This window comes from Mytilus trossulus, chromosome 2 (assembly GCF_036588685.1).
Source record: "Mytilus trossulus isolate FHL-02 chromosome 2, PNRI_Mtr1.1.1.hap1, whole genome shotgun sequence".
NCBI classification, from domain to species: Eukaryota; Metazoa; Mollusca; class Bivalvia; order Mytilida; family Mytilidae; genus Mytilus; species Mytilus trossulus.
In genome coordinates, this window is record NC_086374.1 from 97,228,432 (window position 1) to 97,300,520 (window position 72,089).

At 32.3% G+C, this 72,089-nt stretch overlaps 5 protein-coding genes and 1 long non-coding RNA gene across 8 annotated transcripts; 3 read left to right on the plus strand and 3 right to left on the minus strand.

Moving 5' to 3' along the window:
* Positions 1–2,929: 2,929 nt before the first annotated feature.
* Positions 2,930–8,118, minus strand: LOC134708475 (von Hippel-Lindau disease tumor suppressor-like). 3 transcript variants are annotated; one of them, XM_063569038.1, is made up of 3 exons: positions 7,953–8,118; positions 4,990–5,361; positions 2,930–4,369 (listed from the first exon to the last, which is right to left on the minus strand). In XM_063569038.1, the coding sequence occupies exons 2-3, from the start codon at positions 5,324–5,326 to the stop codon at positions 4,224–4,226; spliced, it is 483 nt and encodes a 160-aa protein (XP_063425108.1). In that variant the 5' UTR covers positions 5,327–5,361; positions 7,953–8,118; the 3' UTR covers positions 2,930–4,223. The 3 variants fall into 3 exon arrangements, with proteins under 3 accessions (XP_063425108.1, XP_063425107.1, XP_063425106.1); XM_063569037.1 differs by lacking the exon at positions 7,953–8,118 and adding an exon at positions 7,093–7,220 and having other exon boundaries at positions 2,932–4,369; XM_063569036.1 differs by lacking the exon at positions 7,953–8,118 and adding an exon at positions 6,861–7,208 and having other exon boundaries at positions 2,935–4,369.
* A 3,708-nt stretch (positions 8,119–11,826) lies between these two features.
* Positions 11,827–13,784, plus strand: LOC134708476 (sulfiredoxin-1-like). The gene is made up of 2 exons (XM_063569039.1): positions 11,827–12,208; positions 12,700–13,784. The coding sequence occupies exons 1-2, from the start codon at positions 11,885–11,887 to the stop codon at positions 12,901–12,903; spliced, it is 528 nt and encodes a 175-aa protein (XP_063425109.1). The 5' UTR covers positions 11,827–11,884; the 3' UTR covers positions 12,904–13,784.
* Positions 13,785–16,631: 2,847 nt separating this feature from the next.
* LOC134705567 (uncharacterized) lies at positions 16,632–26,061 on the plus strand. Its single transcript, XR_010105594.1, has 3 exons — positions 16,632–16,735; positions 18,096–18,151; positions 25,945–26,061. It is a non-coding gene; the product is annotated as an uncharacterized LOC134705567 (long non-coding RNA).
* Positions 16,798–28,178, minus strand: LOC134705566 (fibrinolytic enzyme, isozyme C-like). Its single transcript, XM_063564283.1, has 7 exons — positions 27,985–28,178; positions 27,048–27,103; positions 26,045–26,232; positions 23,868–23,952; positions 23,376–23,544; positions 22,570–22,715; positions 16,798–16,995 (listed from the first exon to the last, which is right to left on the minus strand). Exons 1-7 carry the CDS (start codon positions 28,022–28,024, stop codon positions 16,837–16,839), a joined length of 843 nt encoding a protein of 280 aa, XP_063420353.1. The 5' UTR covers positions 28,025–28,178; the 3' UTR covers positions 16,798–16,836.
* Positions 28,179–31,320: 3,142 nt separating this feature from the next.
* On the minus strand, positions 31,321–43,277 carry LOC134706137 (polypeptide N-acetylgalactosaminyltransferase 13-like). The gene is made up of 8 exons (XM_063564845.1): positions 43,240–43,277; positions 42,579–42,745; positions 40,168–40,393; positions 38,632–38,749; positions 37,931–38,104; positions 36,276–36,410; positions 34,590–34,688; positions 31,321–31,443 (listed from the first exon to the last, which is right to left on the minus strand). The coding sequence occupies exons 1-8, from the start codon at positions 43,275–43,277 to the stop codon at positions 31,321–31,323; spliced, it is 1,080 nt and encodes a 359-aa protein (XP_063420915.1).
* Positions 43,278–62,996: 19,719 nt separating this feature from the next.
* Positions 62,997–71,285, plus strand: LOC134706138 (fibrinogen C domain-containing protein 1-B-like). Its single transcript, XM_063564846.1, has 5 exons — positions 62,997–63,227; positions 66,140–66,273; positions 67,225–67,313; positions 68,852–69,016; positions 70,913–71,285. Exons 1-5 carry the CDS (start codon positions 62,997–62,999, stop codon positions 71,167–71,169), a joined length of 876 nt encoding a protein of 291 aa, XP_063420916.1. The 3' UTR covers positions 71,170–71,285.
* The last annotated feature ends 804 nt before the right edge of the window (positions 71,286–72,089 follow it).

The following is a 72,089-nucleotide window of genomic DNA, read 5'->3' on the forward strand; positions in this document are numbered from 1 at the left end:
TATTAAATCTTGTCCGGATGTGTCTTCGGACGACGACATCATACCATTATACGAACGCAAATTTGTTTTGCGGTCGTATACAAAGATCTACAAACGATGTAGGTGGCCAAGTGATTATTTTATATATCATTTAAACGAAAATCAACAACATGTCTTTTTTAAAGAAAAAATCTATAGATTTGAAATTATATTTGATTATTTAAAAACAAAAGGAACGATTCTCACAGATTTAATGTGCTTTATTTATAGGTTAAACAAATTCTCACCTTTTTGAAATCAAATCAATTATACTTTTTTTTTTTTTAGATAGGTGCATAATTTTTCCCGATTTTTTGTTTTGATAAATAGTTTAAACGATTCCAAGTACTGTAGTATGCATAAGATGTTTTGTAAATTATATATTGAATGATTACTGGCATATACCCCCAAGTGAACATTATTAACAATGAAAAGTGTATTCAATGAACTTGTATGGTTATATCGATGTCTTACGCCATCTTGTATTGTAAAAAGCAGAACATAATAGGTATCGAATTTTAATTGAGTCAGCAAATTTCGACGCATCAGGAGTGGAATTTATTCATTAAGAAATATCATTAAAGGAAAAATATCAATATAATCTTATGTTATAATCGTTCACATGTGTACACGAGTAGAATTAGTTTGCTTGGTTTCAAATTTTTCAAATTTTGCTTATGAATGGGAAGTAACTTTCGAAAGGAAATAAAATGCTCCGCTAAGCACAGCTTGATACCATCACATAAGTCAAACCATGAAGTTGGTGCAAGTATGGACACTGCATTCAATTTTGATAAAGCTCTCAATTTTGATTTTATATTTAACATTTAACACAACATGGGTTCGGACACAGAGCTAATGTGGTTTAAGAACTTTTTTACCTATTATGTTCTTATAATTAAATATCCAAAATTTAAATACACTGTTACAAATTGTAAGCTTGATTTTACTTCTTTAAGTTGCTCTTACTCAACTGAGTATCAGAAATGTCCTACCAAAGAGTAGATAACCTGTTGAAAAAGTATAATTTTTGTAGTCAAAAGTCGGAAAATATGAAAATTTTCTATTGCATAGAGATCCATAGACTTCTTCTCAAGTGTTAGTTTATAAACCAGAAAATCTAAGTTTATGGCATCTAATTTCTGAACGATATGGACCATTACCCAAAAATCTATCCCAACCTTACTTTTTGGTATAGAACGTTTTTTTTAACCATTTCATACAAATCCATACAATTATGCACACTTTTTGTCCTGAAAGAAGAAAAATGCTTGTTTGTGACCCCTTTTTGACAAGTAATTTCGAAAAAGTTACCAAAATAATTCCCCAAATCAAAACCTTTCATTTACGATATGGAACCATGTGGTAAAGGTTAATAGAGATCCATACACTTCAGTCAAACCTCTGAATGTGACAAGTCAAAAAAATAAATGGGGAATGTGTCCATCAGCATGGGACATAGATGATGCACCCACTTGCACATCAAATACGGTTATAAAGGGACATAACTGAAGAGCTGTACAAGTGTTGCTAACCAAATTTGTACTTTCTCTGAGATTTTTGTGGTAAAATTTTGTTTAAGTTTCATAACATTTTTTTAGGCAAACTCAAGTCAGAGCATGGAAATCAACTTTGGGATGTATGATGTACGGACAAGGGACAACACATAATGCCACCTCTGCTACTACTGCAGGACGTAAAAATAATGGATTTCAGAAAGTGAGTGTTGTCTATCATTTCCATTTCCAATCTTAATAACAATTATAGTAATAAGTTGTTACTTTTCTTTGTTTATGGGCTAAATATACTAATATACTTACTTGGGTAGGGAACTCTAAACATGAAAAATCTTTTTGACAAAACAAACTACATATTGTAGTATATTTTATAACCCATGTGCATACATGTATTACATATGTTTATTCTTTTATTCATATAAAATATTGTTACAGGGATTGTTTTTATTTTTTTATAGTCCCATTTTACTTCCCTTTTATTCTTTTATTATCTAAATTAACATATAAATATGAGATTTTAAGATTTAACAAAACATGGAGAAATAAACCCATAAGCCATGTTCAAGGAGAAATAAACCCATAAGCCATGTTCAAGGGAGACATCTTTAAAATAAAATGAATATAAAACTTAAATCTGTAGCTAACATGACGGTACCCAAATTGCACCCATTTTGGCAGTTTTTTCACCTATATTTTTTTATGAGGAAGACAAAAAAAATCCATTTTGTGATTATTTTGTAGCCGTATCCCTCTTTATTATATAGGTACTCCAATTTGATTTTTAATCCGTATTGAGTCATAGAAAAATGGGTTTGAATCGACCTCCAAACTATCCATGGGCCACGATTCTGTAATGTCATTATGAGGAGTACCCAAATTGCATCAATGCTTAAATTCATATCATTAAAAATAAAATAACAGATGTTTTGTTTATTTTTCAAATATTTGGATCACTTTGACTTACAAGTACAATCATGCTCAATATATATTATTTTTTCTAATGGATGCTTGTAACATATTTTTGTTGTTTATGTTTAAAGAATCATGACTTTTTTCTTTTCCAGTGAAAGCTTCATATGTTGTTACAAACTGTGAATATTTAAGTGTATTATTTAATATTCTATAATGTCAAATAATCAATATACAAATTGTTTTGTCTCAAAGTAACTTTTTTAAGAATTGCTCAGCTGTTTCTGTTGAATAGGTGCAATTTGGGTACTTGGTACAATTTGGGTACAGTGACATTACAGGTAATGCTGGAAACAGGAGAAATTATTTGGAATTTGTCAGTAGAAATACCATATTTAAGTAAAAATAAGTCAATTGAAATGAAGTTCATGTATTCTGTAACTATTATTACAACAAAATAACAGCTTTATTTTTACAGGAATCGTCATTAAAAAAGGCATTTAACTTTTATAAGGTAACTGCTTGTTAACACAATTTATATATATATATAAACAAGATCTGTTGGTGACCTTCTGCTCTAGTATGGTCGGGTTGTTGTCTCTTTGACACATTCCCCATTTCCATTCTCAATTTTATCTCTGACAACATCTTCAAGTAGCTAGAAAAAGAGATTTTTGGATATTCCAGATGAACTATACTGAAAAGTCTCAATACCCTTATCAATTATGTCTCAAACATCCAAACCAAATAATATCTTAATATCAATAATGAAACAAGAATGTGTCCACAGTACACAGATGCCCCACTTGCACTATCCTTTTCTATGTTCAGTGGACCGTGAAATTGTGATAAAAAATCTACTGTGGCATTAAAATTAGAAAGATCATATCATAGGGAACATGTGTACTAAGTTTTAAGTTGAATATACAGTAATTTATTCATATTCAATTAAAATTTTCACAATAAATTATAATTTATAATCTCATATTTGCAAGACAATATAAAACAAAAGAAAAACTTTCTATGGCAATCCATCAATATCAAAATGTCTGCCTTCATTGTCAAAGTCAAACTAGTAAAGCTCTGTTCTTGCTTATACAAATACATTTTCTTTTATTAAAATTTCTTTACAAAAATGTATAATACAGATGTCCTGCCATATAAGATCCATCATGTGTATGTGATCATGTGTACTTCATAAATAATTCCAAAATAAAGCAGTCAATCATAAAATGTAGGTCACAATAATAAAAATATTAAATAACAGAAAATTATAACATGAAAAAAAGAATAATATATACTTTACAAACATGACAAATGTTTATTACACTGGTGGACATAACCAAAGTTCCTCTTGGGTCATTTTTACTAAATGGTGTTTATTTGTTTACACTACATGAAGAATATTCTACTATGCTGATGTGTTTATTTGTCTTCTTCAAAATTGAACAAAGGGAGACAACTGCTGTATAATTTCAATGTTAAATTGATGACCATATTTTTAAAAACAATTTCAAAAATGTTTTTCTTGGTTTCTCTACAGCATGAAATTAATATCACATTTTGCCACACCATATGTATTTATTAAATGCAAGAAATGGATACCCATTACGTGTACATGTACAACAGTTAAAAGTATGTTATTTTCCCTTATACCTCCCCAAGTTATTACATGTATGCAGAACATTTAAGATCTCTGTTATTCACACAAAAACATATAGAAATATATTAATCTGTGCTGCTATTGTTTTCATCCAACTATCCCCTTTTTTAGCACCATCAGCTAATTCTTTTTCTCCTGCTAAATGTCTCAAACTTATCTTCCAAGTCTGTTATTATATTTCTTGGTAGGTCTAATTCTTCTATGTTCTCTTGTTTGACTATCTGTGACAAATACTGTAGACATCTTTCCTTTAAAGGATACACTAAAAATAGAAAACAGTTATACAAGTGTTATAATAAAGTAAAGAGATGTACATGTAGGAGTTAATTGTTCAAAGTCCTGAATCATTATAATGTCTAAAAGGACATCTGATGGTCTACTGGATTGACATGCAGACTCGAACATTAATATGAAGTGTCCATACAACAGTTTAAGCACTAAACTTATCTATATAAGTGTAAATGAATGCAACACAGACGATGAACTGCTACCAAAAGGGTAATCCTATTTCTTAAAAAGACATGATAAAAATATTAGACATTACATTTGCAGATGTTTTTGTTTTTTTGAATTTCTCTTTCATTTTAACAGGTTTTCATTTTTTTCAGGAGTTTTCAATGTCAACATGATATTTATTTAATTATTATATTATATATTGCTATTAATTTTCTGTATGTTGTTCCTGAAGTATTTTTTTTTTTTATTACCTGTTACATTTTTAATTTTTTTTTGTACATGTACATAAAAAAATGTATCTACAAAATGTAATGTTAGTGTATACATATTCATGCATATGTTATTGTTTATAATAATATTGTTTATATGCTATATTTATCCTGGGGTCCTAATTTGGTGAATAAAAATATTCTATTCTGTACTTACAAGGAATAGTTATGTTGTAAATTTTTCTTTGAGGTTGAACGTTGTCTTCAGGTTTCCAACCTTCAGTTGGTTCAAATACTTCTTTCATCTGAACGACCATACGATTTCCTGTGTCAGAGTCTATAAATATCCATGGATGTCCAACATAAGTGTTAACATCAACAAATTCATTAGATCTTAATGTTTTGTATCGTGCCCTATGGCCTTCATAGTTTATCCAAACAATATCAACATTATATGATGTTTTGTTTACAAATCTTAAAAATGAGCACACCATTGAAGATTTAGATTTGAGCCGTTTAGGTTGTTGGTCAGATTCTGATTCTTCCTCGGTCATATCACATACTCAGAACTGCTGTAACAAAATGTGTTCTGAAAAAGAAAAGACAGTTGTTAATTTAGTTTTTATATGTGACTTTTCTGCAATCTTCTAGATCTTAATTTTGTAAACTCCTGTACATTGTACATTTACAAATGTACATGTCTTTGCTGTCAGAATGACACATACTTTTAACTTTTAAGAAAGACTGCATGATCATGTCTGCAAAATAAGTGCAAAATGAATCATACATGTACATTGTACATACATTTGTACATGTACACAAACATCAGACTGATGCTTTGGTTTTTCTCACTCAACATGTTCAATAGTCAATTTGCCAATTATTGATCATTTGATTCTGTTATTACACACTTTTTAAACAAATTACTTCCCTTTGTCAATCGTAGACTGGTTCCATACCGGACAAAATTGGCTTTTGTTAATGCAAAGCATGATGAATTGAAAGTGATGTATCGGCGGTTTAACCAATTTTTCATAAAAAATAATTTCTGATGTCAAAAGTATTTAGATTAACAACAAATTAATGTAATTAAAAGTTTTAAAAACCTTAAAGATTACTCACATTAGCTATAGGCACAGGTAAATTTGATCGTTCTGCTAGCTCTCCATTATAAATGAAAATAAATGTCCCCTTTAAGGGAGACAACTGAAAGAGGGATCTCTAATTACAGGGTCAAATATGGATATTGGCAAATAGCCTATTGGTTTCACATTTTTTTTAAAACTACATTAAATGTATGTTTTATTATTTTACATTATTTAAATTGGCTAACAGCAATCTAACATCATTATGAAATTAACCTTAACTTCAAATGAAATGTATGAATATGTAACTTTCATGATGACACAAGCTTTCACAATAAGTGCATTGTAGTTATTTTATATAGTTGTGTAACCAGAGAGCATGTACAAGTACTTGTACATGTATCTGCTCTGCAAATTCATATCGTCACCACCGGGATTCCAACACCGGTCATCTGCGTGACAGTCAGTGTGTTAACCCACTGAGCCGAAGAATCGATTCCCTAGCTCAGTTGATTAAGAATGGCTTTATATGTTCTACCTGTACCAAGGGGAAGCAACCCCGCTATTCTATTCCCCCACCACAAGAGTCATCACATCTTTATATATGACTCTTAACAACACAAACCCTGGCTATACTACAGATAACCATCTTGTATTTTTTATTTGGATGCAAAATGTAACCGGAGAGCACATACATGTATCTACTCTGCAAATTCATATCGTCACCACCGGGATTCCAACACCGGTCCTCTGCGTGACAGCCAGTGTGTTAACCCACTGAGCCAAAGAATTGATTCCCTAGATCAGTTGATTAAGACTGGCTTTATATGTTCTACCTGTACTGAAGGGAAGCAATCCCTTTCAAAGTACAAGTGAATTGTTTACCGGAGTTAAATATGTACATGTGAGACTTCACTAACAGCGACAGCTACAGAATACAGCAACCCCGCTACAGTTGTAAAAGCAAAAAGAAGTTTTCAATAACTAATTTATAAATTAATACCTTGGGAATGAGATGCCTGTATAGAATGATCTGTTGATATGAATATTTGTTCTAGGCAAGTGATCTACAGTTGGTAATATCCTTATATTTTTTGGTATGGACCAAACATTCTATCAGCGACTCCCCTTTTTGTAGTGAAATTTGTAAGAAAAGTCAAAACACTGTCAATTAGCTGATTAAAGGAAATGGTTCTTATAATCTATCATATATCATATGAATCAAATGTGCGTACTGATTAGCTGGTTGTTCCGTTACATAGATGTCATGAGCATGAAAGTATATTTAAACAAAACATAAACAATCGATCGCTTTCATTTCTGTTTACCAAATTCGCACGTAAACCAATCAAAATCAATGTAACAAATTTCATAAAAAATTTACTTGTTTGACAAAAACCGCCGTACTTTGTATGATTACAGACCAGTTATATCCCTCCTACGTTCGGTGAACCACTAACTTATTATCATCCAATAAGAAATTTTTGATTTAATGTAATTATAACAATTTAACCTTGTGCTTTTTTTTATTTTCAAAATTAAGAGAGAGAAAAAAAAGTGACACAAACTGGCGATAAAAGATGCATATATGACCTCACAGTAACCGTTGTTACATCCAAAGTTTACATTTTGACAGTGGCTATTTTCCCGGCCCCCATTACATATATTGACTGTCCCTTTGGTATCTTTGGTCCCTCTTTAATCAAGCTGGCAAAGTAGCAACTTTCTATAGAAATTGTTATGTTACGAGCACTGGCTAAATAGCTACTGTATGCTGACACTCTGACTGTTATGTATATATACCGTGGCTTACATTTGAATTCTCTAATCCTCATTGTAGCTTCTAATTGCATATACTTTATCAGTATCCTGTTTGCAAGTTAAATATCTTGTCTTTCAAAATCAAAAAAACTTTATGATAAAACGTTAATTACGAACCCAAACATTGAATAACATAAATGTACATTCAACCGGGGACTACTATCAAATTGTGTTATTAATATATACGTTGTCTCAATGGAATATCATGGAATTATATAATTCCTTGGTAATCATGATAAAACAAAATTTAGAAACAATGCTATTTTACACTTACTTTTACAACTTGACGAATTTTTCTAATAATATGTTTAAAATCACCAGAAATCCGTTACTATGGCAAGTGTGTAAGCTTTATACATATATATCTGGGCGATCACAATTGGCCCTGTTGTTCCCAAATTCCGTTTTCAATTATTGAATCATGGATAGAAATATTATAGTCAAACACTTAGCTGTTAATCAGTCATTTGAGATTTTAGTAAATCTCCATGAGCTACTAATTAGTTTCCAAGAGCTATTAATTAGTCTCGTTGAGCTTTTTTAATTATCAATTCGTTAAAAAGAAGAAAGACAACTTATATTACAATGTCAGAATTCCTTATTGCCAATTATTACAATCTCAATTGTCAACATTTTGAAAATGACATCTAATTGATAAAAGTATAATACATAAGTAGACTGGTCAATGGCACAAGACAACTATAAAATTGTATCAAATATGTAGACTAAAAATGTACGGTCTTTTTTATTGATCACATATATATACTTCATTATTTAAAGTACAGCTTGGAAAATAATATTAGTTACCCAAGTCGTAAATCCACAACTAACCGTGTATTGAAATAAGCCCCGCCTCCTTACTAACTTTATATTGAATATACACGGTCTCCACGAGGTCGCTTTTAACCAATCATATTCCTAGAAATGTATATGAGGTAAGATAAGATCACATACATTGTCATCTAAATATTACTGTATAATCTGTGACTACTGGTCTCTTCTGTCTCTTGTGTCATATATTGTAAATTGTATGTTCGTTTTTCATAAGTATGCAAGTTCTTGCAAATAAACAAAATTTAAAATGAAAATTGGGAATATGTCAATGAGACAACAACCCGACCAAAGAGCTGACAACAACCGAAGGCTACCAATGATTCTCCAACGTAGCAAAAACATCCCTCAACATGATTAAGGGAGCTACATAAAGATTCTTCCGGTACAAATGTCTTCATAACAATTTCGTATTTCTTAATTAACCGGAGATAGCCGGGATGACCATTATTCTTTACCCAACTCAACCGTCGGGCGATTGATTAAGAACTTGAATAAAAATTATATAAAAATCCTATAGATATAAGTTGTTCAACTAAGACTGTTTTTCATATTTGCAAAATGAAATATAATACAGAAGTTTTCAGTTTACCGACCTATAACTGATCTAAATCGTGTGCTTCTGTTGATGGGTGTGTGCAAGGGTTTAGTCATATATGGGTGACGACTAGGGAGGGTGGTTCAGTTTAACGACTTTGACTACCCACGAGGGTCTTGCACGGTCGGAATTTATATCGGGTGGTAGCATTTGTATACAAATTATAGAATATTCAATTCAAAATATTTTATTGTTCAAATATCAAATGTACATTTAAACAAAGGGATTGGACAAAAGGCAATGCCTATACAAATCCTTTCCCATACAAGATGGATTGAATAACATGCATGATAGTATATACTTTTCTGATAAGTTAATAGATCATACGTTGTTGCAGTGAGTCAGGGGAGGCAGTTCCTCCACTTCTTGAAGTATTTTTTTGTGTGTATACATATATAAAATTAACTATGTTAACAAAGTCAAAGCAAGACCTACTGAAGGTGATGTCGAATTTTATACCACATTAATAAGTGTTGGTTAGGAATCAAGTAGATCATAAATTGATTTTACTCAAATTCACAAGCTCACTGCAACAAAGTTGTTCTATTTATATGAATAAAAAGAATTGATTGGCCCTTTTTTGCAATACATAAATAATTTAGTGTACCATCTTATTACATGACTATTAATTTCTTGATTTTTGTATTGTAATACAAAAAATAAAATAAAATATATATAAATTTATTCACAAAAAGGTGCTAAACACAATTGGTTGTTTTTTTTGTGTTAAAAGCTAGGTTTGTCTTTAATTAAGACTAAAGAGTGGTACACTGTGGTTATAGACTGGTTTCTAAACAGTATAGTATCACACGAATTATTATAAAAATCTTCCAGTTTCATGAATATATTGTTGTACATATGTAAAAATCTCTGTGTTTTCATCAATATTTAAGTCTGAGCAACCTTGTAGTAGGACATCAAGATTGACATTATCAAAGTTACTTATTTTTCGAAAGAGGTCATATCTCTGATAAATGTAAAATGGACAAACATAAAAGAAATGAAATTATCTTCTACTGGATCTCTACATAGATATAGGAAGATGTGGTGTGAGTGCCAATGAGACAACTCTCCATCCAAATAACAATTTAAAAATTAAACCATTATAGGTTAAAGTATAGCACATATAGAGCTGTCCGACAAATGATCACAGAAGAGATGATCTTTTAGATCACTAGCCTCATTTCTTAATTGGCAGTGGATTATATTAACTTTACGTGAACCAGTCAATCTAATTAAAATATTGATCTCTGATTACGTTATACTGCATATATGCAAAGCCCATACCACAAAGTCCGCTATAAAAGGCCCCAAAATGACAATGAAAAACAATTAAACGAGAAAATAAACGACAATCACTGAATTACAGGCTCCTGACCTCATATGCAGTATAAGGTAATCAGAGATCAATATTTTAATTAGATTGGTGAACCAGTGGAAAAGAAAACAGGACAAGGACTTATGTCCTCATTCAGTTTTCTTTTAAATCCTGTGAAGCTTAAAATATTTTTAACTTCTCCATCAAGTGAATTCCACTTTTCAAGAGTATGTGGAATAAAACTGTTTTTATAGGCTGTGGTTCGACACTGAGGAGTTTTAAATTCCCTTTTTTTTCTCAGACCATACTGGTCACTAGTGTTTGTATATGACAAGATATCAGCAGCAATATAATTAGGAATATCTCCAGAAATAGTTTTATGAAGAAACAATAATTTGTTTTTCTGACGTCTATTCTGGAGGGAATCCCAACCTAATTCCTTATACAATTTCCATCTAGGAGTTCCCTTTCGAAGCACAGTTACAATTCTGGCAGCAGCTTGTTGTACAGACTCAATTAGATCTGATTCTTCTTGTGTGCAGTTTTCCCAAATTATGTTCCCATATTCTAAAATAGGCCTTATAAATGCAATATAAAGTCTTTCAAGAGACTGTCTATCAATCTTATGTTTTAAATATCTCATAATATTTAAAAGACGTTTACAAGCTTTTGAATAAATATCCTGTATGTGACTAGACCATTTGGCATTAGAAAATAAGGTTATACCAAGATGTTTATGTTCTGAGACATTTTCTAGAGGTGCATCATTCATGCATAGTGATGTGACATCAATATTACTTTTTCTCGTAAAATACATAGATTTGGTTTTGTCTGCATTGAAGGTTACACCCCATGCCCCTGTCCATTGATCTAATGATTCTAGATCTTGACCCAGGGATTTAGCTGCTGATCTCTCATCATGTACAACACATTATAGACAAGTATCATCCGCAAACAGTTTTATTTTGTTTGTAACCGCATCTACTATGTCATTCACAAACAATAAAAACAGAAAAGGGCGCAAGATGGATCCTTGAGGGACTCCTGCCTTGACAGTATTCCAGTATAGAATATAAATCTATGTGTCATTGCAATCACCAAAAATACAGCGGGGATAAATTTTCTACGTGTAGACAACAAAAATAACATTTTCGATAGACTTTTCAATTCAAACATGTAACTTGACACTTAAATGCGAAGGTGACATGAGAATGTCAAGATAAATCAGAAAAATGAAGAATACTACTGTAAACTCTAGATCTAACCATAACCGATTATTTTTGAATTTTGTATTACTGTGACAAATGACATACCACTCTTGTAGGGTAAAGAATAGTGAACATTATACTGTACACATGGTTATAACATTTTCCAGAATATTTATTTACAGCCAATCAAGAAGCCCATTTAAACTGTTTACATCAGCCGTGCACGTGTTGAAATGTCAGAATATATTTAAATGATTACCAAGTTTCCACTAACAGTGTATAAGCCTATCGTTTTATCTTATCTGGTATTTTTCTGGTTGAATTATTTACCGACCATAACAGCTGAAGTATTATATACACCATTTAATTTGGCCGCAACAGTTTATCCGGTATCACTGAAACTTTTAGATACTTGTTCTGTCAGTGACATGTCAACACCAAGCACATACAATGACGTAACAGTGCATGCAGCTCATATTGAGGAAGTTCACAATGTACCATTAAATGTTATCATCCGGCCAATACCCTCCATCTTAGAAGAGGAGAAGGTTGACTCTCTTATGTTAACAATACAGGTACATATCTAAATGGGTGGTGGCTCACAGACACTAAAATTCATGGAAAAATAATATATTTCTTAATTTAACACACTTAAAAGAATATGCGACAAGTGCCTGTGTGGTGGCTCGCGTTTGGGGTAGAATTTTTGTAATTTTCTTTTTTCGTATTTATTTGAACTTTCGCCGAACGGGCCCCTTTTGAATAATTACAAGCATGAGCATCATCATTTCTACTAAGTTAACTCTCAACGAACGTTACGACATACCTAAGTACTACTACACTTTGATAAAAAAATGAAGAGGATAACGCCTTATCGCTATTTAGTCCATTCCGGAAAAATATTCACAATTAGAAATTTCCTGTTTAGGTGAAGTGTCCAAAAACAAATGATCACAAATTAAGGTCGATGAGTAAGGAGCAGAGTGTGGGAAAATTTTAGTAAGTAAACATAAAGTTGTTTTATAAATTTTCATAGCATTTCAAACATTTTCAAAATATATTTTAGGAGAATGAAGAGAAAGTTCCACCAATCGACGTTCTTTGGATAGAGGGAAGAAACGGAGAAAATTATTTTTATTCTTTTGGAGGGTGCCATAGATTTGAGGCATACAAGAGACTTCAGAAACAAACAATTCATTGTAAGTTGTTCAGGTCAACTATAACTGACCTTCGAACATATCTCGGAGGATCTACTCCCGATCTGTTATAGTAATTGGGACGTATTTTGGATGATCTTCTCCACTGAAATCTCTCATATTATGAGTAACTTATTATTTATTTCAGTTGGATGTATTTTGATCTGTGATATTCAATGTATTAAATAATATTTATGTATGTTTTTATAACATTTGTTTGTTATCTATGTTTGTTAGGGAACCATACGTTCAAGGGGCATTATTGTTATAATAACAATTTATATACACGAAACTTGAATGGAATTGAAATTGACATTACATTTGTAAATGCTACTATTACAAAGACCGGCGCGAGTTAAGACAAACCGTCAATGAATCAATTTAATGGACAATAAAATTACCAGCCATCAACATCATTTAGCCTTTTCAATAGTCATCTGGCGCGAAAAGGACGATAACTCAATTTTATAATTTAATATTTTTGGAGACGGTCAATTTCCGGAATTCCATGCTTGATCATCATGATTTTTTCGTTGGTCGTTGACGACATAACTATTGCTGTATTCTTTGTCAATAAGGTATATTTAACAAGGCAGAATTATCAATGTATTACCGTGGTATCAATATATGTTAGAAATGTTAGATACCTGAATTATTTGTAATTTTGTAAAATATCACTTATCGGCATCTCCGGGCGGCAAACCAGATTAATTTCCTGATGATCTTTACTACAGAATTCTGATTGTTATTAGTTGCTACATATTACCGTTTTTTGTAAATCGATGTTTGTTTACATTATCAACAAATGTGAGTAACTCTCTAGTGATATAAATTGTTCCAAACCATTATTTGTTTCTGGTACATGACACTATTCAGTACATATTTGTTAAATTGAATAGATATTACTGTTTTGAATTCATTTTTTAAAGAGATTTATTTATGTTCTAAAATTAAATTTTTGCATCGTTGCTTATTATTTATAACCCTTGTTGAAAGATTTAATCATTTTATATAAGTTGTTTGGAAATATGCAGTCAATGGTCCTATTCTGCCTAAGCTAAACTGTATATGGTCGATGACAACATCCAATGATTGAGATGTTTGTGGCCTAATATTCAGTCCGACCATGCGCTCTGCCAGCTGCGTTCTGATTGGAGTCATTCAATGCTATATATCTCTACTTTAGGTGTACATGATAAAAATTGTACTTGTTGAAAAAATATATAATTGTTTTCATTTATTTTATTTAGATAGCTCTATTACATTTAGGCATCCATCGTATTTTTATTTATCAGTTGTCAAATTAGACCAATCTGTAATCTGTATACCCTGCATAATGGATTCTTTTCTACCTCAGGCATATATTACCTTAGCTGGATTTGGCAAAACTGTTTGGAATTTTGGTCGTCAATGCTTTTCAACTTTGTACTTTATTTGGCCTTTTTAACTTTTTTGGATTCGAGCGTCACTGGTGAGTCTTTATGTAGACGAAACGCGTCTGGCGTATATACAAAATTTAGTCCTGGTATTAATGATGAATTTATTTACATACATGGCAGAGCACACTCCTATATTTCTTTAATGGCTTTCAGTTTGGTGGACACAGGGAATGATTCCCAATTACCTCCCCAAACTCCTACTTCCCTCCATATTCTGTTCCCCTGCACTCCTATTTTTCATCAACAAGAATTATCTCTGTTTTAACAACACTTTTCTCGCGATTAAAATCACCCTACCTCAAGCTGTTATCCATCATATTCTCTTTTCTAGTCCTCTCATTTCATAGTTCCCATAATTCTATCCAACCCCTTATCAGTGTCACAATGGCTCGCACCCATTAACAACCCACCATTCTTAGAGGCATGATTTTTTTTATTAGTTGTTAATGGCTTTGAACTAGCTGTCAGATAACTGCGAGAACTCTCAGATCTGTTCATTGTGTCTTTTTGTGTCGGGATGTATAAGTACCCGGCCACGTCCACTTGTATTTTTTGTCTATCTGATGAGTTAAGCCTTTTTCAACTGATGTTTATAGTTCGTTCTTATGTTGTACTGGTAAAACACTGTCCCAGGTTAGGGGGAGGGTTGGGATCCCGCTAACATGTTTAACCCCGCCACATTATTTATGTATGTGCCTGTCCCAAGTCAGAATCCTGTAATTCAGTGGTTGTCGTTTTTTTATGTGTTACACATTTGTTTTTCGTTCATTTTTTTACATTTATAAGGCCGTTAGTTTTCTCGTTTGAATTGTTTTACATTGTCTTATCGGGGCCTTTTATAGCTGAATATATGCGGTATGGGCTTTGCTCATTGTTGAAGGCCGTACGATCACCTATAATTGTTAATGTTTGTGTCATTTTGGTCTTTTGTGGATAGTTGTCTCATTGGAAATCATACCACATGTTCTTTTTTTATATTCGACAAATTATATTATACTACCTGATTTGTCTCCTATATGCAAAAATTAGGAGTCAGGTTTTTTTGCTTTAATGTGAATGGCCATTTTTTTCACACATCTTGTTTTTTAACTCCTATGCGTATTTGTTATAATCAACTATATGGCATCAACGCACATAATACAAACTATCTTTTCACAAAACCACAAAGATTGCATAACACATACATACACAGGGTTTCTATTAAAGTTTACTTTGCGAGCACAAAGTAATGAATTAATTATAAAACAATTTGGTTAAGCAAAATAAATATCCAAAAGATATTTTAGAAATAGACTATAGTCGATGAGCTATCCCCTCGTGTAACAAGATTTATCTCTCCTGAGATTTAAACACATTGAGATTGAATTGTTTCCCTTTGATAACAGCCAGTTCCAAATCAAGATTATTTGTTTGATGATTTTTAATTGATTAACAATACTTTGATAAAGGAAAAGGATAATACTTTCAATTTCGGGGTCTCACAAAGACTTTTTCACCTTCTTTTCTAATTTTACATTAAAACCCAAATTTAGATGATCATTTACATTAATAAATATAAAACATAGGTATATTTAAATAAAGCCACAGCAATAGGCAGATTGTTTTTTTACGTGGAGCAACCATGATGTGAACAGTCATCTGAAGATTAATTTTGAAATGCCTGACATTGTAAAATTCGACTACAGTCAAAGATGTAAAATGCATTTTTTTGTACAAAAACACTTCATTTTGTTATTAAAATTGTGGTTATATAAATACTTTTTTGTGGTTATATAAATATTTTTTTGTGGTTATATAAATATTTTTTTTAAAACATTTTTTGTTCGTTTCAATGCCAATGTTATCATAAACTATGTTTCAACAATATTATACAAATATCTTATTATATATCATCCAAAAAAGAGGCTGATTTTGAAAAATCAAGGTGTTGCAATACTTTTTTACATGTGTACAGATGATAGCCATTCATTAAATAAAACCAAGTGAGAAAGGAATCACACTGACAGATCATTCTTCTGTGAATTTATTATGTGTTAGATTCTCTCTATATTATTGTTTCCATGATAACAGTCAGTAAGCGGAAACAAATGAAAACAAAAATTGCCATTTAGGTGCAACAAGTCCTTATCAAAGTCGTCTGACAGTTTTGTAGTATACAGATAACTCAGTGGTAGGGTTGATCATTCAAAAAAAAATATTCTCAATAAGATTTTCTCTATTTATAATTGTAATCAAAATATTAGACATGACTTACATTTCACACACGCTCTATTGCTATGCCATTTCAGCTATCTTAATTGGCAGACAGGGTCACTTGACACATTTAAATACCCCAATGATGATAATGGTCAAGTTTGATTAATTTTAGACTAGAAGTTCAAAGGAGAAGATTTTTGTAAAAGTTGGTGAACGACGACGACAACGAACGCCAATTGATAAGAACAGCTCACTTGGCCCATCGTAGCAGGTGAGCTAAAATAAAGTGGTTCGTTCGGATAGAAGTCCGTTATCAATATTTGATTATTTTATTCCAACTAAAAACTAAGTGAAATATGTACATAAAAGTTATCAAATGCTAACATAACTACTGATCCATGATCTGAATGACGTCAGTCTGGCATAAACACTTGGGAAATCCCCGGTGCACGTGCTTATACCCCAAGACGTAGCCCCAGCGAGGTAAGGGGTATTCCCTGAGTAGCATGTCATCGGTCCACCACTGTCACCCTAAAATAGAAACAAAAACATATTCTCGAAATAAAATAGCACCTAAATATGTAATTATTGTAGTTGTAATCAGTTATAACGTCAAAAACCTGTATATTATTGTGATGATTTTAAGGTGATCTAAGGTTAAATTGTTTACATTGGTTACAGTTCGTCAGAAGCCTTATTTTATATACTGTAAACCAACTTATTTTCGCGGATACTTTATTTCGCGTTTAGTCCTTTCTAATCTACTTCGCGGCGATTTAATTTCGCGATTATCTAATTTGCGTTAGAAGATGTAGTTAGATAAGAAAAGATCCAAGTTATACATATTCGCGACTATTTAAATTCGCGTTATTTTTCTCCTCGCGAAAGTCGCGAAATTAAATCTCTCGCGAAAAAAGCAGGAGAGATTCCTAGCTCAGGGTCGATTGTCATACGTTTTAAGACGAAGACCTGAAGTACGGTACGTAGATATTCGAGATTGCTGGCTCGTATAATAAGATAATATTACTAAGTGTAATAAAGAACAGGTCGGTGCCTGTTAGAAATACGGACTTGTACGTTTACAAGATGAACCGTATAATATTATGTAAAACCGTATAATATTATATCACGATATGTTGACTGTCGCCTACCCTGTAGAAATCAAAACAATTATAATGGAAATAAGGGGGATGGGTCTATCTAAAAATTAATGAAAACTAGGAAACAAAATATCCGTAAGACAAATGAATGTGCGGTCACAACAACATTGGAAGATGCTGGTATGTATGTCAAACTAAATGTAGGAGACATTGAAGCTAAGTTTGTAGTTTAAACAGGAGTAACTTTGACATTGGTATCTTCTAAGTTATACGATATGTTGACGCAATTAGCGAAATCATATTTAAGCGAAGTTAAGACAACTATTAGGTCAGTGTGTGGCAATAAGCTAGAGCTTCGTGGAAAAGGCAGGTTCAATCTGCATATCGGTCCAAATATGTTGCAATCTGAAGCTGTTTTGACTGATCTGCAAGTTGATGTTTTACTTGGTTTGGACTTCATGAACCGACATAATTGTTTAATTGATGCTAACAATGGTCTCTTTTGTATTTAAGGTAGATTTGTGTTTTCAGGGATCAATAGGCTGTTACCGAGTGGTTGCTTCAGAAGCGGTTGTCATACTGCCAAGGTAAGAAATTTTCATTAATGGGACGGTTGCTTAGCAGAAGGTCAACAATTACCCGAGGACAATGCTTTGTTAGAAGCAAATGGTCATGCAGGAAAGTACTACATTTTGACTGCTAGAACGTTTGTAAGGTCAGGCGAAAAATGAACACCGAACTAGATCCTAAGACAATCTATCCTGGTACAACTATAGCCCAAATGTCTGGTGTTGACCAAGTGCTAGATGGTAATATTAGTTCAAATGAACAGAAACATGTCAGACTTGGACCAGATTTACAAGATCTGTTAGACAGGAAATGAGATGAATTGACTTCGAAAGACAAAAAGTTAAATCTTTGTTGATAAAAAATCAGAACTTGTTTGCTTCATCTGATGTTGACTTGGGAAGGACCAATCTTGTAAACATGAAATCAATACGGGAAACGCAAGGCCATTTAAATCACCGCCTCGTCGTACACCTTATCATTTGAACAAGGTAGTAAATGACAACCTTGACAAAATGTTACAAAAAGGGATTATTGAACCCTCACACAGTCCTTGGGCGGCAAGTTAGTATTAGTGAAGAAAAAGGACGACAGTTATCGCTTTTGCGTCGATTATAGACGCTTAAACAGTGTGACCATTAATAAAGACGCGTATCCTTTACCGAGGATTGACGATTTGTTTGATCATTTAGCAGGAAATAAATGGTATAGTACTCTGGACTGTTGTTCATGATATTGGCAGGCTGGCCGAAAATGACAAACCCAAAACAGCTTTTGCAACGAGGAGGGGTTTATTTCAATTTCGGGTCATGCCGTTTGTGTTGTACATACATTCGAGCGATTGATGGAAACCATACTTGCTGGTTTACAGTGGGAGACATGTCTGGTTTACATTGACGATATAATCGTTTTTGGAAAAAAAACCCTAGATGGTATGCTGGACGTTTTTGCTAGGCTTAAATCGGCTGGTTTAAAGTTGAAAGCAAAGAAGTGCACCTTGTGTACCACCAAGGTTTGTTTCGTAGGTCATATTGTCTCTGAGGAAGGAATTTCCACTGACTCCGATAAGATTAAAGCTGTTAAAGAGTGGCACACCCCTACACATATAACTGAAGATCGTTCCTTTTTAGGTCTTTGTGGGTACTATAGGAAATTTATTAAAATCTTTACCCACATTGCTAAACCATGACACAAAATAACAGAGAAAGAAACTAAGTTTGTCTGGACCACAGATTGTCAAGAGGCTTTTGATCAATTAAAAGGTAAATTAATAAACGCACCAGTTCTTACATATCCATTTTAACAAATAATTCATTTTGGATACTGATGCAAGCAGTTTGGCAGTCGGAGCTGTCTTGACTCAAAAATCTGATGAAGGGCTTGAACATGTTGTGGCATATGCCATTCGTACACTTTCAAAAATCAGAACGAAAGTACTGTGTGACACGCAAGGACTTAATTGCTGTGGTTTGTTTTGTAAAACATTTCAAACCATACCTTTACGGTAGAAAATTCACAGTTAGAACTGATCACGGATGATTAAAGTGGTAACTTAACTTGTATATTCAAGAATGACAGATAGCTAGATGGATAGAGACACTTGGTTCATTTCAGATGCAAATTCAACATCGACCAGGAGTTCAACATAGGAATGCAGACGCACTTAGTCGCATTCCCTGCAAACATTGCGGTTATCATTTCGGTTTAGAAAAAATAGACTGTTTCGACTGAGACTGAAGACCAATATGACACTGTTAATGCTATCACCCGTTTTGATGGTAGTAATAACAAAAGTGATAACAGTGGACATCATGATTTGTCTTAAATAAAAATTCAGAAAAATGATTATGACCTGAAAATAGTGACAAAATGGGTAGAAACAGATGTCCTGATTATAAAGATATTTCTGATAAGGGATTTTTCTTGAGATCACTTTGGAATCAATTGAACAACTTAGAGGTAAGAGACAGACTTATTTACAGACGATTTGAAGACCCTGCAACCAAAATTGTAAAAATCAAGCTATCATTTCATGATCAGAACGCAAAAAGGTTTTACAATTTTCCCATGGTAATGAATGTTCTACTCATTTGGGTATCCATAAAACTTTGGCAAAATTTAGACAATCTTATTATTGGCCTGGGTTACAAAACGACGTCAGGACTTTCATCAACGGATGTGACAAATGTGCAAAGCGAAAAAATCCACAAAAGTCCTAAACAGCTTCAATGGCTTTAATTGAAGCTAATGGGCCAATGGAAAGGAAAGATACAGATATCCTTCGTGAGTTGCCAAAAACAGAGAGTGATAACAAATATATCATGGTAATTTCTGACTACTACACAAAGTGAACGGAATATTTTGCCATGCCAAATATGGAAGCTAAAACTACGATTATAGTTGAAAAAGTCATCGTGAGATTTGGTGTTCCTCATTGGATACACTCAGATCAAGGCAGGCAATTTGAAAGCTTGTGGTTTCAAGAGATGAGTTGTATTCTAAACATTAAGAAAAAAGTACCACTCCATATCATCCAAAATCTGATGGTATGGAGGAAAGGTTTAATGAGACTCTTGCAGCAATGTTAAGTTCATTTGTGGAACAGAACCAGAGAGACTAGGATGCATACATTCCTTTTGTCATGATGGCATATAGGGCATCAGAACACGAGACAACTGGACAAACGCCAAATAGTATCATGTTAGGTAGAGAATTATCAACTCCTTAAGATATCATGTATGAAATGAAACCATCGGTTAAAGATATCCCTGCACATAAATGGGCTAGGGAGCTTGAGGAAAAGTTAGAAAACTCCCACAGTTTTGTCAGAGGTAAAATAAAAGGGCAAATGCGTAGACAGAAACACTGTCACGACATCAAAATGTCATTTCAAAATTTCCGAAAAGATGACGAAGTTTATGTTTATTTCACAGTAAAGAAACCTGGGATATCTTCAAAATTGACTAGTTTCTGGATAGAGCCTTTCAAATTTCTCTACAAATATGGTGACCTTACATATAAAGTTGACTGTGGATACAGAGGGAAACCACAAGTCATACATATCGACATACTTAGGAAAAAGAACAAACAAACATTTAAGACATAATCGGATAATAGCACTTTTAGCTCCTTGGACACTGAAACAATAGGGTTGAAGATGGCCCTATTGACATGATAGAGTTTCCATATGTGCAAGACATTGCTGTTAATGAGTCAACGTTTCCTGAGGAAGATACGCAAGCCAGTAATCATGAAATGCGCCGTACAAGGCGAAAACCAGCATGGATGACAGATTATATTGTTGACTAGGTTTGGTATATATTTTACTGAATAAAAATGTGTACATTGTATTTCTATGTTTTATCCGTTTAAAACTTAATTTTAGACATGCGGGACGCATATGTTTTTGAGGCTTGGGTTATGTGATGATTTTGTATCTAAGGTTAAATTGTTTACATTGGTGACAGTTCGGCAGAAGCCTTATTTTATATATGTATATGATACTTGAATACACTTTAAATAAGAATTAGATGTTTCGCGGTTAAACTTGAATTCAGGTCAATTATGAAAGGGTGTTCCAATGGAAACTTTCAATACGAGTAATGAATCACTTTGGAAGAACACCCCTCCTTCAGAATGGTACGGCTACCATTGGGGTATAAAAGTAGGAGAGACTCTTAGCTCAGGGTTGATTGTCATACTTTTGAAGACAAAGACCTGAAGTACGGTACGTAGATATTCGAGATCGCTGGCTCGTATATATATTAGATAATATTACGAAGTGTAATAAAGAACATGTTAGTTGGTGCCTGTTAGAAATATGGACTTGAAAGTTTACAAGCTGAACCGTATTGTACCGTATCAGACAAGTGTGAGTCTGTGTGACCACCTTGTAAGGTACATAATTGTAGCAACGGATCAAAGACAAGTGTGTAAACTTGTGGGGTACATTATTGTACCAGAAGAACAAGTTTGTTCCTGACCCAAGTATACATTTGTACCAGTTGTATATATTTGAAGTAGAATAATTGTAGATAGTTTATGAGACCGCAAAGAGCAGTTATATAAAAGTTAGTTCTGGTTCTATGATGAGTTTATTAATTGTACATATTTTGGTTCAGTGACGTTATTATATGAATAAAGATTACGGATTCCATGAGTAAACTTGTGGACGATTTAGAACAGACAATGTTTATAGACACAGGTGTGGGGGCCCACTGACTGCCTGGCATATAATCAACCAAATTTTTCCTAGAAAAGGGGGGGCGGTCCCCCTGGCCCCCTCTAAATCCGCCTCTGATTTGTTCGGTTGCTATCTTATTAAAATATACCCAAATCTCATTTATGATTTTTTTTTGTCTCTCTAGGGCTATTTTCAAAAGTTAATTATAGATTTGTGATCAATTTTCTTATTAAATAATACATTTGAAATACTCACACTACAGGCTGATTTACCAGATTCTAATATACAAATGTGTCCGTCGTTAATATTAGCACCACTGACAGATGCCCATCTTGTAGAACACTCGGAATTGCGGATGATCGTCATCTGGACATCTTGTAAAATGTCAGGACTGCTCCCACCTAAATACGAATGAAAGGTTTATTATTTCGTCGTTATTTATTTAGGAAGTGAACACTTATTTATACAATGCAAAAATTATGTAATATTAAAAAAATATAATCATATATACAGGGAGAACAGAAAGTCATGATACTATATGTATGCAATTGTGGTGCTCAGTGCAAATAAACTCCGCTGTCATAGATACCAGCATTGAAATTTTGAAGAGCATTAAGGACCAAAAAATCCTAAAAGTTTTGCCAAATACAACTATGAATCTTAATAAATGAAAAAGTAAGCTGCAGGACTAAATGATGATATCAGTTATATCAATCAACTTCTTTTCAGTATAATGACAAAACATTGGATGAAAATTATAAATATCCCTTTCAAGCTGTTTGCGCTAAGATTTATTCTGTTGGGGTTGCGGTCTGTGATCTCTGATTTTTTGCATGCAGATTCATTTGCAACGGACATGCAATTACTCGAATAAAATCCCAGACATTCACACTGTTTACATAACAATTTTGTTTTTTTTAAATTTTATTATATTTAAGATTAAGAAGTAACTATTTAACTTAAAAAAGGGGGGTATGGTTTTATCAACTATATTTTTGCAACGAAGGGGTACCGGGGCTTTTGCATCCTAAATCTACCTCTGATGAGAACATGTAACTTACTTCCAGATAGTCTTCCCCATCCGGAAAGACTGCAGATTGATCCAGTAAAATCCTGCGTTGTTGGGACAGCGATCTTATTTATTTTTACACCATATGTCAGTGACTGTGACAATTCTAATAAAGCAATGTCGTTGGGGTATCCACCACTACTTGAACTATAACTTGGGTGCTGCAACAAATAGAGAACTAATAAATACCAATATCTTCATAATTGAAGTCAAATTAATATTTCGCGTAAACAAAACAAAAAAATGAATTTTCTGCGTTGAAATCGTGTTTTCGAATTCGGAAATTATATTCTGAAGTTGATTTGGTATTGTATTCTATTGGAAAATTGATTCTAAACTTGAAAGAATTTTAAAGTCTCTTGACAAACAAACACCACTTCGCCTTTTAGAAATATAAGAACTTAACTTCGACCCCAACACTATCACGATTAAGTTAAAGGTTATGTGTCATGTGTAATATAAGATTTAAAAAGAAACAAGTTACCATGATTATTCTGGCCAGCGATCGAACTGTTCTAGAAGTATCTGATAACTTTGTCATTCCAGCTGCTATCCGTAGACTGTTGGTCCTGCAAACAAAATGTAAGATGTGCAAATACTAACCGTGGACTTGTTTTTAATCAACACAATAAATGGTAACACACATTGACAATGGAAAAATAGGTGTTCCCGCAATGACTTTTTGTTGATCTTGTCTAACTAATTAGTTATGAATCTATTATGACATTAAAGACTGGAAAATAACTCTCTGTTTAATTTGTACTGCTGATAATACTTTCTGTTGTCAGTACGGGGCGCCGAATGGGACTCTTATGGTTTTGTACAAAATTAAATTTTGTCATAACAAAATCATTTTTGTCTTACAAAACTATGTGCTACAGACTTGTTTTGTGAGAACTTCAATTTTGTGATGACAAAATTCATTTGTGTAGACAAAATTCATTTTTGTCATTACAAAATTCATTTTTGTAGACAAAATTCATATTTGTCATGACAAAAGTCAATTTTGTCTAAAAGGTATGCAAATATAAACATATTTGCATACAAAATTGACTTTTGTTACCTGATATGGAAATTAAATCACAAAAGTCAATTGTGTAAGGTAAGATTCAATTTTGTTAGACAAAATTAACTTTTGTGAGACAAAATTCAATTTTGTCAATTTTGTTGAGACAAAAGTGAATTTTGTTAATTTTGATGAGACAAAAGTGAATTTTGTCAATTTTGTTGAGACAAAAATCAATTTTGTCAATTTTGTTGAGACAAAAGTCAATTTTGTTAATTTTGTTGAGACAAAAGTCAATTTTGTCAATTTTGTTGAGACAAAAATCAATTTTGTCAATTTTGTTGAGACAAAAGTCAATTTTGTTAATTTTGTTGAGACAAAAGTCAATTTTGTCAATTTTGTTGAGACAAAAATCAATTTTGTCAATTTTGTTGAGACAAAAGTCAATTTTGTTAATTTTGTTGAGACAAAAGTCAATTTTGTCAATTTTGTCGAGACAAAAGTCAATTTTGTGACGACAAAATTCATTTTTGTGACGACAAAATTCATTTTTGTGACGACAAAATTCAATTTTGTAACAACAAAATTGACTTTTATGAGACAAAATTGAGTTTCGTGAGACAAAATTGACTTTCGTGAGACAAAAATCAATTTTGTTGAGACAAAATTCAATTTTGTCAATTTTGTTGAGACAAAATTCAATTTTGTCAATTTTGTTGAGACAAAATTCAATTTTGTCAATTTTGTTGAGACAAAAGTCAATTTTGTCTCACATTGGTCAATTTTGTCAATTTTGTTGAGACAAAAGTCAATTTTGTCAATTTTGTTGAGAAAAAGTCAATTTTGTCAATTTTGTTGAGACAAAAGTCAATTTTGTCAATTTTGTTGAGACAAAAGTCAATTTTGTGTAACAAAAGTCAATTTTGTGTAACAAAAGTCAATTTTGTGTAACAAAAGTCAATTTTGTGTAACAAAAGTCAATTTTGTGTAACAAAAGTCAATTTTGTGTAACAAAAGTCAATTTTGTGTAACAAAAGTCGATTTTGTATGCAAATTAGTTCACAGAAACCAAACTTAACTAATTTGAATACAAAATTCACTTTTGTCGCCCAATTTTCAAATTAGGTAACAAAATTCAATTCTGTGTAACAAAAATGAATTTTGTCATGACAAAAGTGACTTTTGTCCGCTGATAGATAATTTTGTATGACAAAATTTTAAATTAGTAGTATGATACAAATTTTGTTAAACTGAACTCATTTTTGTTGAACAAAAGTCACTTTTGTCCGTACAAAATTGAATTTTGAGTACAAAACCACAAGAGTCCCATTCAGCGCCCCGTAGTCAGTATATCTCTATCTACTATAAGTGTTGCCTGAATTTCCAAAAATATGGGTTAAAAAATTATTCAAGGGCAATATCTTTTATAAGAAGCTAACTTTCAATTTCGTATTTGTTGTCCGTTTTTTGAGATCATTTTTGCTGTTAACAGTTTCTGTTTATCTTCTATTGCCTGTCTCAACACACATTAATGAAGAAAAAACATCATTTTAAGGGCCAGAACTTGATGTTGGAGTGCACTGAAGTTGATGTTGAAGATGTGTTCATTGTTGATGTCTAAAAGATCAATTAAATTATAAAAAAAGATGACTTACGAACTTCCATCAACACAATGAGCAGCTGTTACAATCCATCGGTTGTCTATGATAGACCCGCCACAGATATGAGACCAACCTCCGCCATATCTCATCTGCAGTGATACTTGCCAGGGGTAAGTTTCGATTTCTGCGTTACTTCCTCCAACGATTTTACTACTTAACCCATCAACATCTGCAAGTCCATTCTAAAAATGAAAGATTGAACCAAAATTGAAAAGATATTCATTGTTAACACTCCATATATATCACTTTATTTTACTACCTCATTTTTCAACTTCAGCCAAATCAGTTAGTTGATTTTTACTTAGCTGGACATTTCAGTATTGCAGGTGTCATTTCTTGCAGCAAAACACTTATGATTTTGTATGATGAAACTGATAAAATGTCATTTTTTTTATATTGTTTATTTTTGAAAGTATTTAATTATCATTTTGACGACATCAGGACATTTGTACTTGCGAGTTATACTGAGGAGTTATGACGATGTTATGACAGCTTCAAAGACGAAATAGGCTAGATAATATCTTTTTCAATATGCAGCTGATGGGCTGCTCGTTATTTGCTTAACGTGCAGTAATATTTTGTATGCAGGTTGATAAATACAATGCTACTCTATTCGAAACAATGTAAACAAGGTTTTTAAATTGGTTGCCTTTTGACTACATGTAGTCATTTTGTTTTATTCCACGTCGTCAGGAAATTAGACTGATGTTGACCCCTGTTGTCAGAGAACGAAGAGAAATCGTTGTCCCTTGTAGTACGGCGGAGAACGAAGACTGAAATTTGACTCGTTTCGCCAGAGAACTTAGAAGATTGATCTGTGTCTCATGTAGTTCTGTGAAGAAAAAAACCCGACTGAAATTTGACCTCTTTCGCCAGACTGACCTTATAACCGTGTTGTTGTAGAACGAAGACCCGATCTTTAAAGGTAACGCTAGCCTCTAAATCAAGATTAATATTTTTACAATTCTTCAGTCATTGGAATTACATTTCAGCTTACCGAAAATATTTCATTAATCAATTCTCGTCCTGGCTGTACTATTTTCTGTGTACACACTGGAAATAAATCAATTTATTTTAAAACATGCATTAAGGATGTACTTAGGTGAGGTTTTGGAATAAGAGTCAAATTTTCGAACTCCTTGTTGGGTTTCCATACGATACACTGAGGTAAACAATTTTGCCCCAAAACAGCTATTTATATTTTAACATAAGACTTAAGAGCTCATTTTAAGCAGATTCTTGATTTTCTTTCATTTGATTTGAGACCCAAATAATATCAATGCAAGTATTAGGTAAAAGTCCGAGTCCGCCTATTCCTGCCATATTTTATAAATATACGCGAGATGTGCAGTTAAAAAATCAAAATAACGTATTATAATGTAAAATACATCTTATATAATTATTTCGTGTTAACTATTGTAAATCAGACATTTCATACAAATTAACATTTTTTGCATAACAAAAATCGTTATTGAATGACAATCGCTGTAAAGAAAAATAATTTTTCCAAACCCGGTAGACGACTTTTTTCATCGACGTTTTCCTCCCCTACCCCTCTTTTTTTTACATTAAAAATTGTAAATTAGTCTATTCCTATGTGTCACCTTTGATAAAAATATTGTAAATTGGACAACTTGAACTAAATGTTTGGACATTTTCAAAAAAAGCCCACTTGTAGAAACAAACCTTTTCACGTTTGACAAAAAAAAAGTACTCTGAAGTTTACGATATATGTAATACTAAATTTTCACCCAAAAAATTGAAGCTAACGTACATAATTATGTATATATACGTTATGCAAACAATAGGCGTCTTATAAATTTACGACTGTATTACTAGATATTCCATTAAAAGAGAGACAATATTAAATCACAGTAATTTCCAAATTCCTTTTGTGTTCTTTCATTCTCAAATGTAGTAATGTTTATACTAACCTGCAAAGCCAAATGTCACAAAAAGAACAAAAGTCTTCATAACTGGCGTTTTTTAGACGGTAACACAACGGTATCCGAAGTCGTCTGCTACTAGTTGAGCCTCAGTTCATTTTCCATTTATACCTTAGTCCATTACTGACCATATGTGTTATTCCAGCGATAAACGTGATAATTCAGAAACAAACGGTCACTGTGAAGTGATTTAACAAGGTCAAAATTTGTCAAATTCGTGACCTTAAGCCAGTTTTACTGTGTCAAGTAACAATACTGGTCCTGTTCAAGTTATAAAACAAACGTATTTTTAGTTTTGAGAATTTTCAGTTGTATACATATTGTTATATGTAACATCTAATAAATTGGAAGCACAGATATCCATGTGTGAAAAGATTTCTGCACCTAGACTGTATACTGTAAACCAATTTATGTTCGCGACTTTCGCGAGTAGAAAAATAACGCGAATATAAATCGCCGCGAATATGTAAATCTTGCACTTTCCTTATTAAAATTCATCTAGTAAATAAGAAAATCGCGAAATTAAATAGCCGCGAAGTGGTCAAGAAAGGGTAAAACGCGAAATAAAGTATCCGCGAAATAAATTGGTTTACAGTATATTAATCAAGTTCACTGTACGCATTACACAACGGTAAATACATATGTGATCAGCTAAACATGTCGAAACCCATGCAAGCATGAAGTATCGATCGAAACATAAGTTTGTCTTTGTCGATCACATCCACACTTGACTAGTAAACACAATTTGAATTTGATCTGAAATGTTCATTTTGATTTGAAAACAAATGTTTTACTTCAACATGTCCAATCTATCTGTAAATGTTTCAGAATTATCCGTTTCCGATATATTTAGTACTGTTCAGTAAATATGCTTGCAGTAATTAAATTAAAGATCTGTTCAGCTTACGGTGAACTCAATCTAGCTGTTTGATTATTTCAAAGGGATCGTATAAAACCTTTTACTATATTAATTGAATTGTATATTAAAAGTGTCTGGCCAACAAAGGCTAAGATTGTAGACCTGTAAAGAATACAGGAGCGGGTAAGGTGTGTGGAAAATAATGACTGCATAATAACATAAAAAACCTTGATGTACCTTTCCCCACGTAATCACAAAACTGTATTTACCACAACGTTTAATCTTTAGTTTCTCAATTATATTAACAACGATGTGCGAATAAAACAAACAGACATAATAAGTAAAAATGTCAAAAATATGGGGACAGTCGTCAAGATAGTGTTATAATAATTAACAAACTCCAAAGAAATTTCAAAACGGATATTTTTTTTTTTTTATAAAAATGGCACAATCATAAGCTCAAAATTATTTAACGAATGGAAAACAACTACCATATTTTGACTTGGTACAGGCATTTGTTTATGTAGGAAATTGGGAATGAAACCTGGTTTTATAGCTATCGAAACCTCTTTCTTGTTTGTCAGTCGGATACAATTCCATTATATTGACAACAGTATGCCAGCAAAAAACAAGTGCAACAGACATAATAAGTAAACATGTCAGAGATAAGTGTACAACAGTCAACATTATAGTGTAACTATAACATGCATAACTATTTCAACAAAGAGTCACAAAATGGCATAAGGCCGCAATCATTTGATTTTCTTGGAAGGGTTTTTTCCCGAACAAACTTTTCTTTCCGCCTTTCGTCGAAAAGTCGAGATTAACTATATTTTTTCTTTCAATTTCAGCATAACATAAAGTGGCATCCTAAGGGTGAAACAAACAATTTTTTTCTGAAGGACAAAAACAAATATTTTTGTCTCTCCAAAAACTGGAAACAAACTTTTTTCCCAAACAAATCCATAGCCCAAAAGAAAATCAAATGGTTGCTGCTTAAGGTGGCTCGTGGGTACACAAATTTTAGCAAAAAAATTAAACCTTTATTTTTTCATTAAAAATTTTATTTATTACACTTTTAGTTGTTACTTTATGATATGGTACAAAAAACAAACCAAAAAAATGATTTGGTTTGGCCCCAGATGACTTTAAAAATTGAAAAAGCTCAAAATTATCTCCCTTTGGTGCAAAAATGCCATGTTTTTGCCTGAAATTTGAAATATCTTTCTTAACTCATCGGTGTCCTATATTTTTTATTATTGTTTTCAAATAAGCTGTACATAAACTAAATAATTGTAAAATTTAAGCAATTTCTTATATTAGGTTATTTTTTTATTTCGATATTTCCTCTTTTTCTCCTTTTAGTTCAACAGAAAAAAAGGACATTAACAAAAATGTATGCTTCTTTCAGAGGCAGATTTTAGCTTGAATGAACGGTGACCCTATTTTTTTATTTCATATTTCTTTTAAGTATATGATTAAGTTCATTTATGAAAAAATATAGCGAAATCCTATATTAGAAAAAAAAAATCATTTATACCCAGGAGCCCCCTTAAAGACAAAGTACATAAAAGCAAAAATGAAAGATTAGAACTCAAAACTGACCACGAGGGCGGAAGGTTATAATACCGATCAGTAAATGTAAAAATTAAACAAGTACAAAAATAGACTATTACAGGTAATTATGATAATGAACAACGTAAGTACCTAAAATACTTCAAGAGCATTTTGCATTATTTGTGAAGTTGAAACGGAATTAATACAGTCATTGCATCTTTCAGAGAATTTTTTAAGGTGGTACCTAACACTACAGGGAGATAACTCTGTAATATCAGCTAAACGTTTTAATTACGTTGCATTGTGAAGGCAATGTAAAGCTTCTCAATGATCAAAATTGGGGTTTGTAAAACTGCTATATAACCAGTGTAATTTTTCTGATAAAACGCTTGGTTAAAATTTTTTGAATTTTTTATATTTTTTGTAAAAGGGTCAAAATAAATACTTTGTCAAAATTTTATGAAAATTAAACGAGCCAAATTAATTTTAAGGAAAGTGTTAGGTACCACCTTAAGTAACAGGACGTCTTTGACATCACCTTGGCTCGTCAAATTTTTGTTCAAACAGGTTGGTTAACACAATTGTAAGAGTTGAGAGTTGAATGAAACTAATAATTTGGCGTGAAATAAACACATGTCCACTCTCTTTGAAACACTCAATTTATAATATATTATTTTAATCTTTTCCATATCCATTCCTGATTTACAGAAACACCAAATTTATAATATATTATTTTAATCTTTTCCATATCCATTCCTGATTTACAGAAACACTAAATTTATAATATATTATTTTAATCTTTTTCATATCCATTGCTGATTTACAGAAACACTAAATTTATAATATATTATTTAAATCTTTTCCATATCCATTGCTGATTTACAGATCCTCACTAAATTTATAATATATTATTTTAATCTTTTCCATATCCATTGCTGATTTACAGATCCTATACACTGCCGTAAGTTGACTTTTGTTTCATTTACTATAGTTAAACAAAGCTTACTGATCCGGTGTCGAATTGTATTATCCTGAAAAATAAGAAAACGGGGTTTGACATTATTTCTTAAATGCTTGTTACTAACATATATATTGAATTCTTTCGGTATCTTATTAAAAATTGAATCGTAATGTTTTTGAAAAGTTTTCGTTCCATTAAAAAAGTTTACTGTTAACGAAAAATATGGTTACAATAACAAAAAAGTTTCAGTTCCTTCTGCTTCAAAACGTTTTGAACCTTCTTTTAATGATTTTCACCTTACAAAAATAAAAGACAACTATATAACTTAAAAAAAGAGGCTTTCTCCATTTTCCAATTGCAAAGTCAGATTTATCTGCTTCATAGCGTTTTGAATTCTCTTTTAATGTCCTTTTACCTTTGAAGACAATAGACAATTATATGACTTAAAAGGAAGGGCATTTTTCATTTTCCAAGTGGTTAGTCAGATCTTTCTGCCTTCTAACGTTTTGAACCCTCTTTTTATGTTGGTTGACCTTATAAAAGACAATTTTAAAAACTTAAAAAGAAGGGCATTTCCCTTTTTCTCAAATCAGAAGATACTGTTTTTTACTTCAGGGAAACAGTGCGCTCTAAATTTGAAAAAAACGATATGATACATTTGTTTTTTGCACACATTTTAATAAAGAATGCAAGAAAAAGCATGATTTCGACATACAAGGGATTGCCAGGATTGGGAATTGAGTTTTTAACTTGCATCAAATATTTCGAAGAGACTGTTGAAGAATTTGCTTGGTTTCTGACTAAGTCTTGATTGAACTCATGTTCAACTCTTTAAGTTACTTTCAGACATGTGCCAATAACTGTTTTCTAGTATTTTTAGTCGATTCCTGACCTAATAATTATTTTTATTTTATCAACGTGTGGTTCTTTTCTGTTCCCATTGGTCAAAACTCGATAATGACATTAAATTTCCATGCCTTCCTCTGAAATTCCTATTTTGACTTAATGAAAAAAGTGCCTAATAGTTTTACAAATACAAATATTTTTGCAGATCAATCGAAATCGGTTAAAAAGTCTGTCTGCATATCTTTTAAAAATCATTAGAGAAACCAATTCCCCAGCAAATATCGTGCAATTCGGTATAATCCACTGTTGACAGTGAAATTTACTTTCAAGCTCCCGTTTAATATATATACATTTAACTGTCTCAAGTGGTTGAAAACGTACCACCCTCGATGCAGTGGTAGAAACAACCGGGGTTTGAATATGAAACAGTTGAAAAAAGACAAATATGTATTAAGAATTATTTATACTATGGTTAAACATTTGCATTATAGTTTTGCAATATGTAAAAGATGCTTGATTGACAAGCAATATCTTATACGTACCGATATGTAATCCCATTTGCTGTGTTTTTCAAAGTCACATTCGTTTATTAATAAATGATTTGCACTGTCAGTAGCAAGACAGAAAACGGCGTGACGGATTTCAAAATCAGCAGACCATTCCCAATACTGAAAAAAAATCGTATTGAGCATTTCTTAGTGTAATTGAGAAAAAATCAAAATAAGGTGACCACTAATACAAGCTGGACATACCTACATATGTCTTACCTATTTTTACTTATAATACGTGGACCGGATTATGATAATTTGAATATCTGACTTTTGTTATTGACTGTATACCAGTATAAAAAATATGTATTATGTGGTTAATATAAGAAATTCACCATTACAAACTAGGGGAGGACAATTTCAGGTTTCCGAATAAGTAGAAAAATCCTGCTCCACATAAGGTACACATAGTTTAGCTTATGTGGGTTCAAACTAGGCAAATAATCTGATATGTAATCCTGGTAGGGTGAGGGGGGGGAGTGAACGGGATTATGGTGACGACAATTTGAAGATATCCGTCGTCATCTGTGAAACAGATAGTACAGAAAGGTCAACAATCTCTTGATGGCGCCCATAAACATTTTGAAGGGATAATTTAAACTTTACGACTTGGAACTATGTTTAAAAGTAAACCTAAAAAAAATAAAGCATGATAGGAAATGCATGATCTTAAATATGGTATCACATGGGAGATATATCCTCCATATGGAGGCGTTTCTTAAATGTTGCTACATACAAATGGAAATTTCCCTATTGAAATCATCTGTTTTGTCGTTTAGCTCGGTTATCAGAAGAGACTTATTGTCAATATTTGAATGTTAGATAAGGTATGAGGTAGTTTTAACTGTTTCTGCTATATCCCTTCGTTCGTCTATATTGCATAACATCTAGCATTATATTCATATAATAAAGACTATTTTGTTGTTTACATTTGTATCACAAAGTTTAAAGTTTTACTCTGGTTATGTGAGTCTTGAAATGACAAAAGTCACATATACAAAATATTTGAAGAACTCCATAATAGGAGCACAATAGTATGAGTGTCAATCAGACATCTCTCCATCAAAGTCACAAAATGTAAAAGTAAACCAGCACAGGTCAAAGTACGACGGAGCATTAGCTGACACCAAACAATAAGCCATGAAAAGTTTTATATTTAAAAAAAAAGCCTCATATAGGAAAAATAATATAAAAAAGAAAGGGGTTTTAGTTCAGAATAACTTTTACACTCGGATACGCTGATGATTGTTATTTGATTTCAAATATAAGTCAACAGGTCTAATATGAAAATCAGAATTTCAATATTCAAGAAAATGCAATGTTGACAGGAATACGTATGTAGACAAAAGTTAATCATATTTATATCGTTGAGCCCAAAACAGTTTTAAAATAATAAAATAAGCACTTAATAAATGTTATCCAACCTACGCTCCTTCTGAATTTACCATTAATAAATGTTATCCAACCTATGCCCCTTCTGAATTTACCATAAGCAGGAATGCTCAAACCGGATGTTCGCCTTTTCTCCTCTAGTTTTTATTTCAAAATAATTTTAAAGTATTCAACATTGATACATCGTTGCTGCCTTTTAATAATTTCTGTTATCGTTAATCTTTAAACCAAAAGTTAACACCCCAAAAATACTAGTAAAACTGGGGATGGAAATAGAGAAAACGACAAAGGGAGACAAAAAACTGACCAAAGAGAAGAAATCAGCACATGAAAACCAATAAATCATCAACACAGCGATAAACTCTAGAAACCGGAGACTGGCCCCTAAAAAAATGTAATGTTAAGTTATAGGGAAGCCTGTATCAATTACCTGATTCCCACTTTGGTAGTGACATGCAAGTAAAGTTACTGAAGATAAGCTGGAAGCATCCAAACAGAAGGAGGATGTGTTCTGTGAAGCAGGTTTGATCTACAAAACAAGGAAACTCATGATTACAGATCCTACAAACAGTTGTGTGCTTTATGCTATGCTTTGAATATTTGTGTGCTATATTTTATGCTTTGACTATTGGGGAGCTATAGTTTATGCTTTGATTATTTGTGTGCTATATTCCATGCTTTGATTATTGTGTAAAGGTTTACTAGTACTGTGGATTCATTATGATTCGTTGGATACCAATTTTCGTGGATTTCGTGGGTACAGTGGAACCACGAAATCAAATGTCCAACGAATATAATCTTTTCAATAGGCGTTGTATACAGAGATTGACAAAACCACGAAATCCAATATCCAAGAATATGCAAGTTTTCAGCAATCCACGAAAATTGATACCCACGAAAATAAATGAATCCACAGTATTCATTTTACTTCATTATACATATTGTCAAAATGTTAAACTAGAACAGTTTTCTTTAACATGGTTATTCGATGTATTACAATTAAAACCGAATTATATATTTATTTTAAAAGTTATATAATCCAAATACTTACTACATGCATTATGGAATACATTGTAACACGTGAAATAATACATCTGTTAACCAAAATTTACATAATGATTTCAAATCTATTTTGATGGTCACAAGAGCTCCGGTAAACTTTTGTGAATCAATTCAAAGTTATACGAAAAGAACGTTTGTTCTAAAGCTATCTGTAGCTGGATTAATCACACGACCATTCAATACATCAATCTTACGTTATTTGTCGTGTTTTTGTAGTTGTGACCGTAACAGACATCTATATTAATGTCATTTATAAAGAATTTTAAACATAGTTTGTCATCAACAAAATATACAGTTCTTTGTGTAATCATACGTTTTTTTATTGAGTTAAGTCTGCTAATTGATATTTTATCGTATGTTTTTATATGTTGTGATGTTATGCTATTGTTTCAGAAAAAGGGAGAAGGTTTGGGCCCATTAAAACGTTTAATCCCGCTGCAAATGTTTGCACCTGTCCTAAGTCAGGAATCTGATGTACAGTAGTTGTCGTTTGTTTATGTAATATATACGTGTTTCTCGTTTCTCGTTTTGTTTATATAGATTAGACCGTTGGTTTTCCCGTTTGAATGGTTTAACACTAGTAATTTTGGGGCCCTTTATAGCTTGTTGTTCGGTGTGAGCCAAGGCTCCGTGTTGAAGGCCGTACTTTAACCTATAACGGTTTAATTTTTAAATTGTTATTTGGATGGAGAGTTGTCTCATTGGCACTCACACCACATCTTCCTATATCTATTGAAGCCAAGAGACTCATAAATTAGACTATTAACCGGGTTCGTAATAACATGAACAACACGACGGGTATCGCATGTTGAGCAGGATATGCTTATCTTTCCGGAGCACATGAGATCCACCCAAATTTTTGTGGGGTTCGTGATGCTGAGTCTTTAGTTTTCTATGTTGTGTCTTGTGTTCTATTATTTGACTGTTTGTCTGTCTGTCTTTTTTCTTTTTGAGCCATGACGTTGTCATTTTATTTTTGATCTATGAATTTGACTGTCCCTCTGGTATCTTTCGTCCCTCTTTCATTCAAACTTAGGCAATTATATTATACTACCGTTCCACTAGCTTGTAAGTTGTCGGGAACATAAAAATGTATCAGCTCCTTCACGACCTCTAGATAATGCGTAAAAGGTTTACATTTGTTCCTTTTTCTGATCATTTTTCTTTCAGCAACATCACCTGTTGTGTACTGTAATGAATGTTCATACATATTTCAAAGAAATGAATGTGCTGATGACTGTCAAAAACAACACCACGGCAAAAATAGAGATATGACAGTTAATAAAACACAATATTGAAAACTAAACTAGGAATTTATAGAATTAGTAAATGAGATTTACATTTTATTCCATAAGTTTTCAAACTGAAGAACTTGAACTCGTAATTAACCCCTTCATCCAAAGGAATCCGTGGTGCTGGTCTCACATATTTAAAAGTATTAAATGGAAAGTCTTATATGATGATATGTGAAGAAAGATGAAAGAATACGAATGAAATTTAGATAAATGAAACATATAGATATTGGAAGATGTGGTGTGGGTGCTTATGAGACAACAGTCCATCCGAATAACAATTTTAAAAAAGTTAACCATTATAGACCAATGTACGGCCTTCAACACGGAGCATGTATTGCTTGCAATTATTGAGGGTACTCATGATAGCATTTCAAGTGACGAGAAGAACATTCATTGGGGAAATGATCAGTTTTTTACACCACATTCTATTATATAAAGTATGTTATAGTAAAAACACAAAAATACTGAACTCCGAGGAAAATTCAAAAAGGAAAGTCCAAAATCAAAAAGCGTAATCAAAAGTACAAACACATCAAACGAATGGATAACAACTTTCATATTCCTGACTTGGTACAGGCATTTTCCAATGTAGAAAATGGTGGATTGAACCTGGTTTTATAGTTAGATAAACCTCTCACTTGTATGGCAGTCGCATTAAATTCCATTACATTGTCAACGATACATGAACAAAACAAACATACTCAAGGAGTAAAAATGTCCAAAAAAAAGGGGTACAGCAGTCAATATTGTGTTATAGACCTCCACTTTTTGAAATTATCTCGGACGTTTTTTTGTTATACATTTCTACGAAAAATAAAAGTCGATTTGTGTTTGTGACGCTTTTGAATCGAACAGTTTAATGTAACAAACGGCATGCTGATCAATATACAAAAGTGTTTTATTTATTTACAATATCATATAAATTGCTGTATACAAAAACTGGTTCAGAAGTAACCTAGTTCCATTGCAATCGATACTTATTTATTTACATTTGCGTAAAATTTAAAATAAGCTAATTTTGGTTATTAACAACTAGTGTCTATTCCACTGTCATATTTGTTTGTTTTCATAGTGATCAAGAAAGTATCATAATGTTGTCTGGTGTACCTCTGACATTTTTATCTGTTATGTCTGTTTCTTTTGTTCACACATCTTTGTTAATATAATGGAATTTTATGCGACTATTTTACAATTCAGGGGTTCAGCCAGCTATACAACCATGTTTAATCCAGCATTTTTTAATTTAGATAATGACTATGTATCAAGCCCGGAATATGACTGTTGTTAACCTATTGTGTGATGTGTTTGAGCTTATGATTTGCTATTTGATTAGGAACTTTTTGATTTGTATTTTCCTCGGAGTTCAGTATTTTTGTTATTTTACTTTTTTAAATATGTATGAACTTCAACTCACCGAGTAATTACCATACTGTTCGAATACAAATTGTTTATAATCGTCGAGCCATACTTCGGCAACTCTGTATTCATTTGATATCATTGTATCCCCTGCATGCCAAGGAACAGGTCGATAAAGATGAGCAACGTGCGAACAGGGAATCATATATATTCCATCTCCACATGTTATATACTACAATAAATGTTATACATGTATCTGCAATTGCATTATGGGTGATTATTTTCAAGAAATACTAACAACAAACAAAGCAGAAACAAATGACTTTCTGTCTTTTTATCTAAATGTTTTCTTTAAACAACGAAGTTAACACGTTTGTGATATCCACTACATAGTTTATTTATACCGACGCGGAATTAAATTTTGATGAATCGTTTGGATTCCGTTTTTTCGTATAAAGAATACCACTCTTTTAATATACGAGTATATAAATTGAGCAGACTTGATTCCAAATGAATATGTTGAGTTTGCCCATCTACCTTTTCATTATTCATTCTTGTAAGTAAATTATAGAAATATATTTTTTCTAAATTTTCTTAGTAATTTCAATTTGTGATACAATTAATAAACAGTACATACAGTGATACATTTCTGTTTTATTGAACTCTTTATGATATTCTTTTCCGTTTTTGAAATGTGTAATATTATATCTAATTACAAAAGTTTTGACATCGAATATTGAGAATTATATTGAAAATTACCTTAATAGCAAGCTCTATTTGTTCTCCACCCCACACATGCATTCCTGTATCCATACCACCAAGTTCTTGAAAAATTGTCTTGTTTGCAACAATTATGTTACCCTGTATACTGGGAAGTCTAAAAAATAATATCCATTGACGTAATCACTGGTTAGTAGATAACTACGAGGTAGTGAATACAAAGATAAAGTCTTATAATTTCAGTAGATGTTGTATCGGTATATGTTTTAATACTTTTTCTCATATATTTGTACTTAATCTACTGATACGTTGTAATGATTATTTGTAACCATCCAATTGCAAACTGTATATTTTCACAAATGAAAAACTGACGAACTTTACTTTCGATTTATGAGTTTGACTGTCCCTCTGGTATCTTTAGTCCCTCTTTTATCATAAAATGCGCGAATTTTGACCAAAAACTACCATTTCGAATAAAGGACACTTTTCGTTTAAGGAGGTAGACATCGGTTAAGGGAATTAACTCGTCAGTACGTTTGTTTCAATCATTTCTACAGATATAATGTAAGCTTCTAAGCTACTAGATTACATAGATTATTTCTAATCTGCTTCAAGTAAATACTCGAAATACATTGATGAAACTTGATTTTTACAAACGCATAACTGATTTAAAGAGTAGTCTCTTCAAACCAAAGTCTACCCCCTTAATATAAGCAACAACCGTACCTAAACATGATGTTTGTAATTGGCATCTAATGGCATAATATCTCTTGGGGATCTAGCTTTTGATCTTTTCAAAATATTAAATGCATGATCGAAATAAAAATAAAATCATAAACAAAATAATACACGAAGAAGGCAAATGATCTAATGTATATTCGATAAATGTATTATCAGTAAGAAACATGTTTGCGGTTAGCATGAAAATCAAAATTTTGTTTTGAATTTGTAACTTGATACAATAACAGAACCTTAAGCTTCTTGAATAATTAACAATCGTTTGCCTAAAACTTCCGTATGTTAAAAGTCATACGAAGTGAGTTGACCCAGTATTCTCAATAAACGACCCTGTAAACGTATAATATTTTAAAATTTTCATTGTTTGAGTTAATCGACTGTGTTTGCATTGCGAAATAAATTATCATAAAAGTATAATGAGAACAATAATACTTCTTCTTTAAATATAATAAATATAAAAATTGTTTGAAATAGAAATAGATTTCATTTTAGTCAGTTTTTCTATAATTTTTAATATTTTTCTACCTTATTTCATAACTTTACATGTGGCAACATCCCTCGCCCACTGTAATTTAGTTTGAAAAGATAATAATATATAACATTCAAAATGAAAATAATTGTTGTTTTGAGGTGGTGCCTCTTCTAATTTCTCAGAAAATGGTGCAAAAATTAGGCGGGAACAAATTCACTAGCGTGTATTCCGTTCAAATACACCAGTAATTACGCAATTTGTGAATATATGTGTTTTAATTGAAATATTTGCATATTTAGACAATTCTTTTCATAAAATTTCACATCATCATCACGTTAAATTTTTCAAAGTAACTATAGCAATACCTGATAGGAGAAGCTTCAAAATGTTCTCTACTTAAGAGGTATTCACTTTTAAATGGCATAATCGTTTGCATTAAACGCCAATCAAATGAAAATGCGAAAGGCTTTTTCTTTAGATCTAGATCAGTCTTCTTATACTGGAAAGTGTCCTTATCAATCCCATCTACTACTGGCACCACAAGAGCACGTGGTTTTTCCTTTAGCTGTTGCAACAATGGTTCTAGCCAAACTACAAATATTCACAAAACTAATTGTGGAAATCATTTTACTAATATTTACCATATCGTCCATTGATATTACTTTTTTCAGCATGTAGGTCGCAAACGGGTAACATCTTTACGATATCATAAATTGATAATGTAAGTTATTTATAAATATAAAGTCGTAAAATTCTGACATTTCTGATGCTGTGGTTTGATCGTCTAGAATATGGCATCCATAATCTGGCTTATTATGTGTGTTCCATACTCCAGTAAAGAACATGCAAGTGTATATCTAAGTCATAAATAGTTTTAACAGATTAGCTATCAAACGTTATCACCTAGCATCCAATACAATTTAAAACCCTTCATCATGAATGGAATCAAACAAAATTAAAATTATAGACAAAACAGCTTTCATTTGATATCTTTAAAAGTGATTTGCTGTCTTTTCATAAAATTCATTTAATTTCATAAAAAAAAACACCCTAATACTGGTGTATGCCTTTTCTGTAACAAAGTGTGCCTTATTATTTTGTCAGCAAAAAGCAAGCAAAGTTGAAAGCAAGAAATATATACATGAATTTAAAATATTGGACCTCTTATTCAAGGCTTTATTTTTAAATTATCAACATTATCAGACAGAAGTATTTCTATTGCCAGATACACAGATTAAGTTTTTTTTAAACACAAATAATTACATTAGATGTATGTTTCATTATAATACTTTATTTTGATTGGCTTACTGCACATCACGTGTCATTCCGTAGGCAATTGCATCACTCAATATCACTTTTCATTCATGATAGCACGGGGTCCCACAAAAAAGTGCACAGGTGAATAAAATACAAAATTGATAAAATTCGTGTTTTCATGATCATAGCTAAAAAAATGTAATTATAAGTGTTGATTGCTTCTTTTTGTAACTTAATAGGGTTGTAAAAGCGTTGACCGTGCGCACATTTTTAGCTTCCGCGCATCATACAAAATGTACTTCGGTCAACGCTTTTACACCCCAATAAATTTACAAAAAGAAGTATTCAATTCTTAAATAAAAGTATGCTAAACTGAAACGTAATAAAAATACATCTGTCGTATACATATTTGAAAATTACTTAGTAAAAAATCTGATCATATCGCAGTGTACACATGACGTCTTGATATGAACAGCAGTGAACCGAGGTGAACAGAAATGAACAGAAATGTAAATACCCTCTGCTACCTCCTGGTGTGAATCCATGACAACGATAACATCTGCAATTGTTTGATCAATTCCCCGTTGCCTGGCAACCATAAGGCCTTTTGGTTCTTCGTTTCTGATAACACGTACATTGTAAAGATGAGATAAGTAAAAATCAAGTTTGGTTTTCAATTCCCCTAAATCAAATGAAAAAACTAAACAATTTTGATATCTATTTTTGAAGCATGATGTAAATAAACTTATTATAGATACCAGGATTAAAACTTTGTGTTTGCGCCAGACGCGCGTTTCATTTACAGAAGACTCATCAGTGACGCTCGAATTTGTTTTCTTCAAAAGGCCAAATAATAAACGAAGTTGAAGAGCTTTGATGACCAAATATTCCTAGCCATATACAGCTGAAGTAATCTAATTCATGAAATAGAAAATAACTTTTATTTCAAAAATTTTTGTTTACAGAAAATTTATAATTTGACTATTTTTACATACACCAAATATTTATCCCTGTATCTACTGATTCAGATGCACGTTCAAAACATACGCATTACATGCTAGAAACGCAATACAAATAACGAAGTGTTGTAAGTCGTCCTATTGTTAACTATACAGTTTGTGTTTACGCATCGTTGTCAATACATTGGATTTTTATGCGACTGTTATAAATATGAATGAGAGGTTTAGCTAACAATAAAACCAGGTTCAATCCACCATTTTCTACATAGCAAATGTCTGTACCAAGTCGGGAATATATCAGTTGTTATCCGTTCGTTTGATATGTTTGAGCGTTTAATTTTACCATTTGCTTAGAAATTTTCCGTTTAGAACTTTCCTTGGAGTTCAGTATTTGTGTGATTTACTTTCTATAACAACTCAATGTTTTTTTATCAAATGAAAAATGTCAAATTTAACAGGACACCTCATATGACTTTCTGATAACTCGTGTTCGACTGTTTATAAGTTCTTAAATTGTATTTCTTGTTAAAGATAAAGATATAGATGAAAATAAGACACACCCTTTTTTGAACCATCGTCTACCAGAATGATTTCTCTCAGTAGGTATGATGGTGTTCTATCTAGTATACTATGTACAGTTCTTAGAAGAACGCTCCAACTTTCATCTCGAAACGGTATTATAACGCTGACAGGTGGCAGTTTGAAAATGTCATATGACTTTGTGCATCTAAAAAATAAAAATAAGAGCATGTAAATAATATCATGTATCATTTTTGCAAAATCAATATTCAAAATAATTCAGATTACGTTTGACTGCCATTCACTACAAATTCAGCTAAAAATTAATGTAAAACCTACAACAGAATTTCCTACTTCAAAAGAATTTGATGATTGTGTCATCATTTTGTTTTTTATGATGAGTGTTTATGATCATGTGGTTATCACTTACCCATTGTAAACTGTATCATGTGGTGAACACTTACCCATTATAAACTGTGTCATGTGGTGAACACATGCTCATTGTAAACTGTGTCATGTGGTGAACACTTACCCATTGTAAACTGTGTCATGTGGTGAACACTTACCCATTGTAAACTGTGTCATGTGGTGAACACTTACACATTGTAAACTGTATCATGTGGTGAACACTTACCCATTGTAAACTGTATCATATGGTTAACACTTACCCATTGTAAACTGTGTCATGTGGTGAACACTTACCCATTGTAAACTGTATCATGTGGTGAACACTTACCCATTGTAAACTGCATCATGTGTAAACTGTATCATGTGGTTAACACTTACCCATTGTAAACTGTATCACGTGGTTAACACTTACCCATTGTAAACTGTATCATGTGGTTAACACTTACCCATTGTAAACTGTATCATGTGGTTAACACTTACCCATTGTAAACTGTGTCATGTGGTGAACACGTACCCATTGTAAACTGTATCATGTGGTGAAAACTTCTTACCCATTGTAAACTGTGTCATGTGGTGAACACTTACCCATTGTAAACTGTTTCATGTGGTTAACACTTACCCATTGTTAACTGTATCATGTGGTTAACACTTACCCATTGTAAACTGTATCATGTGGTGAACACTTACCCATTGTAAACTGTATCATGTGTAAACTGTATCATGTGGTTAACACTTACCCATTGTAAACTGTATCATGTGGTTAACACTTACCCATTGTAAACTGTATCATGTGGTGAACACTTACCCATTGTAAACTGTGTCATGTGGTGAACACTTACCCATTGTAAACTGTATCATGTGGTTAACACTTACCCATTGTAAACTGTATCATGTGGTGAACACTTACTCATTGTAAACTGTGTCATGTGGTGAACACTTACCCATTGTAAACCGTATCATGTGGTTAACACTCACCCATTGTAAACTGTATCATGTGGTTAACACTTACCCATTGTAAACTGTATCATGTGGTTAACACTTACCAATTGTAAACTGTGTCATGTGGTGAACACTTACCCATTGTAAACTGTATCATGTGGTGAACACTTACCCATTGTAAACTGTGTCATGTGGTGAACACTTACCCATTGTAAACCGTATCATGTGGTTAACACTCACCCATTGTAAACTGTATCATGTGGTTAACACTTACCCATTGTAAACTGTATCATGTGGTTAACACTTACCCATTGTAAACTGTATCATGTGGTGAACACTTACCCATTGTAAACTGTGTCATGTGGTTAACACTGACCCATTGTAAACTGTGTCATGTGGTGAACACTGACCCATTGTAAACTGTATCATGTGGTTAACACTTACCCATTGTAAACTGTGTCATGTGGTGAACACTTACCCATTGTAAACTGTATCATGTGGTTAACACTTACCCATTGTAAACTGTATCATGTGGTTAACACTTACCCATTGTAAACTGTGTCATGTGGTTAACACTTACCCATTGTAAACTGTATCATGTGGTTAACACTTACCCATTGTAAACTGTATCATGTGGTGAACACTTACCCATTGTAAACTGTGTCATGTGGTTAACACTGACCCATTGTAAACTGTGTCATGTGGTGAACACTGACCCATTGTAAACTGTATCATGTGGTTAACACTTACCCATTGTAAACTGTGTCATGTGGTGAACACTTACCCATTGTAAACTGTATCATGTGGTGAACACTTACCCATTGTAAACTGTGTCATGTGGTGAACACTTACCCATTGTAAACTGTATCATGTGGTGAACACTTACCCATTGTAAACTGTGTCATGTGGTGAACACTGACCCATTGTAAACTGTTTCATGTGGTTAACACTTACCCATTGTTAATTGTATCATGTGGTTAACACTTACCCATTGTAAACTGTGTCATGTGGTTAACACTTACCAATTGTAAACTGTGTCATGTGGTGAACACTGACCCATTGTAAACTGTATCATGTGGTTAACACTTACCAATTGTAAACTGTGTCATGTGGTGAACACTGACCCATTGTAAACTGTATCATGTGGTTAACACTTACCCATTGTAAACTGTGTCATGTGGTTAACACTTACCAATTGTAAACTGTGTCATGTGGTGAACACTTACCCATTGTAAACTGTATCATGTGGTTAACACTTACCAATTGTAAACTGTGTCATGTGGTGAACACTGACCCATTGTAAACTGTATCATGTGGTTAACACTTACCCATTGTAAACTGTATCATGTGGTGAACACTTACCCATTGTAAACTGTATCATGTGGTGAACACTTACCCATTGTAAACTGTATCATGTGGTGAACACTTACCCATTGTAAAATGTATCATGTGGTGAACACTTACCCATTGTAAAATGTATCATGTGGTGAACACTGACCCATTGTAAACTGTGTCATGTGGTTAACACTTACCCATTGTAAACTGTATCATGTGGTGAACACTTACCCATTGTAAACTGTATCATGTGGTGAACACTGACCCATTGTAAACTGTATCATGTGGTTAACACTTACCCATTGTAAACTGTATCATGTGGTGAACACTTACCCATTGTAAACTGCATCATGTGTAAACTGTATCATGTGGTTAACACTTACCCATTGTAAACTGTATCATGTGGTTAACACTTACCAATTGTAAACTGTATCATGTGGTGAACACTTACCCATTGTAAACTGTATCATGTGGTGAACACTTACCCATTGTAAACTGCATCATGTGTAAACTGTATCATGTGGTTAACACTTACCCATTGTAAACTGTATCATGTGGTTAACACTGACCCATTGTAAACTGTATCATGTGGTTAACACTTACCAATTGTAAACTGTGTCATGTGGTGAACACTGACCCATTGTAAACTGTATCATGTGGTTAACACTTACCCATTGTAAACTGTGTCATGTGGTTAACACTTACCAATTGTAAACTGTATCATGTGGTGAACACTTACCCATTGTAAACTGCATCATGTGTAAACTGTATCATGTGGTTAACACTTACCAATTGTAAACTGTATCATGTGGTTAACACTTACCAATTGTAAACTGTGTCATGTGGTGAACACTGACCCATTGTAAACTGTATCATGTGGTTAACACTTACCCATTGTAAACTGTATCATGTGGTGAACACTTACCCATTGTAAACTGTATCATGTGGTGAACACTTACCCATTGTAAACTGTATCATGTGGTGAACACTGACCCATTGTAAACTGTATCATGTGGTGAACACTTACCCATTGTAAACTGCATCATGTGTAAACTGTATCATGTGGTTAACACTTACCCATTGTAAACTGTGTCATGTGGTGAACACTTACCCATTGTAAACTGTATCATGTGGTGAACACTGACCCATTGTAAACTGTATCATGTGTAAACTGTATCATGTGGTTAACACTTACCCATTGTAAACTGTATCATGTGGTGAACACTTACCCATTGTAAACTGCATCATGTGTAAACTGTATCATGTGGTTAACACTTACCCATTGTAAACTGTGTCATGTGGTTAACACTTACCCATTGTAAACTGTGTCATGTGGTTAACACTGACCCATTGTAAACTGCATCATGTGTAAACTGTATCATGTGGTTAACACTTACCCATTGTAAACTGTATCATGTGGTGAACACTTACCCATTGTAAACTGCATCATGTGTAAACTGTATCATGTGGTTAACACTTACCCATTGTAAACTGTATCATGTGGTGAACACTGACCCATTGTAAACTGTATCATGTGGTGAACACTTACCCATTGTAAACTGTATCATGTGGTGAACACTTACCCATTGTAAACTGCATCATGTGTAAACTGTATCATGTGGTTAACACTTACCCATTGTAAACTGTGTCATGTGGTTAACACTTACCCATTGTAAACTGTGTCATGTGGTTAACACTGACCCATTGTAAACTGTATCATGTGGTTAACACTTACCCATTGTAAACTGTGTCATGTGGTGAACATTGACCCATTGTAAACTGTATCATGTGGTGAACACTTACCCATTGTAAACTGTATCATGTGGTGAACACTTACCCATTGTAAAATGTATCATGTGTAAACTGTATCATGTGGTTAACACTTACCCATTGTAAACTGTATCACATGGTGAACACTTACCCATTGTAAACTGTATCACATGGTGAACACTGACCCATTGTAAACTGTATCATGTGGTTAACACTTACCCATTGTAAACTGTATCATGTGGTTAACACTTACCCATTGTAAATTGTATCATGTGGTGAACACTTACCCATTGTAAATTGTATCATGTGGTAAACTTCTGTGAAAAGAGATCAGATCGCTAACAAAGACGTTATATCCATGCTTGTTCTGGGACTCCTCATATTGCCTTCTTTCTTCGTTTGAGAATAAACTCAAGTCTAAAAATACAGCTTGACCAAGTTCACCTAGAAAAGATAAGAAATAAAAAAGTTACACGTTACCATAACATTGAGATCGTACAATCATCCATTTCACTGTACACATAAAGATGTACTATTCCTCTTAATATCCTCTAAAATACTTTTTTTTATGTCGTCCATCTTTTTTTATTTGGAAAACTACCATCAATGTCAATCCATATGATACATTTGGGAAACTTATCGAGTCTTGCTTATTTTAATCCAGTTTCTAAATATTTTGTTTTCGAAAAATATCAATAAACTATGTGGGTACACGTCGTTGAGATAGCAATCATGAGACTCAATTTATAAAAAGTGTGTATGTTGTTCGACAAAAAAAAATCATCAAGAATGCATCGTTAAAATAACATGACATATTTGATGTGGAAATTAGAATAAGAGGACGTCATATGAAAGCGTACCGAAATGATCTATTTGTTGAGTTAATCGCGCTTGATATTGTATTTAATCAACAATTGCCTTACGGACGAGAGATAACATTTAGACCTCTCAAACAATAAAAAAGTTACACGTTACCATAAAATTGAAATCGTACAATCATCCATTTCACTGTACACATAAAGATGTACAATTCCTCTTAATATCCTCTAAAACACTTTTTTTTTTATGTCGTCAATCTTTTTTTATTTGGAAAACTACCATCAATGTCAATCCATATGATACATTTGGAAAATTAGCGAGTCTTGCTTATTTTAATCCTCTTTCTAAATATTTTTTTCGAAAAATATCAATAAACTGTGAGGGTACACGTCGTTGAGATAGCAATCATGAGACTCAATTTATAAAAAGTGTGTTTGTTGTTCGACAAAAAAAACATCATCAAGAATGCATCGTTAAAATAACATGACATATTTGATGTGGAAATTAGAATAAGAGGACGTCATGTGAAAGCGTACCGAAATGATCTATTTGTTGAGGTAATCGCGCTTGATATTTTATTTTATCAACAATTGCCTTACGGACGAGAAATTACATTTAGACCTCTCAAACACTTTTCCATGCAGTCATTTATTTTACGTATTTCGCTTCAATTTAAATGTAATTTGTTCAATTTTTATCGATTGAAAATACTCAAATCAACAATTTTATGAGTAATATGACTTTTGTGTAAAAAGTAGTCTTCAACAAATGTTTAAACAAATGTTTCTGTTATCATTGTGTGCCTTGTGATTAGAATAAACTTTAATTTCTTTTGACATGATTATTTTTAAAACATTAACAAATATTAAAGATCATTAGAGATTACGAAACACCATTTAAAACGTTGTTCCCATAGGTAAAGTGTTTAATAATTATTACTGCATGAAAAGGAAGACACTAGTTTGTAGGTTGGTCTAAATTCCTGAACTGCTGGGAATCTTTTTGTGAGGTATATCTTTGTACGTTTCGTAGCATAACTTCAATATCGATGTAAAGAATTCGTTGCATAAAATTCCTGGTGATAAAAAAACAACACTTTAGATGATTTTTTCTTTTATGACCCTTTCGATTATATTACTCCTAATGTTTCTTCTTATTGCTACATCCCTGGATTTAAAATGATTTGGTGTCAGCCTTCCTAATGAAAGTAAATCCAGGAAAATGCTTCAAAGTCCAGTCAATCTAGCATAAATTTTACCCCAACCCGAAAGTAATTGCAACAGAAGATTTTTAAGTTTTAATCTTTAGCATTATACCCCAAATATACACAAGTTAAAGTCCTACAAAATCTAATTTGAGGAAGCCTTAAACAATCACCATTTAAAACTCCTATGGAGAGTTGCATTGAAAAGGGAGAAAACTCTTGCAAAAAAGGCAGAAATTCAAATAAAAAATTGATACCGCTTCTATTCATCAGAATGTATTAATTTTTGTTTTTTTAAGCAGTCTTTACAGTATAACTAACAAGTCTAAAGGTGTTTTCATATCTTTTATCAAGCTATAATCTACATTTCGTAATTTATTAGTCAGCCATTTATTGAATTTTTCAACATGTCAAGGTAAAGACTCTCAAATGTAATCAAAATAATTTAGCATGTATTCTTCTTTTTGTGGTTTAAAGTTTCTTTAGATAAGTAAGTGACTGAAAAAGTATAATAAACAATACCAAGTGTTCTTCTTATTTTTTCAAAATGGTCATAAAGCTTCAAATTTGCAAATTTCTTTAATGAAAAATGCATGAAAAAAACCCTAAACCAATAACACTTCGGTTTTGTACCTTTCATAAGCAGAAGATTACATAATTTAGTCAAATACAACTTATAACCCCATCAAAGTATCACAAGTTACATAAATTTCAAGAAAAAACAACCAAAAACTGTTCAAAAAAGACTCATTTTTGCAAGAGTTATCCCCCTTTAGTTGGAAACTAAAAGTGCTGATTTTGAGTTTTCCTCAAGTTAGATTTTATGGGTATTTTTTCTGTGTATATAAAGGGCATAATGCTATAGATTAAAAACAAAACATTTTTTGTTTCAATTAGTTTGAGGTTATATCTTAGTTTGACTGGACTATCAGACGCACGACATTTATACTAGTCGTATTTTTATTTACAAGTAATGGACCGATACTAATGCTGGTGGACTGTAAGTTCGGGATGATATCATCATTTTAGTGGAGCAGAATCTACATACCCTTCCGGATCACCTGCGATCACCCCATTTTCGGTATAGTTCTTATTGTTTAGTCTTTAGTTTCTATGCTGAGTGTTGTGAACTATTTTTTGTCTGTTTGTCCTTTCATTTTTAGCCATGGCTCTGTCGGTTTATGTCGACCTATTAGTTTGAATGCCCCTCTGGTGTCTTTCGCCCCTTTTGTATAATTTGCTTTTTGACATATGATTTGACCTACCAGCAGTTTTGATTCGAGCGCCTCTGATGAGTCTTACGTAGACAAAACGTACGCGACTCTGCCGATCAATTTATAAGCCCGCTTTCTTGCTTTGTTTTTTAACAATTGCTGAACAAACTGTTAGGATCATACTTGTTTGGAATTTAAAAAAAAAAACCCCACCACAACTTGTAAAAAGCTTTGGTCTTCATTGTATAAATAAGGCGATTACATAGTATAACAAATCCTATTAACTATTATTACGTATTTCCATATGTTGATTCTTATTCTATATCGTAAACCTGGTTGATACTGGTTACAACTGGTTTTTGCCAATATTTTGTGGATAATATACATTCCAATATCATATCAAAAAGGTTGTATTTAACAAAAGACAAAAACTGAGTTGTTCAATTTGTTATTTCCAAACTTTACCAAAGAGTAAACTAACCAGGGCTTACATCCTTTTAAATACATTATGTAAGCTAAATATTTGGTCAAGAAAGTTACATCTAACAAATGAGTTACATGCACGCAGCTAAGATCCTGACTACAGTATTTTGGAAACTAATTAAGCAATACAATGAAGATACATATTTAGGCTTGCAGAATTGCACTAGAAAACTAATTTTAATTCGTAAAATATTCAATAGCTCTACACCATATATGTTCAGCGTGTTGTTTGGCATAAATTGGTAGTTTTAAATCGAAACAAAACCGGGTCCGGATATTGTGACAACATATAACTTACAAACAATTTCAGAATTTATTATCTTTCGAGATTGAATTAAATATAAAGCAGACACATATTATTGTATTGTATAAATGCTTCACAATATACATGACATAGAAAAGAGTAAAACAAAACGAACTCAGGGGAAAAATCAAAACGGAAAATCCCTAATAAGATAACAAAATCAAAAGCTGACTTAGAACATGCCTTTATTTGTAGAGAATAGTGGATTAAAAATGGTTGTATATGTAACTAAATCTCTCTCTTATATGACAGTCGCATAACAATTCCATTATATTGTCAACGAGGAGCGAACAAAACAAACACACAAAATAGGTAAAAAATGTCAAAAATGGGATACAACAGTCAATATTGTGTTATTATCTTAATCACTATAAAAGCAAACAAAGATTTAATAAAGAATACAAAAAGGCATATTTTTCGTTATTTATATAGATTAGGCCGTTGTTTTTTTTCATTTGAATATTTTACACTAGTTAATTTCGGTGCCCTTTATAACTTGCTGTTCGGTGGGAGCCAAGACTCCGTTTTGAAGACCGTACTTTGACCTATACTGGCTAACTTTTATAAACTGTGTCTTGGATGGAAAGCTGTCACATTGACACTCATACCACATCTTCTTATATCTATATAGACAAAGCACATAAGCAAAAATGAAAGACAAGAGCACAACAATGTATCATAGCACACAACACGATGACGGGATGTACCGAGCCACGTAAAATAGATATGACCAAAAAGAAGTAAGTAGTAAAAGTGAGATTCAAACAGAAAAATAAAAGCTTATTAAGAGAATAAACAAAGTCAGTGCCCAGAGTTTATACTTCAAAACCATCGTGTAATATTTGTAAAGCTGATACAGAAATAACTGTACCGAATTTTCAAAATACCATCTTACTAGTTTTTTTTCCTTCTTGGCGTGAGAGCTTTGGTCAGATTTATTTATTTCAATCATTAGCCTGCATGCATTAAAGCAATTCAGTATTGGACACATGTATGCATCATTCATGCTTTAATTAGTTATCAACGGTACCAGGATTATAACAGTTCAACAGTTTCTGACCTGGTCCTAAAGTCTAATTATGTTATCTCATTTTGGTCTTACAACCATTTCTATGTTATCGCTTAACTGGCCCTACTATCATTTCAATGTTATGTTTTACCTCGTCCCGAAAGTCCTATAATCTAAAAGAGGGACGAAAAAAACCCCAGAGGGCAGTCAAAGTCATAAATCCAAAATAAACTGACAACGCTATGGCTAAAAATGAAAAAGACAAACAGACACTCAATAATACATATTTAAAACTAAAGAATAAGCAACAGGATATCCACCAATTCTAGGGGTGATCTCAGTTGCTCCGGAAGAGCTCTTACATGGCTCTACACTATTTTTAGGTTATCTCTTCTATGACCTTCAATCATTATATGTAATATCATACCTGGCCATAAAGTCTCATTATGTAATCGCTAACCTGGTCATACAGTCCTATCATGTAATCAATTACCTGGCCATAAAGTCTCATTATGTAATCTCCTACCTGGTCATAAAGTCCTATTATTTAATCGCTTACCTGGCCATAAAGTCTCATTATGTAATTTCTTACCTGGCCCTACATTCATTCTTTGTAATCTCTCATTAGAAGAATCATTTCCAAATCTTCTATTTCTTACAATTTCTTTCCATGTAAAATAATTGTTAAGACAAGATAAAATCACAACTAGGAATACTATACAACAGTAATTCCAAATTAGTTTCATTTGTTTCATACAAGTTTTAGGTGAAAAGTGAATATTTCTGTTCTTGTATAATTGCACACTATTTTAAGACACAAACATAATGATTTTTATTTAAACTTAAGAATATTGTTTGTGTTACTTAAATCTGTATGATAAAACGATTTGTCATAACTCGCACGTGTTACAATAATTTTATTTCCATTGAAAAAATTTATCGACAAGGACAAAATAAGTCCAGTGAACGAATGAACTGTCTTAATCTTAAAAACCGTATAAATCATACGCATAGCTACTGAGAAGATAATATGCCCATGATACCATCTTTTGAAATATTGCATGTTATAACGTAAAGTGCACAAAATACGTACACGCGTAGTTTGTTTTTAAACAAAGAGGATTAACTTTCAAAAATATATATTTAATAAATCTTCATTTTTCTAGTTGAATAGATTTTCTTATTGAATATACTTGAATAACTTTAATCCTATTTGCATTATATGTAATAGCTTGGTATTTTGTATGTTCCATTCAATAGATAGTTATCAAAAGTACCAGGATTATAATTTTATACGCCAGACGCGCGTTTCGTCTACATAAGACTCATCAGTGACGCTCAGATCAAAATAGTTAAAAAGCCAAACAAATACAAAGTTGAAGAGCATTGAGGACCCAAAATTCCAAAAAGTTGTGCCAAATACGGCTAAGGTAATCTACTCCTGGGATAAGAAAATCCTTAGGTTTTCGAAAAATTCAAAGTTTTGTAAACAGAAAATTTATAAAAATTACCATATAATTGATATTCATGTCAACACCGAAGTGCTGACTACTGGGCTGGTGATACCCTCGGGGACGAAACGTCCACCAGCAGTGGCATCGACCCAGTGTAATGTGTAATGTTATAATATAAGTAAATCGACGTGGTTATCAAATGTGATATAATCTAACAGATCTGAGTCTTTGTTCTACATTCCCGTATGTGATATAATCTAACAGATCTGAGTCTTTGTTCTACATTCCCGTATGTGATATAATCTAACAGATCTGAGTCTTTGTTCTACATTCCCGTATGTGATATAATCTAACAGATCTGAGTCTTTGTTCTACATTCCCGTATGTGATATAATCTAACAGATCTGAGTCTTTGTTCTACATTCCCGTATGTGATATAATCTAACAGATCTGAGTCTTTGTTCTACATTCCCGTATGTGATATAATCTAACAGATCTGAGTCTTTGTTCTACATTCCCGTATGTGATATAATCTAACAGATCTGAGTCTTTGTTCTACATTCCCATCTTATCTATCATGAATTACATAAGATGAATATATAATAGTAAAATTGATAGACAGATTTTATAATTAAAATTGTGGTATGCAATCAACTATGGATTCCTTATTATTCGAGAGATTCATGGATAACTTAGGGACAGGGGAGCAATACATTTAAATGTCCGACATAATATAAGTTTTGTGGGCTTGTATGCAGACTTTTGCAAATCAACGGAATCAAATATCCACGAAAGTGGAAGTTTTCGTCAATCCATGAAAATTGGTACCCACGAAAAAAAGTGGATCCACCGTATAGCACTACTATTTTAATGAGTTGTTTATCTTTAAAGACCATTCTTGAATAAAATTATATTTAAGTCTTGGCTTAATATTTAATACGAAGTTTCTGAAATAGATTTGACCATGTAATATCTTTGACAGTCCAAACTTGATAGCGTACTAATCCTCCCACTTGAATGTTGCTTAAAGTTAAAAATTCTAGGTTACAATTCGCCGTTTCAGAATCTAATGCATCCTTGGTAATATTTTCAAAAGTGTAGAAAATGTCTTGATTGGTTAAAAATGTCACACACAATGGAAATTTAAATAATGACTCGACATTATTCTTATTTTAGGGTTCCAACAATGAAATTACCTATGATTCTTTAAATTCTGAAACGGCCAATTATCCACGTCAGACGCGCGTTTATTGTTGCATGACGCTAGACCCAAAACAATTAACATGTCAAATATAGAATGAAGTGAATCGAGTACCCGACATTCCAAAGGTATTGGAAAATGCAGTGAATGTTTTTTTCTCCTACAAAGGGCAAAATATCGAAAGTTGTTTGTAAACAGATAATCTTAAGATATGGCATAACAAGTGTTGACTGCTGTTAAAACAGAAGTGGTGAATTTATTTCATCTGCTGTGTAATATATATAATATTAATATCAATTTGAGTTTATCTAATTTCAATATAATAATAAACTAGCCTTTGGCAAGTTTATCATCTCTAATTAAACTAAATAACAAAAGTTAAAAACAAGTTGCTAAACCTATTTCTCCTTTGGACAACACTCTCATTGTGTTAAATTAAAAATTGCGCAAATCGTTATCAAATCTTTTGTACATTATAGAATGACTTCATATGTCCTCTTTCAGATTTAAAATTTCACATCAGACATAATAAGACTTTTCTACGATTAAGAATGTAACCAAATTTGACAAATGAAGATTTCCTGTTAAAAAGTGTTATTGTTTTGTATATAATTTAAGAAATTACATAGGTTATTTGCCAAGGACGAAATGTACATCGTCGTAACCTCTGAAAGTCAATAATGACCCAACAAATAACCAATGGAAATGCCGTAATATCGTTTAATGATGCTGAATAAGCCCATCAATTAACGCAGATTTTCAAATCACATTTTCGTACCACACTTTTTGTAGTGTGGTACTCAAAATATCTATTTATGCAAAAGAAAGATAACATGACAGAACTTTAAGAGAAAGGCAATTTACGTACCTGTAACCTTAACATAATTAACCGTAATATTTAAAAGTTATTAATTATCTCCCCTTGCCCATTAAACTTGTAAATTAAACGAAAACAGTATAAACGTCGTACGTAATACAGGCGGAAACCAAGTTGAAATTAAATAAAAGAAAAATAACTCTTTGTTAGAGAAGGTTAAAAAAAGCGAAAAAGGTAAGTTTTAATTTTTTACCTATTTTTCTATGGTTTTTAAACGTATTATAACTCTACCTAAGAAAGATTTTATGATTTAAGTATATATATATAGACGTGTTTGAGCTGACTATTCTAACTTGAAAACGTATTAAAAGAAAAATATTTGTTACATCATTTCGCTTCTGATTCTATTTATTTTATATATTTAGGCTGAATGTTGATACAAAAACATTTAAAGTTTACCATACTTAAAGATGAAATATAAATGTCAGGTGAAATACCTTTCTTATGTGTATTCAAGTAGCAAATTTGACGACAAACTTTTTTTTTTTATCGATTTTAAAAATCTTAACTTAAAAAAAATCATATTGTGTGTGTGTTATCTAAGAAAATTAGTCTTCCATCTATTAAAATGTTTAGTCTGCACTTCAACGGAATATTTGGAAAGAGTATTTTTAAATATTTCCATGATTTATGAAGTTGACCAATTGTATAACAGTGCATTAAATGATGCTCAATAGCTAGTAGATACATTTGTTTTTAAAATACAACTGGCGTATAATAATCGTAGTGATACTATATGGATACATTTGTTTTCTAGAGCTAAATTGACAGGACGTAATCAATACAATGACTTTATTTTTAAAATGATAAAAATTAGGTGGCGTAATAGGAAGATAATTTTGACAAATTAGAATCCTGACTGAATAGACTTAAACTTGATAATTTTGAAATAGTGTTTGTCACCCTTTCTTCATTTACTTCAAATTTCTTTTAATATAGCGTATTTGAATACAAATAGAGTTTACCTTATAATTGAGCAAATGGAAAAGCCCATTTTGTTCATAGGTGATAAAAAAGTAAAAACACAAAAATACTGAACTCCGAGGAAAATTCAAAAAGGAAAATCAAAAATCAAAAGGCAAAATCAAAAGTCCAAACACATCAAACGAATGGATAACAACTGTCATATTCCTGACTTGGTACAGGCATTTTCTAATGAAGAAAATGTTGAATTGAACCTGGTTTTATAGCTAGCTAAACCTCTCACTTGTATGACAGTCGCATCAAATTCCATTACATTGTCAACGATGTATGAACAAAACAAACATACTCAAAGAGTAAAAATGTCAAAAATAGGGGTACAGCAGTCAATATTGTGTTATCATCTTAATATCACTATAAAAACAACAAATGTAACGAAGAATTACAAAAAGGCATACATTAAATTTAATATACTCATTTTGCTTTTCTTGTTCCACTTAATTTATGTATATAAAGTCTACACGTAAATAAATGACAAACAGTGCAACATTGTGTTATAATCTTTATCACTATGAAAACAAACATAGCATGTCGAAATGTCCTATTGAAGTATTTATTTGTGAATAGAATTGAGAATGAAAATGGGGAATGTGCCAAAGAGACAACAAACCGACCAAAGCGCAGACAACAGCCGAAGGCCACCCACGGGTTTTAAACGCAGCGAGAAAATCCCACAACCGGAGGCGTACGTTGGATGGCCCTTTAACAAATATGTGTATTTCTCTGTCCGTTGTGTTCTTGCATTTCTCTGTCCGTAATGTTCTTGCATTTAATTGAACTGTAGTCCTGTCATGAAGTGTTATCGTTTTAATGTTATATTTAACATTGCCATAAAAGCGAGAGGTTCGGCTAGCCACAAAACACGGTTCACCCACATTGGTTTTTTTTTAAATTGGCCTGTACCAAGTCAGGAAAATGGCAGTTATTATCTTGAAGTACGTTGTTGTTTTTTGTTGCACTTCAGTGTTTCTGCTGTTTCGTTGTTTTCCTCTTATAGTTGATATGTTTACCTCAGTTTTGGTTCGTAACCCGGATTTTAAGTCTCTCAATCGATTTCTGCCTTTCGAAAAGCTGTACAATACTGTTGCCTTTATTCATGAGTATATGGGAATATGCGTTTCATTAACATATTTTTCTAAAAAGGGTAAAGTTGATCAAAGTTTATTGACACAAGTTCAGTATTTTAGGAAAATACATACATATAGATTGTTACAAATTTCTAATATTAAGGCTTAAAAAATTACCAAATTATCAGACCGTTCAGGAAGTGATTATTTCATTGCCATAATGGGTTTTTGTTAGTATTTGGAAGATAACCATACATGCTTTTTTTTGGAGTCTCATTAATGACTTAGTTATTCTTTGTTAAATTGAATGATATGTGTCATAAATGGTAATGAAAAATATCTATCAAGAAAAACAGTTTGAAATTGTTGATCTTCGAAAACTCATTATGATGATGCATTGAATGATGCAGTTGTCAAGTGTCAAGTGTCAAGCAGGTCGTTACTAACGGTCGGACCGAATCGTTCGTCGATAATTGTTTCAGTTCTTACATGCATAAAACAAACTATGATAATTAGGGGAAACGTTTAAATAATTAAAAGCTGTATCATGAATATTAATTTTCAAATGTTAATTGCCATTTTTTTAAATTTGTTCGTTGGATATTGATATTTTAAAATCTCTCAGTCTTCTGTTGATCTTTGGAATCAAATAACTTTTCTAAAAGATAATTTATTTGACATAAAGATAAAAGAAGATGATGTGGTATGAGTGCCAATGAGACAGCTCTCCATCCATAACTGTTTTATGTTATTGTACGGGACTGTACACTGTTCTATTACTTGACGGCGGCGAACAGTTAGTGCTGTCTGTCATTTATGCGGTTTGGACAATGACAGTAGATTGAAGTAGATAAAGAAAGAGTGACTTCAATTTAATAGTCCCCCCTCCCCCAAAAAAGGTCCACAACACTTCTCGGTCATCTCAATAGTCTTTTTGCCAATTACCGATTTGATTCTGTTATTACACACTTTCAACCCAATTACTGCCTGTTGTCAATCGTAGACTGGCTCCATACCGGACAAAATTGGCTTTAGCCAATGCAAAGCATGACTAATTGAAAGTGACTTATCGTCTGTTTAACTAATTTTTGACGAAAAAAAAATTCTGATGTTAAAAGTATTTAGTTAAACCAAAAATTAATGCTATTAAAAAATTTGAAACCTTATAAATTATTCACATTACGCACATGTATATTTTTTATTTCTGCTAGCTCTCCATTGTAAATAAAATTGATGTCCCTTATAAGGGATACACCTTTTTTTTTTTTTTAAAGATCTCTAATAACAGGGTCAATTACAGGAATTGGCAAATAGCCTATTGACGTGCTTGATCATCTCTTCCCCGCTATCTACTATGTTGGTTTTAATAATGAATAGCTCAACGACGTTCTTCTTTTGATGACAAAAACAAATTGAACGCTGTGTTCACAACATTGTGCTTCTAAAAAGGGTTCGATGTCTATATGCCCCATTAGCATCGTTCATTTTCACTGCGATAAAGAATGTAAACCGAATAGCTTTGATCCTTTTAAGATGTACTGATAAAAGTTGTATATGATAAAAAAAAATCAAAATCAAAAACTGACAGTTGGACAAAAACATGACTTTAAATTACAACTTTCATTTCTTTTTGCTTCTCTTGTTTTTAGCTCACCTGACCCGAAGGGCCAAGTGAGCTTTTCCCATCACTTTGCGCCCGGCGTCGTTCGTCGTCCGTCGTCGTTGTTAACTTTTACAAAAATCTTCTCCTCTGAAACTACTGGTCTAAATCAAACCAAACTTGGCCACACTCATTATTGGGGTATCTAGTTTAAAAAATGTGTGGCATGACCCGGTCAACCAACCAAGATGGCCGCCACAGCTAAAGATAGAACATAGGGGTAAAATGCAGTTTTTGGCTTATAACTCAAAAACCAAAGCATTTAGAGCAAATCTGACATGGGGTTAATATGTTTATCAGGTCAAGATCTATCTGCCCTGAAATTTTCAGATGAATCAGTCAATAGGTTGTTGGGTTGCTGAATTGGTAATTTTGATGAAATTTTGCTGTTTTTGGTTATTATCTTGAATAGTTTTATAGATAGAGATAAACTATAAACAGCAATAATGTTCAGCAAAGTAAGATCTACAAATAAGTCAACATGACCAAAATGGTCAGTTGACCCGTTTTGGAGTTATTGCCCTTTATAGTAAATTTTTAACCATTTTTCGTAAATTAAAGTAATCTTTTACAAAAATCTTCTCCTCTGAAACTACTGAGCCAAATTAATCCAAACTTGGCCACAATCATCTTTGGGGTATCTAGTTAAAAAAATGTGTGACGTGACCTGGTCAACCAACCAAGATGGCCGTCACGGCTAAAAATAGAACATAGGGGTAAAATGCAGTTTTTGGCTTATAACTCAAAAACCAAAACACTTTGAGGAAATCTGCCATGGGATAAAAATGTTTACCAGGTCAAGATCTATCTGCCCTACAATTTTCAGATGAATCGGTCAATCGGTTGTTGGGTTGCTGCTCCTGAATTGGTAATTTTAAGGAGATTATGCTGTTTTTGGTTTTTATCTTGAATATTATTATAGATAGAGATAAACTGTAAACAGCAATAATGTTCAACAAAGTATGATCTACAAATAAGTCAACATGACCGAAATGGTCAGTTGACCCGTTTAGGAGTTATTGCCCTTTATAGTCAATTTTTAACCATTTTTTCGTAAATCTTAGTTATCTTTACAAAAATCTTCTCCTCTGAAACTACTGGGCCAAATTAATCCAAACGTGGCAACAATCATCTTTGGGGTATCTAGTTTAAAAAATGTGTGGCGTGACCAGGTCAACCAACCAAGATGGCCACAAAGGCTAAAAATAGAACATAGGGGTAAAATGCAGTTTTTGGCTTATAACTCAAAAACCAAAGCATTTAGAGCAATCTGTCTTGGAGTGAAATTGCTTATGAGATCAATATCTATCTGCCCTGTAATTGTCAGATGAATCTGACAACCTGTTGTTGGGTTGCTGCCCGTGAATCGGAAATTTCAAGGATTTTTTGCTGTTTTTGGTTATTATCTTGAATATTATTATAGATAAAGATAAACTGTAAACAACAATAATGTTCAGCAAAGTAGGATCTATAAATAAGTCAACATGACCGAAATGGTCGATTGACCCCCTAAGGAGTTGTTGTCCTTGGTAGTCAATTTTTAATTAACATTTTCACTGATACTTCTGGGCCAAGTTTATTATAGATAATTGTAAGCAGCAAGACTGTTTAGTAAAGTAAGATTTAAAAACACATCACCATCAACAAAACACAATTTTGTCATGAATTCATCTGCTTCCTTTGTTTAATATTCACATATACAAAGGTGAGCGACACAGGCTCTTTAGAGCCTCTAGTTTAAATTTATGAACTTATTTCTAAAAATAAATATGACTATTCCATTCTCAATTCTATTTTCAAGCATTTTCAAATGAAAATGAAACAAACTTTTGCAATCCTGATTCAAATCTTTAATACTTCATTAGAAATATTAGATAATTAGGAGGATGATGAGTAACACGACGGATGCCACGTGTGGAGCAGAATATTATTACCCTTCCAGAGTACCTCAAATTACACCCTTTTTGATGGGGCTTGTGTTATTTAGTATTTAGTTTTCTATGTTGTGTCCTAAGTTCTTTTTTATCTGTTTGTCTTTTTATTTTTTAGACTTGGCGTTGTCAGTTTTTTTTTCTATCTATGAGTTTGAATTTTCCTCTGGTATCTTTCGTCCCTAATTTCGAATTTTAAACGTCTGGGGTAATAAAGATATCTTATACCGCCTTTTGGACGAATGTTTTTTTTTTGGATTTGATATTATTGGTTTCATGTTATCTTTGAAGTAGTCAGGTTTAGTTTGCTTAGATGTTTTCATGAACATAAGCTTTTGCTAATAATTGTATCCAAACCTTTATATAAGATATACAGATTCCACAACTGCAGCAAGTGTGTTTTGATATTTCTACAGTCGAGATAGTTAAAATTTATTATTTAGAGTACCGAGTTTTTTAAATAATCAAATTCAACTGTTGAGATTGGAGAAATATCACAATTTACGAGATATATTTGTGGAATCTTTTTCTCTTAATATCCTTTCTTTTTCAAAGATGTGAACAAAGTTTGGTTCTTTTCATGTGTCGTGGTCACCTTTTTTCATGACCTCATAATAAGAAAATTCAAAGAAAAACAAGAGAATTTAACGTCACAATTGAATTTCGACCAATCATTTGCCGAGAACAGTTTTCGCTAATGAGGGGAAATATTTTTCTCAGACCGACCAAGAAATGTGAAATAGCGCAAAAAATAGGGAACTTCATTTTTTTAAACGGAACTGTTTTGTATTTAGCATAAACTTTAATTTTGAAATTGTATATATATAGATTCTAACACTGAATCGAGTGTGATACGATATGTATCCACTCGTACAGTTATATTTTTTAATTTCAAACGCGAGGCTCGCCGAGCGTTTTAAATATTTAAAATTTAACTGTCGAGAGTGGATACATATCGTATCATACGATATTTGGTAGTATAATCTGTTTCTTTAATGATTTTTAAACTATATGCAGGCAAACGTATTTTTTTTAATAGTCTGCAAAAAGATGTGTTCTTTCTTTGTGACGTCATCAGTCATTGTCGCCTTTTTTTCTTGGCGTCACAATGGGAAATTTAGAGTAATTCGACGTCATAATCGGATTCTAACCAATGAGGAACTGAGATCAAACGAACCACACGTTGATTAATTTTTTTTTATACCATGGGTGCAGAAACAGATAAATTGACGAATTAGAGAGATATATATATCATATTTTTTTAAAGGAAATATAATCATAAGAAATTAGATTTTATTCTGAAACCCTGTTTTATTATTTCTTTGCATGAAAGTCTGAAACTTTCGACCAAAGATGTAACAAAGTTATTATATCAAGTAATAGCAAAACGTTATTGTTCATTCTGCTACTTTTCTAAAAAATAATTCATAAACCAAACAGACCATTTCGAAAAAAAGGTTTAAAGACTTCGTGACAGGAACTTGTCATTTGCTAGCATGGCATTAATAAATTAAAATTTTAATATTTCGTTGCCATACACAATCATTGATTTTAAACATTTTGAACATTCATAATTCATTGAATACTGTTCTAAATTATTAACATTAAATTGTTTATCACTGTTGCTAAGGCGTGTATATTTTCAGAATATTTTGTAAGTTCTTTAAGCAAAAGAGAAATCATACTAGAACGACAGTCATGGCAGTAGTAGTATCTAATGTCCATGTCTCATATTGTTATATCGGATTTACATTACTCATACATTTGATAGGAATATTTTGTCAGGAATGTCGTCTTAGAAGCATGAGAGTAGACCCTGATCATATCAATGCTCGTTTGCACGGTTATACATTTATAACGTTTGAAAACGTTGGTGCAAATGCATGTTTTGATAAATGCATTCGTCGGAGGAGATGTCTATCATTCAATTACAAAGAAGAACAACGCCACTGTGAAATAAACGAGAAAAACGGCAAAACCGACTTAGTTGAAGGAATTGGTTATGTGCATGTAAATATACAACAGTACAGAAATGTAAGTATCAGTCAGAATATTAACAGTTGCAATGGATTGCTGTAGTTTTGGATTCTAAAAATCTTATTACAGCATTTAAAGTTGCACATAATTTCAGAAGCATTCCTATTAGTATAGTATATATTGCTTATAGGAGCTACACAACATCAATATTATTTTTTTTATTATTATTTCAGACAAAATTTCAACTTTTTTTAATATTGTATCTTACACCAAAAATTCTACAAAAATTAAAAAAAAACTATATTTGATTGAAATGATTGTACTATTTATCAAATCCAGTATATAACATAGATATCCTATATTAGATTTCTTTTCTATGCACTTCCTGTTGATTGATAGAAGAACCGTAAACGCTGATGATATAGATTTTTTGTGTTATTGAAATTTGCTGTTACAAAATATTAGAAATTATTATAAATTAAGGAATATATCATCGTCATGCAAAGATCTGATTCTTTTCACGGATTTGGCTATACTTGTTGGACCTTTTGGGTTACAGCTCTTCTTCTTTTATATTTTGGATTTCAAATATTTTTGCCACGGGCATCACTGAAGAGACATGTATTGTCGAAATGCGCATCTGGTGCCAGAAAATTGGTACCGTTAATTTTATTGCAACCATCACCAACCAATTTTTTTCGCTTAAATGTACTGCGCACAACTGAAGCTGCGGTTTATGAGATTAAACAACTGAGGTACATAATCATAAGCACAGTATACGTATCTCTGATGCATTAAAATCGCTAAAAAAAAACACTGGATCGATTTCACTTGTATACTGGACGTTTAACCCTCTACAGCTTACCAGTTCTGGATTCAACATCATTTAGTGCTGCCAGTCTATAAAACAATGCTAATTAGATTTTGAAATCAAATGCATGACCCAGGTTTTATTCATCAACACGCATATATGACAGATGATTTAGTCATCATAATTTAAAAAGACAAAAAAAAATAAAATAATTCAGAGTGTGGAGAAAACATATTGTTGCTATGTATCCAAATCATTATTTACCAAAAATTTTATATCTACAAAATTCAAGGTTATAAGTAAATATTGATAGTATTTAGGTAGCAACCATTTAACTGAAGTGGGTATGGAAAATCATAATTTCCTATTTTTATCAACCCTCCTAATGGAGTGAAATGGTCGTTCCCTTATACTACCATTGCAAGTACAAACATGTAGCTGTATAATCGTGAAGCTTAATTGATTTATTTACTTGCGAAATGAAATAATATTAGAAAATGTTGAACAGTTTTCCAGACATGACCCTTGCTCAAACATAGAAATTTGTCAAGTCGGTGAAATCTGCCAAACCACGAGGGTCGGCGAATTAGTATGTGTTAAAGTCATCAGTAAGTATAACTGTTATCTTGACCAGTGAAACAGTTTTGAGGATGACTGGATTGATTGATTAATATATATATAAAAAGTAAGTCATCTGACAACCCGATTCACCAAAATACGTCTTGCTCAAAATGCTAATTCAATCCAAATCTCTTATTTTCAAGATGATTGCATACCAGTAAAAAAATGCTAAGTTCGTAGATTTTAAACTTTGTCGCTTATTGGGAATTTATTATATCATGGAAGTAATATTGAAAGGAATAATATCGTCGTCACTTCAAATGTTTCATCTGCGTTACCTCCCATCTTTCGATAACTCGTTAGTTGGTTCAATATCTGATGGAAGTTGACTTTCTGCATGTGATCGATCAAATCACTGACACTTATCGGTCATTTTCGTGTTCATGGAGGATTACGAACAGACAAGTTTTTGTCGCATATACGTGCAAAGTAACCCAAATAGCCCTTTTGTTACATTCCGTTAATTGATTTACGCTGCCAAATTCGTTCAATTTCTATTTTAGTCCAATTTTTGGTTAGTTTAAACCGACAGCTATCACATTCGAAATTGGAAAACAAGGCTGGGTCGTTTTCAATTTTGATATTAACAGACAGTTATAAAACCATTTCCGTAAGTTAAGAAGGTGATTGTACAATAAATACGTTTGGACCCCCTTTATTAAATACGAAATATCTAAGTCTTTCGCGTATTAGTCTGTCAATTGAAATATTAACAATTCTAAACGGTTCTATCCTTCAATTTAAGTTCTTTATACATAAACTAATTTGTGTAATAATGATTTTGCCGTAAGACAGATAGATTCAAGCCCATTTCGTCGGTTTGTTTTATTTTTTCTGTAAGCTTGTTATATTAATACAAGCATTCCACAATACTTTTGCTCTTCAACTTTGTACTTGATTGTCTTTATGCATATTTTGAAATGAGCGTCACTGATGAGTCTTATGTAGACGAAACGCGCGTCTGGCGTACTAAATTATAATCCTGGTACATTTGATAACTTATTAAAAAAATATATATATTTACGAAAATATTATCAATGATTGACATTTATGACTTATACGTAAATTTAGAATACTTGAAAGTAAATATCCTTTTTTTCAATCTCGATAGAAGCTGCACATTTCAACAATAAAAAATCTATGTTTAGACTTACCTACATTATTTTAATCCGCCACTCAAATATACAAATACAAAACTTTTCAATCGGAAAATTGATAATTCTTTTGAATGACATATTATGAATACAAACTTCAAGTACTGATCTGATCAGTCAATTTTTCTCGATATGTAAAAAGTATCAAATTTCTCTCTGTGTATGTAAATAGTTAAACGTCATATAAAGCATGTTAAGTAATGAAAATAAAGTGGAGAAATGAGCTTACAAAGATTCCATTGTTCTATGAGTCTTATGTACACGAAACGCGCGTCTGGCGTACTAAATTATAATCCTGGTACCTTTGATAACTATTCTCGTCATAGATTAAAATGAACCGTGTATTCAAACATTTATGTTGCTTTTAACATATACATATTTAGATCAAATACAGCCAGTTACTGACTGCAGTGGATTACACCCAGATCTTCCAAGTGGTACCTATGAAATACGACCAAACCATTTTCATGTCATTAAAGTTTATTGTGATCAAAGCACTTCCGGTGGTGGTTGGACGGTAAGTAGACTGGTTTCCGATTGCAATATTCAGACGTCATTCGGCAATCCTCGGTAGAATCCGTTACTCTCCGTTTATGGGTACGGAATCGGCCGAGTAGTGACGAATGATTCAGATATTAGACATATACTTATATAACTTGAATATGGCAGAATAGACGTTAAGTTTAATGTAACAAAAATATTCTGGCATGTCTGTTTTATTGGTTATCGAGGAAAATCAAATTAAAAAAATTAAAGATTTAATGAAAAATACTATAGCACTGATAATAAAATTGAGAAAATAGCATACTTACTGTTAAGTTGTTTTAGGCAGACAATTATAAAAATGAATTATTTTATGAAATAGGAAAATTATTTTCACCATGACCACATGAGCGCATCCCTTTTTGGAATTTGTAATCTGATGTAATGAAAGATCTGCAGTTTAGTATAAGTGTGTAAATGTTTGCAATTAATTAAATAATTTATAAGGCTAATAAACAAACATGAATTAATAAGAAAGATATCATTATTAACAAGTTGTGCTAATTGAACAATAATCATCAATCATAATAAATAAAAACGCATTTGCAGAATACTGTGTTTGAAAGATGAAGCTAAATAAATAAAAAAAAAACCTAAATAATAAAGAAAGACAGAAATGAAATATATTACAAGAAAACTTTCGCGTTATTACGAGATATTTATCTCGTAAAAACGAGATAAATATAAAAAAATGTGACCCAAATAGGCTTCCGTAAGAAATACTTAACTACATCAAAAAATTGAATTAAGCTATTGACATCATGTTCCTCGGTAAATTTATGCAACAGTAATTAAACTTATTCAAAACGTAAATCTAGGATGAAGATAGTAGTGTAAAAGCACAACACAAGAACAAACAGTACACCTAACGAGTAATATGTTTCTTTTTTTTTTTACATATTATAAATCTAAATAAGGTGTTTCAAAGAAGAAAATATGGATCGACTGATTTTTATCGTGGCTGGACTGATTACGAAAATGGTTTTGGTGATCTTGAGAATGAATTCTGGTTAGGTAATTATGTTTACATTTCCATATGATTTTGATATTTTACTTTTTATCACCACATTTCGTCGCGGCAAGTTTTATTGGCGGAGGAAGCCGGGGAATGCCCGGAGAAAACAATCGACCTTTGATAAGAAAACTGACAATCCTAGTCAATTAAGATTGGAGAATAGTGCACCTGCACGATCGGGGTTAGAAGTTACAACCTCAGTGTCGACTGGCTAGTGATTACAGTAGTAACTACTAAGACCACTCGGCCATCGAGGCCCCCCTGTATTGCAATTACCACAATAGAGATATTATAGAAAAAACATCAATTATTATATTCTTTCATTTAGCATATCAAATGAATAACGAGCCATATGATCAACTAAATACAGTAGAATTATTAAACTTGAAAAAGGAAGTCTATTCGATAATGCGTTATTCTGACAATACTTGCTCCGTCAAGTTTCTCTCATTGGTAAATGCAGTAATCTTCATTGTAAAAAAAGGCGATGTGGTATGACTGCAAATAGGACAAATATCAATAAAAGTTCAACTGAAGCGGATTTTAGCAGTTATCAGCCACTATAAGGTCTTCATCAATGAAATGAATAGAATATTAAAAGAACATACTATGAAATCGAATGTAAATGCATTGACATGAAAACAATCAGGCAATTCAAACAATTAAAAAAATTAATCGTTAAGCATATTTATTTATCTCGCTAAGCCAAACGAACAACTTTCTTATTAAGGATTTAACTGCTTTATCGAAGATATTCAGAGGGGACTATATTTCCATATTCCACTCAAATATAGCATTGGCCATTATGTTTATTCATTAAAAAAATTAATCAAACATGTTAATTTAGTTTTTCATTTGTTCGGGTGTTTAAGTTACTTGAATGAAATTATTTCTACTAATAACAATTTAAATAACTGAAAAATCGATCGTGTTGAGTTCATAATGAATAAAATAACAATAAATGAAAAATTTAGTCTCAAATATTTTTATCAAGCGATGAATATATATTAGATAATGATTATCCCTTTCTTCATGATCATTCTCTTACAATCTTAGAATATAGTAAAGTGATCAAGGCGCAAGAATCTCTTGATGGGTTGTACCTAAGAGTTTGTTTCATTGTCGGTGTTAATCAAAGGTTTATAATTGATGCATGACTTTCTGCAGTCTTTCATTTATAAGTTAGTTTTTGTGTTGTGTGAACTTTCTTTTAATTTGGAAAATATTAAACTTATGAGTTAAAGACCAGATGTAAGATTACACATCAGTTAAAAGAATATGTTTCTTCACTGTGAGTACGAATGTGAATCTTATAATGTTTGAGCGAGGAATGATCCTTTTTTAAGGGCAGTTGTAACTTATTTATAAAAGCTTTTCGTTTTAAATTGTAAGTGGGTATGCATAATAGGATTATCCCTTGCTAAAGACATGATATACATTTATTCTTCACAAGTAAGAGACACCAAATTCAACAATTTCATTGGTCGACAACCTTTTGCTATATTCTTAGTGAATTAATCGATACATCTGTCTTTAGGAAACAAGAATATTCATGCTATAACTGTACAAAGAAAGTATCAGTTACGATTTGACCTTGAAGATTTCGAAGAAGAAACCAGATACGCCGTTTACAGTACATTCAACATTGGGAACGCCTCTACTGAATATCAACTGGCAATTCAGGGTTACACAGGAGATGCTGGTATGTATAAAGCCTCCTGCATTTAGAGGTCAATGCATTTTCTTTAAGTAAATCGTGCAATGTACTTACAGGTATACTTTTTGAATGTTCAAATCGTAATAAAATGCAAGTTATGAAGTCATAATAGTTTCTTTTATTTAAATATAAATGCATGTTATTCATTGGAACTTATCAAAGCACTAATAAGTTAGCTATATGTATCAGCGCAACAGTTTTTAAACTGTTCAATTGGTGCATACCCTTCTTTTTTGTTTATTTACTCTTATTTTACATGTCTTGTATATGTTTTTAGAAATTAATATGTCCTAAAGCTTTTGATTGTTTCAACTAATGTTAGTCGACACGATAAATACATATGTCATATGAAGTTTTTCTTCTAACCTGATCACCATGCTCGTGTTGGCTTCCAAACAAATAAACATAGTTATCTTATATTTTAAACATCTTAAAATATGTGATAACCTCATGGGTAGAAAACATGTGCAGATTATCAAATAAAGGAAACAAAAACAAAAACTCTGACCTACAACAAAAGCAAACAACAACATGCATAGAAACGAACAGTAGATAATAAGTGCAAATTCCTTTCGGACACCAAATACGATACCAAAGAAAAACCAAAACAACTCTGAAATACAGTATTAGAACAAGTTAAACGTCCTAGATTAAAGGATGTATGGAATTTCTCTCCATTAATCAGAATAACATATCACTATCTATAGTGTATTAATATCATTTTTGGTATACTTTATTGGGGAATATCGACAACATCTCACAGTCACCAGTGTATTTTTTTTAAATTTTAGTACGCTTTTTTTCGGGCGTCAGATATCATCTCACAGTCAACAGTGTATTATTTTCATTTTTTGGTATGATTTATTCGGGCGTCAGATAACATCTCACAGTCAACTGTGTACTATTTTCATTTTTTGGTATGATTTATTCGGGCGTCAGATAACTTCCACAGTCAACAGTGTATTATTTTTTTAGGTATGATTTTTAATGGCTTCAGATAACATCTCACAGTCAACAGTGTATTATTTTTTATTTGATATGATTTTTTGGGGGCTACAGATAAAGTCTCACAGTCTATTATTTCAATTTTTTTTATTCTTTATTCGGGCGTCAGATAACATCTCACAGTCAACAGTGTATTATTGTATTTTTTGTTGTTTTATTTATGCTTCAGATAACATCTCGCAGTCAACTGTGTATTAATTTAATTTTAAGTTTGCTCTATAAGGGCGTCAGATAAGATGTAGAAACATTAGGAGGTTTCAATCCATCCTTTTTCAGTTTGACTGATGGAGATGAAACAGAAGTTTGTTTTTAAAGAATTGTTTTATTTATTAACGTAGGTTGATAAAAAACAAAAAGTATTAACAAACATATCGAATTCTAAGGTAATCTTAAAGGAGGGAAGTCCATAAAACTGGACAAATACACGACACGAATCTAGTAGTGAAACAAATGGAAAACAAACTGTTATATTCCTGACTTGACCTACAAAGAAAATTGAGGAATAAACCTGGTTTTAAAGCGCAGTGAACTTCCCACCAGCATGACAGTTATTTATAGTTCATTCAGCCAAGCGCAATTGTTAGTAGACAAACATGAAGCTGAATATCAAATTTTTTGATTTTTGTTGTCATTGAATTCTGTCAATAAGGTAGACAATACTGGTTTATGTTCACTTAGTAGCTTATGCTTTTCCTTCAAATGGTCTTCAAATTAATATATTTGACATATAATAATGTGTCGCAGGCGGTTTAATAAAATATTATCCGAGCACATATAATTCTACGCTTACACTGTAATATGAATTATAAGCTTATTTCAATATAATCTGAACATAATATAATTTTTTGCTCATTTTAAAACATATATATTTTAAAGGCGATGCCATGAGAGATTGGCAAAGGAGCTTGAACGGAAGAAAGTTTTCAACGAAAGACAGGGATAACGATTCTCATTCCGATAAATGTGCAGTAATATGCCATGGTGCTGGGTGGTTTAAAGAGTGTGCCCGTTCTAATATGAATGGTCTGTATAGAACGAACGGAACAGAAGATCCAACTACAATTCACTGGTATACTTGGCATTATCGGAAACCATTAAAAAGAACAGAAATGAAAGTGAAGCCCGTCTTGTAATAAAACGTTTCAACTAACTTCCAATAACATTTCTTTCGTAGATTACGTTTTAAGTAGTCAAATGATGAATTCAAAAGAAGAAAAAATACACTCTTCAAGAATATAAATAATGCATTTCAAATTCAGTTTAATTAGTTATCAGAGGTACCAGGATTATAATTTAGTACGCCAGAAGCGCGTTTCATCTACATAAGACTCATCAGTGACGCTCATATCAAAATATTTATAAAGCCAAACTAGTAAAAAGTTGAAGAGCATTGAGGATCCAACAGTCCAAAAGTTGTGCCAAATACGGCTAAGGTAACCTATGCCTGGGATGAGAAAGTCCTTAGTTTTTCGGTAAATTTAAAGTTTTGTAAACAGGAAATTTATAAAATTACCACATTAATGATATTTATGTCAACACCGAAGTGTTGACTACTGGGCTGGTGATACCCTCGGGGACGAAACGTCCACCGGCAGTGGCATCGACCCAGTGGTGTAAATAGTTATCAGAGGTACCAGGAATATAATTTAGTACGCCAGACGCGCGTTTCGTCTACATAAGACTCATCAGTGACGCTCATATAAAAATATTTATAAAGCCAAACAAGTTAAAGGTTGAAGAGCATTGAGGATCCAAAAGTCCAAAAAGTTGTGCCAAATACGGCTAAGGTAATCTATGCCTAGGATAAGAAAATCCTTAGTTTTTCGGTAAATTTAAAGTTTTGTAAACAGGAAATTTATAAAATGACCACATTAATGATATTCATGTCAACACCGAAGTGTTGACTACTGGACTGGTGATACCCTCGGGGACCAAACGTCCACCAGCAGTGGCATCGACCCAGTGGTGAAAATAGTTAACAGAGGTACCAGGATTATATGTGACGTTAATATGTGACAAAAAAATATATAAAAGCGATCATATTTGTTGCACT

Bases quoted from the DNA above. Each gene is read 5' to 3' on its own strand.
- LOC134708475 (XM_063569038.1), bottom strand. From the start codon at position 5,326: ATGACCGAGGAAGAATCAGAATCTGACCAACAACCTAAACGGCTCAAA. The intron at 4,370-4,989 runs GTAAGTACAGAA...TTCTATTTTTAG, and splicing joins TTACAACATAACTATTCCTT to TGTATCCTTTAAAGGAAAGA.
- LOC134708476 (XM_063569039.1), top strand. From the start codon at position 11,885: ATGATTACCAAGTTTCCACTAACAGTGTATAAGCCTATCGTTTTATCT. The intron at 12,209-12,699 runs GTACATATCTAA...AATATATTTTAG, and splicing joins CTCTTATGTTAACAATACAG to GAGAATGAAGAGAAAGTTCC.
- LOC134705566 (XM_063564283.1), bottom strand. From the start codon at position 28,024: ATGAAGACTTTTGTTCTTTTTGTGACATTTGGCTTTGCAG. The intron at 23,545-23,867 runs GTAACTTGTTTC...TATTTGTTGCAG, and splicing joins CGCTGGCCAGAATAATCATG to CACCCAAGTTATAGTTCAAG. The intron at 16,996-22,569 runs GTGAGTATTTCA...TTTCTATTTTAG, and splicing joins CTGGTAAATCAGCCTGTAGT to GGTGACAGTGGTGGACCGAT.
- LOC134706137 (XM_063564845.1), bottom strand. From the start codon at position 43,277: ATGGGTAAGTGTTCACCACATGATACAGTTTACAATGG. The intron at 36,411-37,930 runs GTGAGTTGAAGT...CATTCATTACAG, and splicing joins AACAGTATGGTAATTACTCG to TACACAACAGGTGATGTTGC. The intron at 31,444-34,589 runs GTAATTGATACA...CTTATTTTTCAG, and splicing joins ACTACCAAAGTGGGAATCAG to GATAATACAATTCGACACCG.
- LOC134706138 (XM_063564846.1), top strand. From the start codon at position 62,997: ATGAGAGTAGACCCTGATCATATCAATGCTCGTTTGCACGGTTATACA. The intron at 66,274-67,224 runs GTAAGTAGACTG...TAAGGTGTTTCA, and splicing joins CTTCCGGTGGTGGTTGGACG to AAGAAGAAAATATGGATCGA. The intron at 67,314-68,851 runs GTAATTATGTTT...ATCTGTCTTTAG, and splicing joins TGAGAATGAATTCTGGTTAG to GAAACAAGAATATTCATGCT.